Source organism: Oryctolagus cuniculus, chromosome 12 (genome assembly GCF_051225735.1).
Source record: "Oryctolagus cuniculus isolate XC-2025 breed Fujian yellow rabbit chromosome 12, ASM5122573v1, whole genome shotgun sequence".
NCBI classification, from domain to species: Eukaryota; Metazoa; Chordata; class Mammalia; order Lagomorpha; family Leporidae; genus Oryctolagus; species Oryctolagus cuniculus.
Window position 1 is genome coordinate 34,489,940 of NC_142878.1, and position 72,089 is coordinate 34,562,028.

Below are 72,089 nucleotides of genomic sequence, written 5' to 3' on the forward strand. Positions count from 1 at the left end.
ATTTTTCCATTTCTTGGTATCCTCTTCCATTTCTTTCTTTAAGGTTTTGTAATTTTCATCGTAGATATCCTTAACGTCCTTGATTAAGTTTATTCCAAGGTATTTGATTGTTTTTGTAGCTAATGTGAATGGGATTGATCTTAGAAGTTCTTCCTCAGCCGTGGCATTGCCGTGTATACAAAGGCTGTTGACTTCTGTGCATTGATTTTATACCCTGCTACTTTGCCAAAATCTTCCGTGAGTTCCAGTAGTCTCTTAGTAGAGTTCTTTGGGTCCCCTAAATAAAGAATCATATCATCTGCAAAGAGGGATAGTTTGAGTTCTTCCTTCTCAATTTGTATCCCTTTAATTTCTTTTTCTTGCCTAATAGCTCTGGCTAAAACTTCAAAAACTATATTGAATAGCAGTGGTGAGTGTGGGCATTCCTGTCTGGTACCAGATCTCAGTGGAAATGCTTTCTAATTTTCCGCATTCAATAGGATGTTTGCCGTGGGTTTTTTCATAGATAGCTTTGATTGTATTGAGGAATGTTCCTTCCATACCCAGTGATCTTAGAGTTTTCATCATGAAAGGCGTTGTATTTTATCAAATGCTTTCTCGGCATCTATTGAGATAATCATATGGTTTTTCTTCTGCAGTCTGTCAATGTGGTGTATCACGTTGATTGTTTTGTGCACATTGAACCATCCCTGCATGCCAGGGATAAATCCACTTGGTCTGGGTGGATGATCTTTCTGATGTATTGTTGCATTCTATTGGCTAGAACTGGATTCAGGATTTTTGCATCATGTTCATCAGGGATATTGATCTGTAATTCTCTTTCAATGCTGCATCTTTTTCCGGCTTAGGAATTAAGGTGATGCTGGCTTCATAGAAAGAATTTGGGAGGATTCCCTCTTTTTTGATTGTTCTGAATAGTTTGAGAAGAATTGGAGTTACTTCTTCTTTAAATGTCTGGTAGAATTCAGTAGTGAATCCTTCTGGTCCTGGGCTTTTCTTTGTTGGGAGGGCCTTTATTACTGTTTCAATTTCTGTCTCAGTTATGGGTCTGTTTAGGTTTTCTGTGTCTTCCTGGTTCAATTTAGGTAGGTTGCATGTGTCCAGGAATCTATCCATTTCTGATAGGTTTCCCTGTTTGCTGGCACACAAGTCCTTGTAGTAATTTCTGATGATTCTTTGTACTTCTGTGGTGTCTGTTGTTACATTTCCTTTTTCATCTCTGATTTTATTGATTTGGGTCTTTTCTTCTTTTAGTTAGTTGGGCCAATGGGGTGTCAATTTTTTTTTATTTTTTCAAAAAAACCTCTATTCTGTATAATTTCCATTGAAGTTTTCTCTCCAATTCTCTCCTGAGAATGTACTTTCTCTGCTTTTTTCTTTTTACTGTTTCTCCCTAGTCTAGTGCTGTGTGTCCTTTACCTATTCCACCATCTTGGAATCTTCATTTATTGATATATTCATGAGAAATAGAAAACAAAGTCATATTTAAAGACACTATTTTTTCTTAAGATAATTTCCCACATATTATAATACATAGTTAAATTTCTCTTAATTTTTCTTCATATTCTTCATCATGTTTTAAGTACAATGTGCTATTTTTGGAGCAATTTAAAAAATTAGTTCATATTTTGTACTTTAAGTATGCATTTAAATTTAATGCAAATATAAAACCCATCCCAGAGAAAATGTATCTGATTAAATATTAGTTTGCATATTTGGTGCAGTGTCATATTATTTGACTAATGCATTCTCAAATGGGTAATTTCTATTAGGTGAATGAAATATTTAAAACATTTTTGAAAGCCTGTCCTATATTTGCAACTGTTATCAGAATAATCTCCCAGTATTAGTGGTCTCTAGATTTGAAGTTTAAATTCATGAAGGAAAAATCAAAATAATTGATTACAATTTAAGGGATTTTGTTTCACATTCCAATGAGCTAATATCTCTTGGTTATGCCAAAGAAATATATTTAATACTGGATTAAGATCATATACACAATTTGTTAAAATTGGATGTGTTTTAAGCTAAATTCTAAAAATAGTTTTGTAATTCCTGTTTTGTTTTCTAAAATGATAAATTACTTTTTTGTCTGGCATGTATAATGATCTACCATTAAGTAATGCAATATCCGAATTAAATTTTAATAGACAGCCTAATGCCACATCCTTCTACTAACTTTGACCAAAAGAATTTATGCTATGATATATATTTTTAAAATTTATTTATTAATTTGAAAGGTGGAATTACATAGAGAGTAAGAGAGACAGGAGGGAGGGAGGGAGGGGGAGAGAGAGAGAGAGTGAGAGAGAGAGAGAGAGAGAGATATCTTCCATTCACTGGTTCACTCAGCAAATGGCTGCAACATCCAGAGCTGAGCTGATCCAAATCCAGGAGCCTGAAATTTTTTCTAGGTCTCTCACATTGGTATAGGGATCCAAGCATTTGGGTGATCTTCCACTGCTCTTCCAAGTACACCAACAGGGAGGTAGGTTGGAAGTGGAGCAGCAGGGACTCAAACTGGCATCCACATAGAATGCAGCACCATAGGTGGCAGTTTTACTTTCTATACCACAGTGCCAGCCCCAGTGAAAATATTTTATGTCTTTGGTGCTCCATAGGATAGCTACTAGCCACAAATATCTACAGAGTACTTGTAAAAAGATAGTTTATGAATTTTACCATTATTTAATTCAAATTTGATTCTATACAGTTTTGTGTGGCTAGTAGCTACTCTATTGATCATTGCAATTTTATACCCCAAATCAATATACTATATATGTAGATAAAGATGTATGAGTAGGTATAGATAAACACAGCTCTCACAAATAGACTAGGAGAAAGGGAGCAACTACTAAATATAAAATTTAATATATCTAAATATAAAATATTTTAACATTATGCATTAAAAAGACCATAATATGAAACAATGAAAATTTTAGAATATAGTGATGTAAACATTTAATATAGATATTAATTGTAAAATTTTAAACTTAAGAAGTGTTAAAGGGACATAGAAAGAAACTATGACTCAATTTATATTCTAAAATATATTCTATTTGTTTATTTTTATGGATATTATTTTTAAAATATTTTTGAATTTTTATTTAATGAATGGATTTTTTCATAGATACAAGTTTAGGGAATACATAGATACAACTTTTAGGAATATAGTGTTCTTTCCCCCATACTTACCCTGCCATCCCAACCCCCATCCCACCTCCCTTTCCCTCTCCCATTCCCTTCTTCATTATGGTTCATTTTTAGTTTGATTTTATATACAGAGGACCAACTCCATGTTAAGCACACATTTCAACAGTTTGCATTCACCCCCTGACACAAAACGATAGAGTACAATTTGAGAACAAGATTTACAGTCAATTCTCATAGTAGAACTCATTGAGGATGGAGGTCTTATGTGGGGAGTAAGTGCACAGTGACTTCTGTTGTTCCTTTAACAATGAATGCTCTTATGTATGATGCCAGTGATCACCCAAAGCTCTTCCCATGAGCTGCCAAGACTATGGAAGCCTTTTTTGACCATAGACTCCATTGGTATTTGGACACAGCCATAAGCAAAGTAGAAGTTCTCTCCTCCCTTCAGAGAAGAGTACATCCTTCTTTGATGGCCCTCTCTTTCCACTGAGTTCTCACAGAGATCCTCTATATAGGATATTTTTTAATAGTCTTGGTTTTCCATGCCTTAAATGCTCTCATAGGTCTTTCAGCCAGACCAGGAAGCCTTAAGGGTTGGTTCTGAGGTCAGAGTGTTATTTACAGTGAATGTCATTCTAGGAATCTGCTGTGTGGACTGCTTCCCATATTGGATTTTCCTTCCTTATTAATTCTATTATTATTACAAGGCACTTGATGTTATTTATATGATCACTTTTACACTTGAACCTATCTGTATGTTGTCTTTAACATTTAATATGATCATTTTAACAGTTATGATGGCATTTATACTGCTGATTTTTATGGGTTTTGAGTCCCATTACATGTTTTTATGATGTACCCTTAGAAATTAAGTCTGCAGGACTGTACGTAGAACCATACTTCTTTACAGTTATAGACTACCTCCCCCCTCTTTTAATTCCCCTCTGGGGTCTTTTTCCAATTTACTTAATATACATATGATTAACATTATATTACATAAAGACTTCAGCATATAGTATGAAGAGAAATGAAAAAGAAAAAGGAAAATAAAGGATACAAAATAAAAAGTAACAATAATAAACTTGACACTCAAGTCAAGGACTATTCAATTCATTGATTCTAGAAGTGTCAATTTTGCCTCTATAGCTTTTTTTTTTTAGGAGTACTATTAATTCTCTCAAATGAGGGAGAACATATGGTGTTTGTCTCTTTATGACTGGGTTATTTCACTAAGTATGAAGTTTTCCAGCTTGCTCCATTTTGTTGCAAATGACCAGATTTCATCCTTTTTTACTGCTGTGTGGTATTTCATAATGTACATATCCCACAATTTCTTTATCCACTCTTCGGTTGATGGACATTTAGGTTACTTCCTTGTCTTAACTATTGTGAATTGAACTGTGATAAACATAGAAGTGCAGATAGCTCTTTTGTTTAATGATCTCATTTCCCTTGGGTAAATTCCCAGGAGTGGGATGGCTGGGTCATATTTGAAAGATAGAGAAAGTTAGAGGGAGAGAAGCTTCCACCCACTGGTTTGCTCCCAAATGTTTGCAAAGATTTGGCTGGAAAAGTCCACAGCTAGGAGCTCAGAACTTAATCCATGTTTCCCACATGTTTGGAAGGTACACAACCATACCCAATTCTAGTTTGCCACCAGTGTACACCTTGGGAGACATCAGCTGATGGTCCCAGTGGTGGATAATTGCCATCCTCAGAGGATACTTGAATTCAGTTCCTAGATCCTAACTTAAAACTTACTCAGCCCCAGTCATTTCTGGCATTTGAGGAGTGAATTGGAATATGGCCATTCATTCCCTCTTAAATACATACCTAAATTTAAAAAATTAAAATACTCCTTTGGTATTTTTATATTTGACTTTTCAGTATTTTTAAATATTATTTTAGCTGACGCATGCAATACAGCATAATTTAATGGGTGTGCTCCTATATTTTCATCATATATATAATATAGTAGCTTCCATTCTGTGCTATACTTTATTGATTGTCTATTTTCTTATTTGGCTAATAAATTTTTCAAGGTAGTATAGCATTTCCTTTCTGATTTGTCTATGTCCAACGTTTAGGTCTGTTGGAAAGTATCAGTGCTTAACACTTATATATCATCACACAAACTTGGTGTTCAAGTAAATAATACATTAAATATATTCAGGATGTGTACTTACAAATCTATGTTTGTAGTTTAATTACACAAATCAGCAGTAGAATAAAGGAGAAACTGTTGAAATATGTTTCAGGAAATTATTTGAATTTCATATAAGTTTGTTATATGTGTTCTTGAAACATTTTCATTTTATAATATTTTCTACAGCAAAATGGATAAGGTTTACTAGATTATATTATGAAGGAAATACTTTTATCCTATTCTATCCATCAAATGACTTTTTTTCATGAAAAAATATGTAGGTGGTCATTTATTATATCATTACAGACTTCAAAACAGCATGTAACAAGGAAGAATGTTCTGCACCAAGCATTATGAATATAAATTATCCAGAAGAAAATATACTTGTTAGAAGACTTATATAGAGAGGGATCTTTGAAAAAATAAATAAGCCAATCCCCAGAACCAACAAAAGAAATCCTTTTAGATTACAAGTAATAATGTAATACCATATGTAGAAATCACCCAGCTAAGTTTTCTGTGCAGTTAGATTAGACATAACAAAACCATTCTTCTCTTATCAAAGTAGACATTATAATTTTAGCATAAATAACTTATTTTACTTATTTCTGTAGATTTTAAAAATAATTCTAATATTTATTTTCTATTCTTTAGTTTTCACATAATTCAGATATCAGATGTAATAAGGGAAGCGAGAAGCCTTGTTCCTGGGGTACAATGGTACAACATTGGTCCTCAAAATTGCCTCTTAAATTACAAATATATGTAATCAAGAGTAAATATGAAAACTGACATTATTCAGCTACCCAATATAAGCAATTAATCATTTAAATCCTAATATCTCAGCATTTTAACTTTTGTGTTTTTAGTCTCATGTAAAACGTTCTGTTACTGGCTAGTAGCCAGAATAGTTTTACTATTGTGGAAGTATGCATAGGCATATAAAATACATCTCATATAAGACAGTAAAAGTGCTCAAAATGCCTTTTTTAAAACCATTCTTCAAGGAAATCAGTCCATTCTATGCCCTGTGCTATGGCAGTATAAAAACATAACTGGTATTTCTTGTCTAGAATCCTAAGAAAGTAGCAGCTGTTCACCATGAGCATTTTTTTAAACAGGGTTGCATCTGTAACACACATAACTCATGTGCTACATTGGAGCTGTCCATCTGCTGGGTGCTGAATTCATGGTTGACTAATCACCTGTAATAGAATTCTTGTCTAGCTGTTTGTGCGTAATATCATTTTCTGATAACTCCAAATCATTCATCCTGCATAGAATTAAAACAAAACATCATGCCATTTCCTCTAGAGAAATTCCAGGGAAACAACATTTGAAACTAATTTCATTAGCAAACAAAACTCAAGACATCTGAAAATGTTTATCTTGAGAGAATCAGTTATCACACTACAAACATGGACTGACACAAGTTCAGATCACTATGAAACTAAACCATTACATAGAGCTTCAAGCATAATTTTACTTTTTTGACAATAGATAGTGGTAATTCGTAACAGGAATTTAGTGTTTATTTTGGAACATACCGGCATTAATTTGTCTACATCTTAAAACAAATTTGTTATTTCAATAGTATCATTATATTGATTATAATAATTATATTGATTTTGAATCTTAATACAATGATAATTAAATACATCTACTAATAATATTTGGAGGAAATTTGTGGCTGTGAATTTAAACAATTATTGGTCTAATTTATTGCTATTCATTTATTCAGCAGCATTCAATTTTGGTACACAAATTCTATACTTCAATCATTTTGATGTACGTTTAGATTACAATACCAAACAAGTTTAACCTGGATTCTTTTGCTCTTACATAATGATGTAATTATAGTAAAATGTGAGAGCAGAAGTTGAAGATATTGTGCAAGCAACCAAAAAGAAACTAACTCATTTTACTTTTCTGAAAAGTATTCATTTTTGCTAATTAAGAATTAATTTTTGCTAATCCTTTTATATGTTCTGGCACTAATATCTTAATGTTGAGATGGTCCACTGCTTTTGTATTCTCAGATAATTTTTTATATATAAAAAAGCAAACACGTATCTCCATCAATATTGGGGATAAATACACAAACTGCTTGGCCTCTAGATAATATGATCTGTTATGATGTGCAAACTAAGTCAAGCCAAGAAGACACATTTTCTGCTTACTGGTAATATGAGGAAAAAAGGAAATTTCAAATTTCCTCCTTAGCAGATACTGAGAGGATACTTAGGTATAAGATGTGTAATTCTTAATATCTAATATCTACAGATCTGTGCAGAAGAACAGTCCATACCGGAGAAAAAAAAGTTGAGAACAACAAAAGCTAGGTCCAGGGAACATTATTATAGGATTGGATCTGCTATGGCTTAAGTAATCCCTGGGCCTGGAGTTTTAGCTATATTAGTAGAAAAAGAGTTTATTTTCTCCAAGTAGGTTTAATCTGGAACTCTGCCACTTGCAACCTCAAATCCTGGTAATTAAACATATATAACCAAGGCTTACAGAATCAAAACAGTAACTATTATACTTTTGAATTTCTGCCTCAAGAATTTCTGTTCCTCCAAACCTGTAATGTTGTATGATGATTATTATCCAATTAAAATATTTTTTAATTGATTGACCCACTTTCAGCAAAATTTCCAATTCTCAATCAATAATCTACCTGTCTTCCTCTGAGACACTACTACAGTTTCTGAGCTGATGGCTTTCTCTTTCAATCATAAGCAATGCATTCAAATTTGTTGGTAATATCTGAGGATCAACTTTATCAAAGGCATATACAAAGAACAGTCACACCAGATACGAATTAGCATGACACAATTAGAAACATATGGAAAAATAAAGTAATAAAGTGTGAAAATATTGGCAATACTACAACAAAGGACACTTGATTGTTAATGTAACCAGTTATAGAAATACATAACTATAAATAAAGGAAATTTATCAATTCTGAAGAAAAAACTAATTAAGCAGATGAAAAAGAAATGGCAGAATTCAGAAGAAAGGAAGAGTGTACAAGAAAATCACAAAAGGTTTTAAAAACTCAGATGTAAGAAACAATATAAGCCATAAATACTCATTAAACTTTGATAACTATGCAATACCATGTATGCGCTGAGTTTTTTAAAAAGTTCTGGCTAAAGAATGCTAAATAGGATAAAAAAAAGACCTTACTCTCACAGAGCTTAGAATTTATCAGGTAAACCTGAAAGCATGCCATGCATTATGCACATCCAAATAATCCAAATTTCATTAAAATTTTGGCTTACAACTTGAGAGAATAATAAAAATTAATAAGTTAGACACAAATCCCAAATTCTGCAGTGACTGGTAAGTGTTATTTACATACTTACTGTACAGATTTGTTCTTTATAATATCGTTATTGACCACAGATACAATCAGTGCCTCAATCAGAATCGGAAAACAAGTCTACTGACTCCCAGTTTTATTTCTTTCCATAACAGCATTCATGAGCATGTCAAAATTAATCAACATTGTTCATTCTTGCTAACTTCAAAAATAATAGCAATAATTGTAATAACAAATGTTTCATTTTCTTTTTTTAATCTTTTATTTAATAAATATAAATTTCCAAACCACAAGTTTTGAATTATAGTGGCTTCCTCCCCCCATAAGCTTCCTCCCACCCACAACCATCCCATCTTTCTCTCCCTCTCCCATCCTTTTCACATCAAGGTTCATTTTCGGCTGGCACTACAGCTCACTAGGCTAATCCTCCGCCTTGTAGCACTGGCACAACGGGTTCTAGTCCCGGTTGGGGCGCCAGATTCTGTCCCGGTTGCCCCTCTTCCAGGCCAGCTCTCTGCTGTGGCCAGGGAGTGCAGTGGAGGATGGCCCAAGTACTTGGGCCCTGCACCCCATGGGAGACCAGGAGAAGTACCTGGCTCCTGCCATCCTATCAGTGCGGTGCGCTGGCTGCTGCACGCCGGCTGCGGCGGCCATTGGAGGGTGAACCAATGGCAAAGGAAGACCTTTCTCTCTGTCTCTCTCTCTCTCACTGTCTGTCGCTCCCCCACTTGCAGAGGAATGACACTGGACCCTGCGCTGTTCTCTTTCCCCGGCACTTCCCTGGTTTGCTGCTGCTCCCCCCCCCCCCCGTCTCTGCAGAGGGGCAGCACCCCGCCGCTTCCCCCACTTCCGCAGAGGAGCGGCACACCGCCGGCCGGCTCTCTCAGGGGTTCCTCAGATGTTCCTTCTGCATGTTGTCTCTCTCCTCCTTTATAGTCCTCTTCCACCAATCCCAACTCTGCTGGTGTTCTCTCCCCACGTGCTGAGCACGCTGCTCTCCTCCAATCAGGGGCAGGATCAGCTCCGGCAGCTTGTTAGTCGAATTGCTGAGGCAGCTGTGTGGAAGTTGTTTACTCTCTTTCAGCGCCATATGGTGGGAGATCAGATGCATAGAGTTAGTCTTAGCAGTTCCATTAGTTTAGTCTAGTCTCAGTAATCTCAGTATTTGTCCTCAGTATTTATTTGTCCACAGTCTTAGTACATTTTGGCTCCCAGGCTACGGGCCCTACCATGTTACGGGAGACGGGCCCTGCTCCCCACAACTGTCCACTCTGCCTGTCAAACCCATTCTTCCTGCTGGGATCTCACTCACAGAGATCTTTCATTTAGGTCATTTTTTTTTTTTTTGCCACAATATATTGGCTTTCCATGCCTGCAAAACTCTCATTGGCTTTTTATCCAGATCTGAATGCCTTCAGGGCTGATTCTGAGGCCAGAATGCTGTTTAGGGCATTTGCCATTCTGAATCTGCTGTGTATCCTGCTTCCCATGAAGGATCATTCTCTCATTTTTCATTCCATCAATTATTATTTTCAGACACTGGTCTTATTTATATACTCCCTTTGACACTTAATCCTATCTTTTTGATCAATTATGAACTTAAACTGATCACTTCAACAAGTAAGATGGCATTGGTACATGCTAACTTGATGGGATTGAATTGGGATCCCCTGGCACATTTCTAGCTCTACCATTAGGGGTAAGTGCGAATGAGCATGTGCCAAACTGTACATCTCTTCCCTTTCTTATTCCCACTCTTATATTTAACAGGAATCACTTTTCAGTTAAATTTAAACACCTAAGAATAATTGTGTGTTAATTAAAGAGTTCAATCAATGGTATTATGTAGAAAAAAAGATACTAAAAGGAATAAAATAGTAAGTTGTTCCTCCACAGTCAGGACAAGGGCTGAACAAGACATTGTTTCTCATAGTGTCCATTTCCCTTCAACAGGTTTCCCCTTTGGTGCTCAGTTAGTTGTCACCATCAGGGAGAACATGATATCTGTCCCTTTGGAACAGGCTTAATTCACTCAGCATAATGTTTTCCAGATTCCTCCATCTTGTTGTAAATGACCGGATTTCATTATTTTTGACTGCTTTATAGTATTCTATAGAGTACATGTCCCATAATTTCTTTATCCAGTCTACTGTTGATGGGCATTTGGGTTGGTTCCAGGTCTTAGCTATTGTGAATTGAGCTGCAATAAACATTGAGGTGCAGATTGCTCTTTTATTTGCCAATTTAATTTTCTTTCAGTAAATTCCAAGGAGTGGGATGGCTGGGTTGAATGGTAGGGTTATATTCAGGTTTCTGAGGAATCTCCAGACTGACTTCCATAGTGGCTTTACCAGTTTGCATTCCCACCAACAGTGGGTTAATGTCCCTTTTCCCCCACATCCTCGCCAGCATTTGTTGTTAGTTGATTTTTGTATGTAAGCCATTCTAACCGGGGTGAGGTGAAACCTCATTGTGGTTTTGATTTGCATTTTCCTAATGGCTAGTGATCCTGAACATTTTTTCATGTGTCTGTGGCCATTTGACTTTCCTCTTTTTAAAAATATTTATTTATGTCCTTGGCCCATCTCTTAAGTGGGTTGTTGTTTTGTTGTTGTGGAGTTTCTTGATCTCTTTGTAGATTCTGGTTATTAATCCTTTATCAGTTGCGTAATTTGCAAATATTTTTGCCTCTTCACTTTCCTGTTTCTTTTGCCGTACAGAAACTTCTCAAATTGATGTAATCCCATTGATAATTTTGGCTTTGACTGCCTGTGTCTCTGGGGTCTTTTCCAAGAAGTCTTTGCCTGTGCCTTTATCTTGCAGGGTTTCTCCGATGTTCTCTAATAATTTGATGGTGTTGGGTTGTAGATTTAGATCTTTAATCCATGTTGAGTGGATTTTTGTGTAAGGCGTAAGGGAGGGGTTTTGCTTCATGCTTCTGCATGTGGAAATCCAGTTTTCCCAGCTCCATTTGTTGAATAGACTGTCCTTGCTCCAGGAATTGGTTTTAGATCTTTGATCAAATATAAGTTGGATGTAGATGTTTGGATTGATTTCTGGTGCTTCTATTCTGTTCCATTGTGATTATAAAGTAAATTGAAATTATTTCATTGCAAAATTAAAAGAAAAATAATAAAATGAGAGGAGTGAGGATGGAAAGTGGGGGAGGGAGGGTGGATGAAATGAAAACATATGTCAAATAATTCAAATCTTAGAAAACATTTTAGGTTTTTCTAGATATTATTTAGATTTTGTTTAAAGTATGCCACAGTATTTGAGAATTGAGGAGGAGGTGTAGTATTAATTTTTCAAATGACACAGTTAAAGACCCTAGTCAGCCCAATACTGACTTTTTAAAAATTAATTTCCTTTTGAACTATTTCTGAGAATATTTTCCTGTTTCAGAAATTTTTATTTAAAAATTTACCCAAGTTGAATTGCTTCATTTCAGCAGTTATATTGTAGTTAATAAAATATTAACATTAATATGAGTCAAGTGACTTCTCTGAAAAACAAAAACCAAGAGATTTTTTCTCATTTCCTCTCTCATTAACACATTCTTTGCAGGTTTGTTTTAATTTACAGATAACCTAATAATATGAAACAGCATGATTCTAATCTGGAAGACTTTTTTCTTCTCGTTTTAGTCTTTCTAATAAGACAATGACTCGACCATCCAGTTCTCTGCATCCTAAATCAGACCCACAAATTGAAACTCTAGTACCTGTTTCCCACCTGTACCATTCCTCATCTGGATAACATCATTCATTTTTTTTCACACTGCCAGAAACCTAGTTACTATCAATAACTGAGTTCCCTACAGCTACTCTCTCTAAATTATTTCTACATTTTATTTTGTCTCCTAAATGTCCTTCAAATCCAATTAACTTCATCCCTCCTATGATGATAACAAAAGCTACCACCAGCTCTCATCAAGACCATGTCTGGTGAGGATCTTGGGAACAATAATCCTGAATACTCTTGTCTCTTCAAATTCAACCTCTGCCCTCCATGTCAAATTTGTCTTGAAAATCTTGAATTTCTTTTTTCTTCTATGAAAAATAGGGGAAAGTCTTTCTAGAATGCTGACCTGATCTCTACAATTCTTTTTGCCTTTGAGTTATTGTGGCAGACTCCACTCCTCGATGGACAAAACATTACTTTCCATGCCAAATGATCTCTTTAGAAAACGTGATCTTCCCATCCAGAGGCAATGTCCATTTCCTCCCACTGAATCTGATTAGACCTTTGACCACCATGCTAATTTTCTGGTTAGTGTGTCAAATCCTACATTCCACAGTAACTACAAACTCTGATATTGCTGCTCTCCACTCTTTAGCCAGAAAAGCAAATCAACACTTAAATGTGTTCCTGTGGGTGGATGAGAGATGTTACTGTCACCAATAACAAGCTAAAAGTTATGAAGGTAGGGACATCTCTTATATGTCCTGTTGGTTCACCAGCCAAGCCCATGCAGATGCTGAATGGATTATGAAAAATCTCATGAACTCAACCAAGTAGAAACTCAGATTATACAGGCTATCCTAGAACTTACATTATTTCCAAAGTAGATTAATAAGGCCTTTGGTACTGATGTGATATCATTGGCCTGGTGAATTTATTATTCCATTTGCCATTTATTCTTTTTACTGGTTAGAAAAAATGATATAATAATTATTCATTCACATTTTAGATCTATTTTATTACCAACTTTATCATAATATCAAGAAATTGAACAACCTTAGTTGATCTCTAGAATATCACATTGATAGCATCATCCTGATTGGACAGGGCCAACAGGAGGTGAAGAGTACAATGGTGGCCTTAGCATTCACTCCATAGAAGAGAAACTAACCCTAGGAGGATTAAGGGACTTGTCATTTCTACGGAATTTTCAGGGGTTCAGTGATCAAGAACATAGTATAATATGTTCATCAAATCCAGGGGAAAACTTTTTTTTCATATTGCCTTACCTTCCATAAAGAAGGCTACTATGTACAGACCCCTATGAACATTAAAATGAGAATAATCATAAAAATAAAATTTAATATTCAAATTTCCAATGACTATAAAGATACATGTTCTTTGCTCAAAGATTCCTTATTTTAAGTAAACAAGTACTTATTCTTGTGTGTTTCAGTTAAAAATAATGAGAAGACCTCAAGTAAGGTTGAATTATTCCCAATTTGATTGGAATAAACAATCTGCAAAAGCTTCTCTAAATGTGTAGTCACAAGAGAGCCATCTGGCTCCATGTAATTACACCCATATCATCCAATTCTAAATTTTAAATGTAAAAGCTGGTCCAGGAATGTCATACAGATTGTGACATAAACTTGGGAATTGCTGATCCATAACCAATCAACAGGTTTTATTCATATGAGTGTATTCCTGTCTCATTTACATTACACACAAACACAGCACAGAGTCAGAGATTTCTCAATGAGTTGCTGCTAGTATGAACTCATTTCTATTAAAGTATTTCAGAATGAAGTGAAACAGATATTAAGACACAAAAGAAACTCTGCCTCACACTTTTCTGCATATACATTTTTTGAATCACATGCTTTGTGAGTAGAAAAATGTTTATGGCCATTTATTGTACAACATTATGACTTCTGCAGGCTTACTGCAAGATATTGGGTTTGTGTTTGTTTTGGGCCTATTATAGGTAAATTTGCAATCACCAGTTTAGATTTTGCCTAGATTACCTTTCATTATCATAGTGTATTTCTAGGGTAGAGAATAAATCTCTAATAGAATTTTCTCCTAACACAGTAACATTAAAGCCATAGATAATTTATGGTACATATTCTATATAAGTGTATATGTTTATATACATATCCATGTATGTATATATGTGTATATATATATATGTGTATATATATATGTATTCTATCCTTACATTAATTACTTGTCAATTGCTATGTCACATTGCTCTGCTGGATTCATCACAATTCTTTTATTTACATAGGCTACATTTTATAGCATTGGTTTTAATTTGTGGCCTTATTAATGAATTTTTCATTAAACAATAAGGTTATATTATTGTATACAATTAATGGGTACCCTAACAACTTCTACTCCATGGCAACTATAACAGCACTTCTGATAACTTCAGTTTCATATTACAAAAATAAACTGAGTTGGAAATTGCATTATTAATTTACATACTGAAACTATTTTCAGGATTGTATTATCCATGTTTATTTCTTTAGCAGTACCATTGCTGACATTTATGTCAATCTATTACTAGAAATATATTCTTAAGGGGGCTGGTGCTGTGGCACATCTGGTTGAGGCCCTGAAGCACCGGCATCCCATATGGGTGCCAGTTCTAATCCCGACTGCTCCTCTTCCGATCCAGCTCTCTGCTATGGCCTGGGAAAGCAGTGGAAGATGGCCAAAGTCCTTGGGCCCCTGCACCTTCGCAGGAGACCTGGAAGAAGCTCCTGGCTTCTGGCTTCGGATTGGTGCAGGTCCAATGCTATCCACTGGTGATATACGAAACAGAATATCTCAGTCTTGTAACATTGGACCAATGGAAGGGCTGTAAGATGTAGAAACACACACAGTTTCAAACATTAGTCTTTGACTTAACATATCTGTCTCTCTCTCTCTCTCTTTTTTTTTTTTTTTTTTTTTTTTTGACAGGCAGAGTGGACAGGGAGAGAGAGAGAGACAGAGAGAAAGGTCTTCCTTTGCCATTGGTTCATCCTCCAATGGCCGCCATGGCCGGCACACTGCTGCCAGCGCACCCCGCTGATTCGATGGCAGGAGCCAGGTACTTCTCCTGGTCTCCCATGGGGTGCAGGGCCCAAGCACTTGGGCCATCCTCCACTGCACTCCCTGGCCACAGCAGAGAGCTAGCCTGGAAGAGGGGCAACTGGGACAGAATCTGGCGCCCCGACCGGGACTAGAACCCGGTGTGCTGGCGCCGCAAGGCGGGGGATTAGCCTAGTGAGCCACGGCACTGGCCTTAACATATCTCTTAAAAATCACTTTCTTCCTCCCATCTTTTGACCTTAAATTTTTACCTAGCATACCTCTAAATTCTTCTGTCTCAGTTTTTATGTGGCATTCTTCAGTGTTGCTTTCTGTACGCACATTAATCCAGTGTCCTAAAAGATTGGTACTTGCTATAATTTATTAATTCATTTGATTCACTAAGTTACCTTTCTGTGTGGCTTCCTAGCTTTTGTTTTTGTATATTATCATAAAGTTAATATTTTATTCTTCAAAATGTAGAAAAAACCTATATTTTGTTTTCTGAACTCAAAATCAGGTAAAAAAATTAAAATTTTTTATATTGGATCATATGCAACATAATGGGTATTGCTCTGACCTTTGGGTATTTTTCCCCACTTTCCATGCTTCTGCATTGATTTTTTGAATGATCCTGTTTTTCCTTAATAATGACTAATTATTTTTAATTACTTTATTTACTTAAGAGGAATGCTTTATAATTTATTTTACTACCTATTGGAGACATAAACTTTAATAACTTGTTTTTTTTTTCCATTTTTTCTGCGACTTTTATCAGGAAAGGGTTATAATTGTATGAAGAGAAGAAAACTCAATACTCTTCTTTCTAAGACAGTCTTGATTTAACTCTCCTGGCTTGCATTCTCCTTCTTATTACCTCATTAATTCATATATGACAAGAAATACAAACTCTTAATTGTGTTTCCTGAGATCAGTTCTTTTAAGAGATTAGTAAAAAGATAAGGTGTTTAAAATTTAAACAGTATTCTAGAGGGTGAATAAATTCATTCTCATATGTTTTAAGGGTATTCATAGTTTTATTGGCTATGGTGTTTATTCATTATTTGTGTCCTTTCCTATTAGTTACAAAAATGGTTTCAAAGGCAAAAAGCAGATACTTTTAGAAGAATTCTATGATTTTTAAAATCCATTTCTTAAAGGTTTATTTATTTTACTTGAAAGTCAGAATTACACAGAGAGAGAAGGAGAGGCAAAGAGAGAGGGAGATGTCTTCCATCCACTGGTTCACTTCCCAATTGGCCACAAAGGCCGAAGCTGTGCAGATCGGAAGCCAGGAGCCAAGAGTTTCTTCCAGGTCTCCCACGTGGGTGCAGGGGCCCAACGACTTGGGCCATCTTCTACTGCTTTCCCAGGCCATAACAGAGCTGGATAGGAAATGCAGCACCCATATGGGATGCCAGCACTGCAGACGGCAGCTTTCCTTGCTATGCCACATCACCAGCCCCTAACCACTGTTATTAACAACACGTTCATTTACTGTTCATATTTAAAATTAAAATAATCTATAAAAGTACAATGATATAAATTATATATCAAAATTGGGCATTCATTTAGTCAGTTTGACCTTTTAACTTGTGAATATGATGCATTAGCTATAATTATGATCAATATTTTTCTCCAGTGGTGATGCGATATTTAACCTGAATTATGATTGCCATTTAATAGTAAATATTATGGCCAGTGCTATGAGGATCCATCTCTCTGCTATGGCCTGGGAAAGCAGTAGATGATGACCCAAGTCCTTGGGCCCCTGCACACATGTGGGAGACCTGAAAGTAGCTCCTGGCTACTGGCTTTGGATTGCCACAGCTCTGGCCATTGTGGCCATCTGGGGAGTGAACCAGCTCATGGAAGAACTCTCTCTCTGTAACTCTGCCTTTCAAATAAATAAACAAATCTTTTAAAACAATATTAAATATTCTGGCCATACTTCAGTTGTGGCCTTTTGAATAATTAACTGTGAAGTGGAAGATAAGGGTACCTGTAACTACAGTGAAAGTGCTTATTTGCACTGAATCTTCAAGCCAGCACTAAGAACTATATATCTTATATAATATATCATCTATTTATTGTACAATAATGCAGGAGTCATATTTGGAATATATTATAATTCAGTATGGAGAAGAAACCCCAATACTCTGTTTTTTTTGGTACAGACCAACTGTACAATTTACCTTTTGAATGAATTAGTAATACTTTTCCCAAAGGCATAAAGTTTGACAGTAACAGAGGCCAGCTTTAAATTCATGACTTTTTAAATTCAAAATCAATTGCTATTTTATTCTACTTTCTATATGGCCTTTGGAATAGTTAAATATGTTTCTTAGATAATATGAATTTTCATTGCTGGCATTTTATTTGCTTTGATACTTAGATTCAATTGGACAACATGTAATATTTTCCTAACTTTTAATAATATTTCAATTTTTACTTACTACTTGAGTATATTTACTCTATTATGTATGCCTGTCCAAAAGTAATGACTACATGGATATTAATGAATTATGTAGAGAACTTATGTAAATGATGAATGTCACTTTAGTGAATATAAGAACATAACATCCTTTAATTTATTCATGGCATTCATTAAGATCAGGTGATTAAGTTATTTCTGTTATTCAACAATATGTACTGGGAACATACATATATGGGGCTTGTTTTAGACTTTGACTATGCAATGGTGAACAAAATTAAGTTTACCAATTAGTGAACAAAGTAATAAACAAGCAAATACCACGAGTCTAGGTGGACAAAAGTACAAATAAAAGCAGGTGTCATCATGTCAGGAATAGAATTTAGATGGGATCCAAGGAAGGTGTATCAAAGAGGTGAATAAGGAATGAGAGAACTGGTAAAAGATCATTCTGGAATGGCAACAGCATATTCAGAAGTTCTGATCCAATGATGAGATTCGTGTCAAATGAGAGACAGAATGAACAGAGCAGAGGGAAGGTGAAAGAAAGTGGTAGGGGCCCATTCAGAAGACAGGTGGAGGACAGGCCATTCTGGGCTTCATAAGCTGTAGCAGAGAAGTTAGTGTTTGTGTCTGACAGCATTGGCTAAGCCACCTTCATACCTGGGACTGTCTGAGGCTCATTCCCTCAAAACACAATAATTCCCTTGCAAGACACAGACATTCCACAGAAGTTTGCTAGACAAAAAGCCAGCTCTATTGTTCCTCAGTTAAGATTATTCTGAGGTATCCTCTATCCTACCTGACAGAGTATCCCACTGAGGTATATGGTTGGAAATTTGGATTTTTAGGGTGCAATTGTAAGTCACAGTTTTAAATAAGGAGGGATGGAACCCCTTCTCATTTTGAAACATCTTTCTGACTGTATGGCAAATGAATGTGGATCAAGAGTGAGAAATCAGGGAGTCCATTCAGAGCCTCATGAAATAATTATGGCAGGCACCAATGTGATATGTATTTGAGTAGTAGGGAGATTTCAAGAAGTGAAATCATGATATTCATGATGCCATTTTCAAAAGAGGACTTTGAACCAATAGGTGGAGGGGGAAATGGTGAAATAAAGACCTGGAAATTTTGCACTGATGTCTTAAGTGGTGAAACAGGCTTTATTTTGTGTTTGCAATAAAATGAGGTAGATTATAGAGGAGCAAATAAAGAATTCATTTACAGAAATATGTTTGAGTTGCCTACAAAATATCTCAATGGACATGTAAAGAAAGAAATTAGCCAGGAGTGCATGGGAAAGATTGGATATAGAAATGTCAATTCAGAGTATAGAAAATATTTTGGGGCTGATGTTGTGGTGTAGCAGATAAAGCTACTGCTTGCAATGCCAGGATGCCATATGTGCACCTGTTCCTGTCCTGGTTGCTCCATTTTTGATCCAGCTCTCTGCTAATGCCCTGGAAAAAGCAACAGAAGATGGTTCAAGTCTTTGGACAACTGCCACCTACATGGGAAACCTAGATGAAGCTTCTGGCTCCTGGCTTCAGCCTGGCACAGCCCCAGCCGTTGTAGCCATTTAGAGAATGAACCAACGGAAGGAAGATCTCTCTCTGTGTGTCTCTCCCCCTCTCTCTGTAGCTCTGACTTTCAAGATAAAAAATATTTTAAAAAGAAAATATTTTTGTCTACAATATTGTTAAGATGCATAGGAAGAGTTAGAGAAAAGTAGAGTAAAAGACTGAGCATCCAACTCTCCAAAATTTAGAGGTCAAGTGGAGGATAAACCAACTTGGCAAGGGATAAAATGATGTGTGTGCACCAATACATCTTAACACCTCTTTTACTTTCCATTCATGCTTTGAATAAATATTGATTGTAAATTAATCACATTTCATCTATCCTAATATACACTGGAGTATGAATACTACTTCTGCTGTCCAGGAAATCATCGGATAATGGAGGGGATATATGAAAGATTCAATCACAAGTATACAGGATACAACATGCATGTAAAAAGTGAAATGCAGAAAAAGGATCTATTATCAGATCAAGGGCAGGGACTGGGAATTTTTTTTTATTTAATGAACATAAATTTCCAAAGTACAGCTTATGGATTACAATAGCCCCCCCCCATAACTTCCCTCCCACCCACAACACTCCCCTCTCCCACTCCCTCTCCCCTTCCATTCACATCAAGATTCATTTTCAATTAACTTTATATACAGAAGATCAATTTAGCATATATTAAGTAAAGATTTCAACAGTTTGACCCACACAGAAACACAAAGTGTAAAATACTGTTTGAGTACTAGTTATAGCATTAATTAAACACCTGAGAGTAATTGTGTATTAATTACAGAGTTCAACCAATAGTTTTAAGTAGAACATAAAAAATACTAAAAGGGTAAAGTATTAAGTTCTTTCTTTTTCTTTTTCTTTTTTTTTGTTTGTTACATAGTTTTTTTATTTAATAAATGTGAATTTACAAAGTGCAACTTTTGTATTGTTGTGGCTCCCCCCCCACCTCCCTCCCTCCCGTGGCCTCCCCCTCTCCCACTCCCTCTCCCATCCCACCCTTCATCGAGTTTCATTTTCAATTACCTTCATATACTGAAGATCAACTTAGTATATACTAAGCAAGGATTTCAACAGGCCGCACTCACACAACCGCACAAGGTATAGGGTATTGTTCGACTAGTAGTGTTGTTTTTAAGTTTCATAGTAAAACACATAAATGACAGAGATCCTACGTGGGGAGCATGTACCCAGTGACTCCCATTGTTGATTTAACAATTGGAACTCTTATTTATGATGTCAGCAATCACCCGAGACTCTTGCTATGAGCTGTCTAGGCTATGGAAGCCCCTTGAGTTCACTGACTCTGAACTTGTTTAGTCAAGGCCGTATCACAGTGGAGGTTCCTTCCTCCCTTCAGAGAAAGGCGCCTCTCTCCTTGATGGTCTGTTCCTTCTGCTGGGGTCTTGTTCACCAGGATCTTTCATTTAGATTGTTTTTTTGCCACCGTGTCATGGCTTTCCATGCCTGTGAGACTCTCATGGACCTTTTAGCCAGATCAGAATGTCCCAAGGGTTGATTCTGAAGCAGGAGTGCTGCCATTCTATGAGTCTGTTGTATGTCCTGTTTCCCCCGCAGGATCATTCTCTCCCTTTTAATTCTATCCTTCATTATTTGCTTACACTGGTCTTATTTGTGAAATCTCATCGACACATACCCTATCTTTTTGATCGGTTGTGTATTTATACTCATCACTTTACTAAGTACTCTGGCATTGGTACCTGCCTCCTTGGTAAGATTGAGTTGAAATCCCCTGGCACATTTCTAGTTCCACCATTGGAGGTAAGTCAGAGTGAGCATGTGCCAACCTATATATCTCCTCCTTCTGTTATTCCCACTCCTATGTTTAACAGAGATCACTTTTCTGTTAATTTTAAACACCTAAGAATGATTGTGCATTGATTACAGAGTTCAACCAGTGGTCTTATGTAGAACAAACAGAGCAACAACAACAACAACAAAAATACTAAAGGAATAAAATAGTAAGTTGTTCCTCAACAGTCTAGACAAGGGCTGATCATGTCATTGTCTCTCATAGTGTCCATTTCACTTCAATGGGTTTTAATAAATAATTCATGGGTAGGAAACTGCATACTGAAAACAACATTTGAGATGGCAAGGGCATTGAAAAAGTGCTGGAAGTGTGAAAAGCTTCAAATTATACCTCCACCCACTGAATGAGACTGTTGTGATTCAACAGCATGTTATGGTGATTTCCTCAATGTGAAGTATAATGAACTTTTAGAACATTAGTTTTTCAGTTATATGAAATACAGAGTAGAACAGACAGAGACGAATCATGAGATAACATCAGTAGTGTGCATTGGAATGACTGGAAAGACTAAGGAATCCGTAGAGATTAGCATGCTAATACAAGAATCACTAACATTATAAAAATATAATTATTATTCTAAAATGCTAAGATTTGATAACTGTGTAGTCAGGCCCTTTAAAAACCCAAAATCTTAAGAGGTACCCATATAATCCACATTGTATGGAAGAGGAAACTGAGGCACAGGAACTCTACCTGACTTGCTGTGGTTGATAAGACCTGTATTCAAACACGTCCATTCTGGCATCAGAACACACACTAGACAGTTCTTGTATATGAGGTAAAATGGGAAGTCTTGTGGTACTTTGGATGTGTTGCCATTGAGTCAGAAGTTACTGATGCCTACATGATGCTGTTTTATATTTTAGAGTTTGTGTTACTATTGGTCAACATGCAATAAATAGGTATAAAAGCAGGATTGGCGATTAAATATTCTCAATATTTCAATTAAATATGGCATTAAAATATTACAGATCAAGTATAAACTCCTATAATTCAAGCCAAGTAGCATTTTTAGAGATTTCAGAATTTTTCAAAGTACCTGTAGTCCTTTAAAAGAGAAACTTCTCAGTGGCATCCATTGTTGTTAACATCCAGTATATAGTAGCATAACTTAGAGAAAAACAAGAGCATGATTTTGACTTTACAAAATTTATATATTGCAGATAATAATCTGTTTTACAAATTCTTCTGCACTGAACAAAATATGGGTTACCTGTCACATCCAGAAAAGTTCCTATCCAGAACCACTGATTGTGGCTGATCACCTAAACATAGAATACAGAAGCAAATTAAGTCTTCCTATCCCTGATGTAACCAATAAAACCATAGTTCCTAAAAGTCAAAAACACTCATATAGTGTGACTTTCATTTTGTCATTGAAATTATGCATAATCCAAGGATCAGGGAGATCATATGTAAATGTTTCCATTGCATATGGTAAAGAAGGGTCTCCATTCCTCATTAATTCCCTACAGTCCTATATATATGGCTCTTAAGAAGTTGTATGGTGCAATTAGAGGTGGCTCCTAATAACCATACCCTGAGTCAGGAGAGTTAAACATAATATGAAAATCACCAATAGAAAAATTATCAAGAAAGGGTAACATTCTTTCCTGTCCACAATATTATCTGGGATTATATTTCTTTTTAAACATTTATTATATTTTTATATATTTTGTTTATTTGAGAGGCAGAGAAACACATGAAGAGAGGGAGAGAAAGAGAGAGAGAGAAAGAGAGAGAGAGGGAGAGAGAAATTGAGATTTCCCATCTCTCATCTGCTGGTATACTCCCCAAATGTCTGCAATGGCTGAGGCTGAGGCAGGCCAAAGACAGGATCCAGGAACTTCTTACAGGTCTACCACATGAATGGCAAGGACCCAACTACTTGAGGTACTGCATCCCCCAGGGTGTGAATTAGCAGGAAGTTGTAATCTAAATTGGGGCCAAGATTAAAACCCAGGCATTCTGATGTGGGATGTAGACATTCCAACTGATGATTTAATGGCTGTATCAAGTGTACACCCCAGCATTTTACCTCTAACCCTGGAATTTAACTTAGTGGTGACCTAGAGTCATTAAATTATGTTTCTCACATTCCTAGGCCTTGTGATAATTTATAGTGTCATTTGAGACCTCAAGAGTGGTGAATAAATGTCCCTTACTCAACTGCAATCAAAAGGGCAACACATTCAATCATTCTCTTTAACACAAAACAACATGGAGCTCTGGGGTTCTGTAACTTGAGGACACAAATGAAATGTGATAAAGTGTTTCAACAAAGAACTCTTAGACTCTCTAATGATCTTATTTTTTTGCTGTTCACCATTGTGTAGCTGCATTTTACCTAATTCTATCCTCCACTTTATCTCAATTTCCCACTGTCAGGTATTTTGTTTAATTTCTGCTACATGGTAGTTTTTGTCTTAGTAGCTGGTGGCTTCTTCATGCCTATGAACTGTGGGGAGCAACCAGGAGGAGGCCTTGCTGGTACTGCTCTATCAGTGTATTTGACCAAAAGTTCCATTTCAATTTAATATTTCTACCCAGAATCTGATCTCTCAATTCTTTATCAAAATTCAGAATGCAATTCCTTGTTTATTACTCTTGTATTAACAACCTTAAGTTGTTTAACCTGGAGCTGGCAACTTATTATCCCATTACAATACTTCTCAATGGAGCCATTAAAAGAGTTCATTTGATTGTCAGCAATTTTTTTTCACATTATTCAAATTTTCTTTAGTTCAGGCTTCCTTAAACAAGATATTTCTCTCCCTGAAAACCAAAACCATCTCCACAGCCCTCTCAGGTGAACACTATTGCTCCACCTACCTCATCCAGCTTTGTTACAGAACTCAAACATGCCATGTGGTACCACTTCTAAAATCCTTAATATTCAATCATATTCAAAATCCTGCCTTTAAGTCTCAGTATAAACATTGATGCCTCTTGAGGTTTCTGTCATATATTTACCTTTTTTATTTAATAAATGTAAATTTACAAAATACAACTTTTGCATTGTTGTGGCTTTTTCCCCCAACACCTCTCTCCCACCTGCAGCCATCCCATCTCCCACTCCTTCTCCCATCCCACTCTTCATCAGGATACATTTTCAATTATCTTTATATACAGAAGATCAACTTAGTATATACTAAGCAAAGATTTCAATAGACTGCACCACACAATCGCACAAGATATAGAGTACTGTTTGACTAGTAGATTTACTGTTAATTCTCATAGTATAACACATTAAGGACAGAGATCCTACATGGTAAGCAGGTGCACAGTGTCTCCCATTGTTGATTTAACAATTGACACTCTTATTTATGATGTCAGTAATCATCCGAGGCTCTTGCCGTGAGCTGTCAAGGCTATGGAAGTCTCTTGAGTTCACCAACTCTGAACTTATTTAGTCAAGGCCATATCATAGTGGAGGTTCCTTCCTCCCTTCAGAGAAAGGTGCCTCTTCTTTGATGGCCCATTCTTTCTGTTGGGAAACCTGTTGAAGTGAAATGGACACTATGAGAAACAATGACTAGATCAGCCATAGTCTTGACTATTGAGGAAAAACTATTTTATTCCTTTTAGTATTTTTTTGTTCTAATTAATACCATTAGTTTAACTCTGCAATTAATACACAATTAATCTTAAATATAAGAGTGGGAATAAGAGAGGGAGGAGATATACAGGTCGGCACATGCTCACTCGGACTTACCTCCAATGGCAGAGCTAGAAATGTGCCAGGGGATTCCAATTCAATCTCATCAAGGAGGTATGTACCAATATTTACCTTTTTTAAAATATTTATTTATTTATTTGAAAGTCAGAGTTACACAGAGAGAGGAGAGAGAGAGAAAGAGTGAGAAAGAGAGAGAGAGAGAGAGGTCTTCCATCTGCTGGTTTATTCCCCAATTGGCCACAATGGTCAGAACTGTGCCAATCCAAAGCTAGGAGCCAGAAGCTTCTTCTGGGTCTTCCACATGGATGCAGGGGCCCAAGGCCTTGGGCCATCTTGTACTGCTTTCCCAGGCCATATCAGAGAGCTGAATATGAAGTGGAGCAACCAGGGCTAGAACCGGCGCCTATATGGGATTCCAGCTACACCACATTGCCGGCCCATATTTACCTTTACTTTAATGATAAATAGATCTAATTCTTTAGGTTATAGACAGGATACCTACCTAATCCCCACAACTCATAAGTATGATATTTTTTCTATGATTGGATCACTAAAACATGAAAAAGAGGTTATCTTGTGGGTTAAATAATACCATTAGAGTCTTGAGAATAAGAGAACGTTCTTAGGCTCTCAGAAGAAGAAGAAATCAATGATTTGAAGCACAAATGGAGTTCAGTACACTGTTGTGGGACATGAACATAGAGTAATGCATTAGGGATATGGACAGGTTTTAGCAGCTTAGAGTAGTCCCCAACCAACAATCTGGAAGGAAAAGAGGGTTTCCATCCTCCAGGTGTGACACACCAAATCCAGCCAGAAACCTGAATTATTTTGGTAGTAGACTCTTTCCTAAAGAACCCAAGCTGGCCAAAACCTTAATTCCAACCTGGTTAGACCCTAAGCAGAGAGCTCTTCTGAGTCTACCTCTAATACAGATATCACATTACAGAAGTGTGAGATGACACATTTTTAAAAAGTGGCTAAGTTTGTGGTAATCAGTTAATAGAAAACAAACATCACCATACATAGTGTATTCATATTTAAGACATCCCACCCATAATCACATCTGTATATTCATTTAAATTTCCTCAATTATAATGACCTTCAATTTCATCCCACTAACCCAAGAAAATATTCTTCTAGACTATAATTCAGTTTTGAAATAAGTAGACTTAAGTATAATATTATTTGATTTGTATTTGAGAGGGAGAGAGACAGGCAGGGAGAGACACACCCCCAAGGAACACATTATCAGGAAGCCAGAATCAGGAGCAGATCTGAGACTCTGACACATACATTCTATCATGGGTGTGGGAATTCCAGCTAGTGTCTTAACCAGACCAAACACTAGACATTAAAAGAATAATCTAAGACCTTTTCTACACACCACTGTTTCAAATCTGCAAAAATTGGTCTTTGACTTCATTTAAACTTCGAAAACTTGTGTCATTAGTATAAGCCAATTCAGGACTTACTTTCTTCCTATCCAACCTACCCACTTTTACCATGAGTTGAGCAAGAATGACAAGAAAGGTAATTCTCCCTCGTCTTCTGCTTCTTCTATTGCAATTTCCAAGAAAATGTCAAATCTTGAAAAATGTAACTTTCATGTTTTTACAATCAAATTGAACATAGTTAAAGAATGTTTTTCCTAGAGACAAATGGACTGCCTCGAAGAGAACATCTAATCCTTAGGAGGGAGAGCGACAACACAGTCCATCAATCTTGAAGCATCTCAATTCTCCACCAACTTTTAGCCCTCCTTCTCACTTGCGTTTGCCATCTCCCAGGCTTACCTCGTTACTGTGGCTGAGGAGAAGTTAGAATTCAGACCAATTTTTTTCTGTCGCATTTCCGTTATTATTTCTTCTCATTTCTGCTTCTTTGAGCACTATTTCTCCACTGGCATCATGTGGACACCCTCCCTGTGTGTGTGTGTGTATGTGTGTATACTATCACACATTAAAAAAAAAAAAAAACAGAATACCCTTTATGATTCTGAATGATCTTACTCATCTGGTATCTTTCCCAAGGAGTTTAACTTCCAAATACAGATGAATGCCAACCTTTTTCAGTATTTCTTCTTGAATCTTTCAACTGTTAAGACGGAGCCCAAATTTCCTTTTTTTACTTCCTCTAGCTTTATTGAACCAGGTATGGGAGCAGAAGGAAAACATACAAAAGAGATATAAAATAAATAAGTAAAGCTTCTGTCACAAACAAAGGGAGTATTTTATCCACTACTGGCTAGATTAGTGTATTGGCAGAAGAAGGAGTGATGAGTTTTGGTTTTTAAAGACTTGTTTTTTATTTACTTATAAGACAGAGTTACAAAGAGAAGAAGAGGAGGAAGAGAAGGAGAACTAGAGACAGAGACAGTCAGAGAACCTCCTATCACTGGTTCACTCCCTAAACAGCCACAATGGCTGGGGCAGGGCCAGGCCAAAGCCAGGGGCCTGCAGCTTCTTCCTGGTCTCGCACATGGATGCAGGGTTCTAAGCACTACCAGTGCTCACATGGGATGCCGGCTTCGCAGGTAGAGGCTTAACCTGTTCTGCCACAATGTGGAGCCCTGTGATGAGTTCTTAACTGTGTGTGTAACCTCACTCCTCTCCTCGGAGTGCTGCTCTTGGCAGTACCAGTGATTAGAAAAATGACAGAGAAGAATAACCAAAGAACTCTTGATCTTTCCTCTTAGAATCTTGATATGAGACCCATAGCAATGGCAATAGTAAAGCAGTAATGTGATGTACATAGGTCTAACTGCCTAAGGCAGTACTTTTGGTAGTCTACAGTTGGATGTGATGTGCTTGGGACTCAGAAATCTCTCCATGAGCCAGTGATGGGGGGATGGCAAATCGTAGCTGAGAATCTGACCCTAACACTGCCCTTGCATTAGCTTGCCAGTAGAAGGCATATAGTAGCTCCACTGGAGTAAAGTGTCTTTGCTCTCTGACTATACTAGGCTCTGGATTTACCATGAAACTATCTAATCTGCACCTTAAAAGCCACTCATTGTTTGGGTGTCTTCATAGATTCTATATCTACAGAACTTGGTATTCAAAGTTTTTTTTTTTTTTAAATACAATTTCTGGCATTGGCCTGGGGAGAGAGGGTTACAGGGCATCCCTAAGAGTAGTTTTGCTTCAAATTATAGGATTTCCAAATGGAGATTGTTATATTCAAATGAAAGATCCCACATTTTATGTTTGTTTCATGTGGGTGTTTACCATGATAAATACATATTTTTAAAATTTTTCTTTTCATATTTTTCCTAATCATGGGGAAAATGTTTTTATTCTCCTGTTTTCAGAGTAATAGAAATCTGAGTCTTTACAGGAAGCTATGGGAGATGAAGTATTGACAACAGGAAGGTCAAAGTGTGGCTAAAGAGGCTTCACATTAAGAGTCTGGCTCCCTCCAGGAAACACTCCTGAGCTAGCAAACAACCAAACTTCCCAGGAAATCCCTGCATTCTGAAGATGAGCATCACAGTTGTGGCCAGGTTGGTGTGAAGCCAGAGTGTCTTCTGTGAATATTGCTTAAACATCCTGAGGCTCCTGACCCACCCTGAGACTTGCAGTGCAGTATCTTCAAACACTGAGATATGATTCCCTGCTCACTAGACAGATATGGCCTTAAAATAGCTTTATTGTCTAAATAAAATAGTTTTATTATTTAAATAAAAATATTTATTTTTAAATAAAGAAACTTTTAATGGTATGCCATCAATTCTGATGTAACCTTTTATATTTTGCATGTGATGACATAGTCAATAATAGTAGAGAAAAAGTTGGCTTTCTTTGTCTTTTTCCCCACACTTGTTCCCATCCATATGATATACAGGAAACTGCTGGTCTGACTTCTATAATAAAAATGAAAACCCTACCCTTAAAAGACTCAGTAATCTTCCTTCTACTTGGAATTTTCTTCTCAACATTATTTGAAAATTAATTGAGTGTGTAGTATATAGCCACTGCAAGGGGAGTTTTAGGAAATAATCAGCAAATAGGCAAATATTATCATACTAGGTGACTGTTTTTTTGTTTGTTTGCTTGTTTTTTGGACCTATAGTTTCTGTTCTCTGATTGATACTTATCTTTTTATCCCAGGACCAAAGACCTCTTTCTCTAAGCTTCCTAGTGTTTGAGGACAAGCACCAAGTTCACTTGCAAAGAAATGCCTCTAGACTCAGGTAAAAATTTCCTACTTTGTCTCTGGCACCATATGTGTGTGTGTGTATGTGTGTGTATTTATATATATATATATATATGTGTGTGTGTGTATTTATATATATATGTGTGTATATATATATATGCTATTTTGCTAGCATTACTATTTCACTATGTCAGAAGTACTCATTTTATTTCAGATGCCTATCCAACTTTCTAAACTTCTTCCTTTATTACCTCTGCCTTGATTGGATTCCCTCATTGTATACTGTTCTTCCCTTATCAGTTTAGATCTCTTTGTAGTCAACTCAGTGGGACAGCTATCTTTCATTCTGTTATTGCACTATTCATTTTATGTCTGTTCAGGGAATATCTGCATGAGACAATCTGCTTTTGTATTAAATATACATTAGGAGTATTCATGTGGATTCAGCAGAAATCTCTGTCTACTGGAAAAGGGCTGCATATAATTCACATGGATTTGCAGAGTGGATTATTCATCACATTTCCTGGAACATGATGGTCTTTAATAAATTATGAGTCTATGTCTCACATTTTTAGCTTCATGGGCTGAGCTTTGGATCAATACAAACTCAAAATATCTGGCACCAAGTTATGAAGAAACTTCTCTCTTAGTGACATTACTGAATCACTCACCAAAATAAATATCCTATAGTCCTATATGTTGTTCTTGAAATAGGTAATTGCATTATGGAAACTTTTGAAAGAATATTTTTCAGCAAAAATCTAAGCTGTATTTTGAAGAAACACTGTACTATTTCTTAGATCTTTACTCAATGTTAATGAAATTTTGCTGTAGTCTAGTCATAAAGAGGTATATGACATCCCAAGTAGACACACACAGATAATACTGTTCTGCTAGGGAAATGAGAGACTCTATAGTCTTAATCAAAGGGAAATAACAGAAACTTTTTGTCCTTTGACTGTTTATATGGGGCCTATGTTTGGAGAAATAGAGAAATGGATCTCAGGAAAAGAAAACATATGAAAAAAAATTAGTAAATACCAACCTCTCAAGTAGAACTAAATGTTTTGGCCTTATTAGATTTTTTCCACAATTAATTTTATATTTTAGTCCTTTCATGTGCTGCATGATGGTTTAATTTGCGATTTTGATAATTGGTTCCATCTCTGATTGAGAATGTTTTCATTCTACAAATAGTGATTTCATACCAAGCATCAATCTATGCTTTTAGGAATACAGAAGCATATAGGTCACAGCACTGGCTCTTAAACGCATTTCTAGTATAATAAAAAGCAATGAAAAATTAGTTTTTATAATATGTTATAATAAGTGCTATGACTGAGGATTGCAGAGTTTTATTATAGAATAGAGGTGGGGTAAGCAGATCCAAATTGTAGATTATAGAATTCTCCCATGAAGAGGGATATTTGGCCTGAGTTTTGAAGGGTGACATAATAACCTAATTCAACAAATATGCCTTTTGTATACAGAATAAGTAAAGCATCTTTTGTATGCAGATCATGCAGGCATATTCATCTCGCTTTGGATGAACTTGCCTTGATCCTTCTGTGTGCCACACACCCACAAGGCACCATTGCCCCCTGGTGGAATCTGCTTCCCTGTGTTGGCATGAAGTCCATAGAGACAGGACTATTTTCAGAGCCAATGCTTCAACTAAATTTCATCTCAGTTCTCAAAATCTTCACCAATTTTGCTTTATTGGAAACATGTAGTTTGGTTTAGTATATATGGATTATAACATGACAAGTTGTCTTTTCTGTTGTTCTTAAGTTGTCATATCTAAAAAAGAATCCCCAAACACCAGCAGCATCAGGTTACTTTTGATAAGTTCAGATGTTCTGATTTCAGGCCAGGCATGCCCATAGATCAATGAGTGGATAAATGTCAAACCATGCTTCCCTGCTCGTATTTAAAATCCCCATTGTGAGGAAGAGAACTGGCTGTTTTTCCTATTAAAAGTTTATTAAATTCTAAGCATATAAAATTGAAGAAATGTCTTTGTATGTTGGTTTTCTAACCACAAAGCAGTAGTTCTTATCCAAGGAATTATTTTATCTATCCTACCACCTCCAACTCAACGACATTTTTGGTTGTCACTATGAGGCACCATATACAGCTCTCCTTCAGAGAGCAGAGACAACAGGTATGCATCACATCCATAATGTACAAAACAGCCCTCCACTCACAACAAAGGCATGTTCACCCTGGAAGTTTAATAGTGCTAAAGTTGGAAAAACTTGCAACAGAGTAAAGTTTTAGGTTTGGAAAAAAAAAAAAACTAAAGCAATTTATTTGCTCAGATATCATAATTAATGGAAGGTATTTACCATCATTTCTATAAATAAAATTAAATTTAAAAATTACAACATACTTTTAATTTGTAAAATGAAAAAAAAATACAATTACAAAACAGGCAAACCTATTTACAGTCTGAGTCTCTGAGCTTATGATAAGAAATAAAGTTTGCTAAGAATTCTAACTTTTCCATCCAATCAAATATTTTGCTACCTAATCCACAATGCCACAACACTCTTGACCAACTGCATAATAAAGAGGAAAGTTTACTTTGTAAATGCTGCTCTGTTCATTTATGATCAGATCCTGTACATAATAGTGTAATGTAGCATTCTTATACAAGTAATCTTTAGTGAGGTAGCTCTCTTTGTAAGGTATATATAAAATATCTATTTAGGGTATCAAAATCTCAATGTAAGCATTTGATACCCACCTTATACAATAACACTAATATTCTGGATTTTTAAATTTGAGGCTTATCAGACTTTGTACTAGACACTTTTTTAAAATGTCCAGGAAGACTTTACTGAAGACTATCACAATAGAGGCCAAGACCTATAAACACTAGAGGGAGCTAATGGGAAAGTGTGAAGCCCCTTAGGAGGGAAGTTAGTCAATGTGCTCAGGTCAGCTCCTATTGCTAATTGTCAGTCATTGAGTATATCTGGCTACCCTTCTACAGAAACTGGAAGGAGAGGTAACATCTTCTTTCATGATGACATTTAGAAAGGATAACTCATGCGATCATGATAAAGATAAGTCTTGATTGTAAAAGATTCAAATCTAGAAGACATAGAAAATTTACAACTGTATTTTTATAAAATAAATGTTCTAAGAAAAGGAAGAGTAGGGACATATGATCAGGAAGAAAACAGTCAACAGTGTTGTAAAGATGAAAGAATGTTAAGTCTATTTTTATCACCCTTTAGGAACATAAAATCATTAGGGAAGATCAAAGAAATGACATGCAATATAAATATATTTTATACTATATTAACTAAATTAATATTAATCATATTAAAAGTCCTAGTAATGATTGCAAACAATGCATTTAAAATTATATTAAGACTTCTAATATGATAACATTTGAACATTAAAAATTTTTTTTTTGACAGGCAGAGTAGACAGTGAGAGAGAGAGACAGAGAGAAAGGTCTTCCTTTGCCGTTGGTTCACCCTCCAATGGCCGCCATGGCTGGCGCGCTGTGGCCGGCGCACCGTGCTGATCCGATGGCAGGAGCCAGGTACTTCTCCTGGTCTCCCATGGGGTGCAGGGCCCAAGCACTTGGGTCCTCCTCCACTGCACTCCCTGGCCACAGCAGAGAGCTGGCCTGGAAGAGGGGAAACCGGGACAGAATCCGCACCCTGACTGGGACTAGAACCCGGTGTGCTGGCACCGCAAGGCAGAGGATTAGCCTAGTGAGCCACGGCGCCGGGTTGAACATTAAAATTTAAATATATTAGAATTTTACTAGAACAAAAAAAATGCTAAAATGGATAAAGTATTACATTGTACATCAACCGTCAGGACAAGAGCTGATCAAGTCATTGTTTCTCATAGAATTTTAAAGAAATATATGATTCTTAAAAAGAAAGGATACCTATAGAGTGAAAGGTTAAAACTTGGGTGAGAGCTAAAGGAAATTTTAATTTGATCATTTGTATTTTGCTTTATCAGAATTCTTTCCATTTTGAATGTATGTCAAACTGTATAGGTTTTTCTGAAACCTTTTTCTACGTCCCATGCTTCCCTTATTCCCACCTTTTATAAAATGAGGTGTTGTTTTCTAGTATCATAGGCAGAAGTATAGCCACAAAGATGGACATCCCCCAAGATTCTCACATCCTAATGTACTGATACTGTGAAAGTTTTTACCACTTCCTTAGAAACAAGATGGGACTTGTTGATATTATGGTTTACTTGTTTCTTTGATCAGGTTATGTCATAGTACAGGTAATGAGATAGTCAATCTTGCAATGACATTACATTTATTAGAATTCATGTGTGTGGAATGAAGATAGATATTCCTGCTACCATAGTGTAAGAGGTAACAATCTAAGACTGACACTAGAGTTTAGAGCCATTTGGAAAACCTGAAAGGAAAAATGGACTCAGTCCCCCAACCACTGGAAACTGAAAACTGCCAACAACTAAGGATTTAGCAAGAAAATAGTGAGCCTCAGCTGAGTTCACATGAAACATCTTGATTGCTGTCTGATTAGACCCTGAATAGAGACCTTAAATCAACAATGTGCTGACATGATGAGATAATATATTCATGTTGTTTAAAGATACTGAGTTCACAATGGTTTCCCTGTAGTGATAGAAAACTTAAGATACCTAGTACTAATTCTCACTGCAGAATGATTTTTCAATCCTTATATACTGAATGTAAATGTTAAAATTTTAGATATTAACATTTTTATCAGCTGCTTTTCTTTTTTACTTTTCAGCTAATGATCTTTTTATTGGACAAATGTTCATACTGATAATGCTTATGATATCTACATTCATCAGGAATATTGGTCTATAATTCTCTTTCTAGTTGCATCTTTTCTTGTTAAGGAATTAAGGTGATGCAGACTTCATAGTGTGAGAGGATCCTTTCCTGTTCACGTTTGAGAATTAGGTCTTTGAATGTCTGGTAGAATTCAGCAGTGAAGCTATCAGGATGTGGGTTTTTCTTTGTTGGGAGAGTCTTCATTGCTGATTTAATCTCTTCCTTGGTTATTGGTCTGTGTAAGTGTTCCATGCCTTCATGACTCAATTTAGATAGATTAAATGTATCCAGAGGCCGGTGCTGTGGCTCACTTGGCTAATCCTCCACCTGCGGCGCCGACACCCCAGGTTCTAGTCCCGGTTGGGGTGCAGGATTCTGTCCTGGTTGTTCTTCTTCCAGTCCAGCTCTCTGCTGTGGCCCAGGAAGTCAGTGAAGGATGGCCCACGTGCTTGGGCCCTGCACCTGCATGAAAGACCAGGAGAAAGCACCAATCTTATTTAGACAAAGTCGTAGTCAAAGTGGAAGTTCTCTCCTCCCCTTCAGAGAAAGGTACCTCCTTCTTTGATGGCCCGTTCTTTCCACTGGGATCTCACTTGCAGAGATATTTCATATAGTTGGTTTGTGTTTTGTTTTGTTTTGTTTTGTTTTGTTTTGTTTTTTTGCCAGAGTGTCTTCGCTTTCCATGCCTAAAATACTCTCATGGGCTCATCAACCAGATCCAAATGCCATAAGGGCTGATTCTGAGGCCAGAGTGCTGTTTAGGACATCTGCCATTCTATGAGTCTGCTGTGTATCCTGCTTCCATGATGGATCGTTCTCTCCCTTTTTGATTCTATCAGTTAGTATTAGCAGACAATAGTCTTGTTTATGTGATCCCTTTGGCTCTTAGTCCTATCAGTATGATTAACTTTGAACTGAACTGATCACTTTGACTAGTGAGATGGCATTGGTACATGGCATCCAGTTCTTTGTAGTAACTCCTGATGATTCTTTTTACTTCTGTAGTACCTGTTGTTACATTTCCTTTTTATCTCTGATTTTGTTATTTTGGGTCTTCTCCCTCTTTTTTTGGTTAGTTGGGCCAATGCTGTGTCATTTTTGTTTATTTTTTCAAGTAATCAACTCTTCATTTCATTGATCTTTTCTATTGTTTTTTGTTTCAATTTTGTTTATTTTTTTCTTAATTTTAATTATTGCTATCCTCCTACTAATTTGGGGTTTGGTTTGTTGTTTTGTTTTCTAGGTTTTTGAGATGCATTGATAGTTTATTTATTTGGTGATTTTACATTTTCTTTATATAGGAACTACTTGCTTGAAATTTCCCTCTTAACACTGTTTTTGTGGCATCCCATAAGTATTGATATGAGGTATTGTCATTCATTTCCAGAAATTTTTTATTTCTCTTTTAATTTGCTTTATAACCCATTGTTCATTTAGGAACATGCTGTTCAATCTCCATTTGTTAGTGTATGTTCTTGAGATTCTTGAGTGTTGGTTTTGAGCTTTAATAAATTATGATCTGAGAAAATGTATGGTATGATTTTGATTTTTTTAATTTGCTGACACTTGCCTTATGGCCTAGTATATAGTTTACCCTAGAGAAATTTCCAAGCACTGTTGAGAAGTATGTGTATTCTGCAACTGTGGGGTGAAAAGTTCTATAGTTATCAGTTATGTCCATTTGGTCCAAGTCTCAATTAGCTCTGTTGTTTCTTTGTTGATTTTCTGTCTGGTTTATCTATCTATTGATGAAAGTGGGCTTTTGAAGTCCCCCATTACTATTTACTGGAGTCTATGTATCCCTTTAGATCTGTTAACAGTTCTTTTAAATAGCCAGACACCTGTAATTGGGTGCATATTTATTATAGTCACGTCTTTCTGTTGTATTGATCTCTTAATCACTATGTTGTGTCCTGTTTGTCTTTTTTTAATAGTTTTTGTGTTAAAGTCTATTTTGTCTGATATTAGGATGGCTATACTTTACATGTTTTACTTTCTGTTAGCATGAAATAACTTTTTCTGTCCCTTCACTTTCAGTCTACATGTATCTTTGTTGATAAGGTGTGTTTCTTGTAGGCAGCAATTAGATGGTTCTTATTTTTTAATCCATTCAACCAGTTTATCTTTTAACTGGAGAGTTGAGGCCATTTTCATTCAAGTTAACTATTTATAAATAACTACTTGGCCCTGTCATTTTTCTGTGAAATTCCTAACATTTACTTTGGATTTATTTTGTATTTTTACTGTGGGTTTTTCTGTCTTCAAATTTATTCATGATGATGGCTTTCTTTCTGTGTTTCGGTGTATAGCACATCCTTTGACACCTTTTTTAAGACTGAACGTGTGATGACAAATTCAATTTCTGTTTGTTATGGAAGGTCTTTATTTCACCTTCATTCATCAATGAGAGCTTTGTTGGGTACAGTATTTTGGGTTGACAGGTTTTTTTTTCTCTTAAGATTTGTACTAAATCTTGCCATTTTCTTTTAGCCTGTTGGGTTTCTGATGAGCAGTCAGCTGTGGGTCTAATTGGAGATCCTCTGAAAGTAATTTGGTGCTTCTCTAATGTGCATTTTAGAACCTTTTCTTTATGCATAACTGTAGAAAGTTTGACTAAAATGTGTTGTGGTGAAGATCTTTTCTGTTCATATCTATTAGGAGTTCCATGTGCTTCCTATACTTGGACATTCCTTTCTTTCTCCAAATTAAAGAAGTTTTCTGTAATTATTTTATTAAATAGAGCTTGTAGTCCCTTTTCTCTTTCCACACCTTCAGGAACTCCTAAGACCCATATTTTGGATCTTTTAATAGTTTCCCATAAATCTCCAACAGTGGCTTTAAATTTTCTAATTTCTATTTCATATTTCTTGTATGACTGTAAAATTTCCAGAGATATTTCTTCTCGTTCAGATATTCTTTCTTCTGCCTCACCAATTCTGTTGTTAAGGCTTTCCACTGTATCTTTTATTTTATCTATTGAAATCTTCATTTCCAATATTTCATTTTTCTTTTAAAATCTCAGAATCATGGGGAAAGTTTTCATTCATATCATATAGGGCTTTTTTTAGCTCATGCATTTGCTTCTGATTGCTTTTGAGTAATCCTATGATTAACTTTTTGAATTCAATATCTGGTATTCCCTGAATCTCTTCATCTTTGCATTCTAATTTTTAAATGTTGTATTCCTTTGGGGGTTTTGATGTCTTCTGTATTCTTGTTTCTTGAATATCTGCACTTTTTTTGGCATTTGTAGAAATTTTTTTTTCTCTGATGGCTTTTATCTCTGAACTATGTTTTTGTGACTTAGTGGAATGTCTACACTTTCAGCAAATACAAAGAGGTGTCTGGTGGATGTGGCCTGGGAGGGTGATAAGTGCTCCAGGATGCACTGAGTACCTGGTTAACTGGAAGGAGACCATGGTCCTCTCTGTTGGTGTGATCACCCCTTCCCCTCCAACCTGAGGAATGCCCATACCTTAGCCTTAAGTGTTCAACAGTCATTTGCACTGGCATATGAATCACACATATGATCTGCACGGTTCTCTCTGCTATGAGCTGCTGTAGGCAACCAAGGAAGTCTGAAAGCCTGCTGGAGCAGTTTGTGATTACCCAGAACCCGGCTACACCCGACCTCTTCTCACACAGTCACAGTGCTTTCTGTCTCAGCTCCCAGGGCTCTCAGGGTCAAGGAGTGCAAGTGGGGCCACTCAGCCCTGCTAGCCCATCCTGTCTGCGGGGAGACTGAGGTGTTCTCAGAGCCACTGTCCATGTATGTTCCAGCCCACTGGATTGAGTCTGGTCCTCCTAACCAGATTCGACGTCAGAGGGGAATGCCAGTTTTTCTCTCTGGTAAGATTTTTGGTTCATAGGTGTGCACAATACCTGCAAGCCACAGGCCCACTGGTTTTACCATTTTGTTTGGTGCATAGAAGAGTCCCACAGGTGGCACTTTCCTTCTCTAGGGATGGCTCCCCTCCCCACCCATTGCAATGAGGGTGTAACTGGCACAGTGGTGACCATCTCTGTCAGTTGCTATTGAACAGCTGTAGTGGCCCCTGCTGACTGGGTAGAGGGTGACCCCAATAATTGCTTGGTATGTGCACATGAGTTGGAGAAACTGCTACCTGCCTATGTCCAAAAAATGGTGCCTGCTCTCCCACCAGTGCCTGCAAGTCACTGTTGTAGGAGAAAGAAGGGGAGAGAGAGCAATGCACTGCTCCCCCAACCCCCACTGTCCTGGGGCATTCGGACTTGACTCCAAAATGTGCAGTTCACTAAGCTCTCCCTCCTGCTGTATCAACAGTGGTGCAGGCCTGTGCAGTCTAATCTCACCTGGTTTGCCACAGCAGGTGCCTTCTTCCTCTGATCCATGCTGCTGGGTCTTTTGTTGTTTCGTTGCACCTTGCTGCATGCCTGCACCTTCCACACAGGTCCGGGCCATTTCTACTGCTTTCACAGGACTTCCTATTGCAGTTTCCTCTGCAGCTTCACCCTAAGAGTTCACTTTCCCCACTTTTTTTAATATTAATTTCATCCAACCTAAATCAGACCACCTTGATGCTATTCAGCCATCTTGGACCCCCCCCCTTTTTTTTTCTTTTTAAAAAGATTTATTTAGCTGAAAGAGTGACAGAGAAGGGGAGAGAGGGATGGGGACAGGGAGAGGGAGAAAGGGAGGGAATGAAAGAGAGAGAGAGAGAGAATGAGAATCTGATCTGTTGCTTCGCTCCCCAAATTAGCCAGGCCAAAATGAAACTCCATTTGTGTCTCCAATATGGATAATAGCTGCTCAAGTACTTGGACCATCCCCTGCTGCTTTCCCAGCCACGTTAGCAAGCAGCTGCATCAGAAGTGGTGCAGCCAGAACTCAAACCAAGGTACATATTGGGATTCTGGCATCTCAGCCAGTGGCTTAACCTTCTGCACCACAATTCCAGCCTCTTATAATTTGTTTTTCTATCAACAGTTGTGTTCTCCAGAGGATTCAGAAAATATTCCCTGTAGTAGTTGTTATTCCAGGGAGGATGTTCTTCCTCTTTTCAGGGTCCTACTTAATTAGTATTTCCCTTTTCAACTCTCTCATGAAGATAATTTTGTTCAGCATTCCAGACACAACAGTGATATGATAGCAGTCTTTATAGATATGTTCTCTGACAAGAATAACTTACACATTGTGCACTAGGTTAAACAGGAATTTTTCTTTTTGAACAGAAACATAGATCCCATTATAATTCATATTAACTTCTATTAAATGCTCAATCAGACACTTTAGTAACTCAGAGCTTATTTGTTCAAATAGTTTATGCTAAAGTCAGGAGTATCAGTAATACACATTTATTTCATTAAAAAGTATTCAATATGAAACCACTGATTATATAGCATGCTAGTTAAAATATACTTTTAACTTTGTTAAAAGGAGAATAAAGAAATTAGATTGAACATTTCCCTTTTGGAAAACAGACTTTTCTAGCACTTTAGTTTTTTTTTTCCCCCCTGGGGGGTGGTTTACATTATATTTGTTAGGAAAAAAAAGACAGTCAAGTTGGATATGATTTGAGAATAGCTTAGGGTGAATATTCTTATGTGATATTTAGAACCACTTGCTGAGGAAAGCTGGATTTGTTAATAAAATGTAAAAGGAAGGTCATTTTCTTAGCCTTGTGTTTCCCTCCTTATGCTTTCTTCCTGGCCACCATGTTTATATTTAATAGAATTAATGTCACATGTTACATGTATTAATTTTGTCCAAGTGATGTTTGGCCTTGAGGTTTTAGTGATATAATCTAGCATATTCCAGAGAAACCATTTATTTCCAGTAGAGCTATTTATATTCCTTGGTACACAATATCCAAATATAATGTGTTTAATAAAAATGACCCCTTTAGTTAAGATAATTTGTATATATTTCAGTGTTCTTTCTCTGTTCTTGTTAGGGTGTAAATATTGAAAAACAAGCTTCAGGTACACATGCACATATAAGATTTTCAGAGACAAAAATAAAAACAAACACAGAAATACATGCTCTTACACACGAGTTGCGTATGAAAAGAAACAGACATATCCAGATAGACTGTTTTTAAAAGTAAATGTAACAGCATTTATATATCTGTAATATTCAATTTTCATCACTATAGTGAAGTGCCTGAGAGAAGCCACTTAGGAAGAAAAGAGGTTTATTTAGCTCAGAATCTTGGGGGTTCAAGGACATGGAGATTACCTTGGGTCAGTTCTAGTGAGGGTCCCATGGCAAATGGTAGATCGTAATAGAGTATGTGCGTCAGAGTAACTGGTCACAACTCAATCTGGAAGCAGAGAAAGACAAGGAACAATCTTTCTCCTTTTGTAACAAACCTCTCATGAAAGTCCATGGGTGGTATGAGAATACGTTAATCCCTTTCAAGGGCACAGCCCCCAATGTCCCAAAGAACTCTGACAAGGCTCTGCTTGGTTCAGTAGCACAGTCTGATATCACCCTAACTTGAAGAACAAATCTCCAGCCATTTGGTCCTTTAGGGGACACCCAAACCATGTCCATAGCACAGCAACATCCTTCAAAAGTACTTATGTTGTAGGCTAAGACATATATGGCAACAATGAAATATACAGTGTGGAATGGTAGAAACTGAGCTAGACTGGGACTAGTAGATTACAACTATTTCTGATTTGTTACAAATCTAGTATTGGTATATGATTTGAGGAAATTAGCTTACCTTGGATTATTATCTCATTTACCTGGGTCTTAAACATCCAACAATACAAAATGAGGAGATTGAATAAGACAATGTCCTACTTGCTCTTGTGGAACATACAGTTTCAGAGGGTACTCATCTTCTCTAAGGAAACAAAGAAAGCATTTTCTGGTCAAATACATTTGGAAATGCTGAGTTAAACAAAGTCAAAGAACTTCGTTTAGCGCAAGATAGCTCAGGGTCTTTAAAATACCAATGTACACTGCAACTCTGTCAGAGGAAAATTATACTAATAAGCGATTCTCCAAATCATTTTATCAACTTACTTGAACCACTTTTTCTCAGGAAATCAATGTTTTTTGGAATACGTTTTTAGAAAAATTATCTCATGAATTTTATTAGTAAAGATACATGTTTTATTGTTTCAAAATAAATATAATGAAAATATATCATCTATAAAATGAATAACCTCTTCTATGTAAAATAAATGATACATTGTTTGTATTCAGGTAATATTTTATTGTTCTTAAGTATAAAACCTCTCTTCCATGATTGCTATAGCTTACTTTTTAGTCTATTTGAATATATTCAAGTTAGACTCAAACTTTCAAAATTTCCTAGCTAAAATGGAATTCTCCAGTAATTTCTGAGTCTTTCAAATAATAATTTTAACATCTTAAGCTGTACAGTCCATTTCTGAAATTTATATCCATATATGTATATAGATTTATTTCTACATAATGATTACAACTGAGTACCCTGAATTTCAATATTTGATTAATCGCTATTGAATCATGAGCCAAAAATAATATACAAGTCTTCAAAAATATGTCTTTAAGTATACATTCAGTGGCTTAAGAAATTCCTAAGAAATGTTAATTTATAAAGCAAAAATAAATAAAGAATATTAATAAAATCTACTTTTTAAATTAATAAAGTTTGCTTTCAGAGAAAATTTTAGGTTTGTAGAAAAATTAAACAAAAGGTACAGTTCTCACACACTCTCCCTTCCTGTGCCATCAGTTTCCCTTTTGAGTAGAATCTTGTATGGCGTAGTACATTTGTTATAATTGATGATCCAATGTTGATACATTATCATCATCTAAAATCAATATTTTACATTAGATCTCTTTGTTTTTTTCTTCTCTATACAGGTTGGGCCAGTTGCATAATGCTGTGTATTCGCCTCTACACTGATCTTGCCACTCAGCACAACAACAGAGACAGTTTTCAAAATTAAAGACAAGCAACATCAGCACTCTGTTCATAGCTCCATAGTTCTTCACTGTTCTTCTATTTTTCTTAAATAAAATTAAGATATTAATTAAGATAAAATTAAGGTATTTTAGATTTGATGACATAAATAGGATGAAATTAAATGTCTCAAAAATTTATGCTGTGTTAAGAGTAATAAGAAAGGGCTGGAATGTCTCTTAAATACACCTTAAGAAAATTTTTATAGAAAAAAAATTTAAATATTTTATTTATTTATTTGAGAGGTAGAGTTACAGAGAGAGGGAGAGACAGAGAGAGAGGTCTTCCATCCACTAGTTCACTCTCCAAATGGCTGCATCGGCCAGAGCTGGGCTGATCCAGAGCCAGGAGCCAGGAGCTTCTTCCAGGTCTCCTATGCAGGTGCAGGGGCCCAAGCACTTGGGCCATCTTCAACTGCTATCCCAGGTCATAGCAGAGAGCTAGATCAGAAGATGAGAAGCCAGACTTGAACTGGTGCCCATATGGGATGCCAGCACTGCAGGCAGTGGCTTTACTCGCTATGCCACAGCACTGGCCCTCATTGGGGAATTGTATAATGATGCAAGCATCAATTATAAAGATATATATGGAGGCCAGCACTGTGGCATACCAAGTAAAGCTGTTGCCTTTAGTTCTAGCATCCCATACGGGTGCTGGTTCGAGTCCTGGCTACTCCGCTTCTGATCTATCTCTCTGCTATGGCCTGGAAAAGCAGTAGGAGATGGCACAAGTCCTTGGGGTCCTGTACAGACGTGGGAGACCTGGAAGAAGCTCCTGGCTCCTGGGTTCAGATTGGCCCAGCTCCAACCATTGCGGCCATTTGGGGAGTGACCCAGCAGATGGAAGATCTCTCTCTCTCTCTGCCTCTGCCTCTCTGTAACTCTGCTTTTCAAATAAATAAATAAATCTTTTAAAAAGATTATATATATGTTTTATGTACATATGCATATATATACACATTGTGTGTGTGTGTGTGTGTAAATTGTATATATATGGTTATCTAAAACAAAACTTCAAAATTAGTGAAGCAAGGGCTAATTTATTTGAAAGGCGAAATGGACAACTTAACAACAATAATTGAAATCTTCACTATTCCACATACAATAATATATAGAATCACAGTCTTAGATCAACAGGGAAACAAGCAAATGAAGAACACCACAAGCTAATTAGATTTAGCAGACATTTATAATAAACGCTGCCCAATCTACAGATATTTTTTACATATATCATCACTTAAAAATCATCAACATATCTATTTTCATGTAAAGGACATAATGTACAAACAGTTTGGGATTTTCAAAAGCATATATTTTACTTCACATAATTAAAAATTTAGTCAATGATGATTATGAGCAAAAACGAATCTGTGAGTATTAAAGTCATATTTGGATAGTAGCTACTATAGGATAGTCTTCTTTGTCAGCGAAGAGCTAGGATAGGTGACTATTTTATAAACCACAGAAAATACTGAAACAACAAAGTGCTGATATAGAATTGATGAATAATAGGCTCAGACTTCAGAATAGCAAAATATAAATGTAAAACACATTGCATTGAGAATAATAATGCATGCAGTTAAGCTTTTGTCTTTGAAGCTCTCAGTGTAATAAAGTTTCTTTTACAATGTGGCGTGGTCAGTGTTGCCCTGGATACAAATTAGTTGAGGTGATTCAACTACTGGATACATAGGTACAGATTGGATTTGTTTATTCTCTTTAACTATACACTTTTGTTGTACTTCAATGTGAACTATTTATAGTAGAGCTCAAAAAAATAAATAATACCCTAATATGGTAGGAAAATATATGTAGATAATCATAATCCAGCATGAACTATGTTAAATACTTTAAGAAACAAAGTATCACAGCTATACAAAGAGAATATTGACAGAAACTGATTCCATCATTGAAGATACAGTGTACCTCTAAATCTAACATAATAAAAACAAACTTTTTCTGGGAATGATATATGCATTATGTTAGTGCTTAGTATATTTATAGTTAATGATACATTTTATGGATAAAAATTGCTGTTATGTTGTTGAAAATACATTCTAGTACTGTGATTTTTAAAATAACAAGCAATAATAACATCATTAATCATTGAAAATTAAACTATTATCACTAAATTTTATTTCTTCATGTTGAGAATAGATAAGAAATACAATTTTGTTGCAGTTCTACTGGGAATGTATTATTATAGCAAAAATGTAGCTGAAAATAATTCTTAAAAGTATTAAGAAAATTTTGGCTTCTATTCACCATGTTTCTTGTCACTTTATGAAAGAGCTTCATTTAGTGTTTTATGTGGTTTTCTTAAACTGTTGTTTTTGAAAAGCTTAAATAACACTTTGCTGCCCATAGGGCTATTAGTCAAGACAAAGGAAGGCATCAATGGAATTGTAAGTATGGGACACTAAGGGGCATCAGGATTTATCTGGGAAGAAATGACCTCTGATTGCTTTGCAAGTGCCTGTTTATGCATGTTCTGGAATCATTGCAACAATTATTGACTGCTGTTACAGTGGCTGGAAGTTTTAAATACAATACTGAGGGGCTGACACTGTGATGTAGCCGGTAAAGCCACTGTCTACGGTGCCAGCATCCCATATGGGCGCTGGTTGGAGACCTGGCTGCTCCACTTCCGATCCAGTTCTCTGCCATGGCCTGGGAAAGCAGTAGAAGATGGCCCAAGTCTTTGGGGCTCTGTACCCACGTGGAAGACTCGGAAGAAGCTCCTGCTTCCTGGTTTCAGATCAGCGCAGCTCCGGTCGTTGCGGCCATCTGGGGAGTGAACCAGCGGTTGGAAGACCTCTCTCTCTCTCTGCCTCTCCTCTCTCTGAGTAACTTTGATTTTCAAGTAAAATAAATAAATCTTAAAAATAAATACAATACTGAAAAAAAAAAAACCTTTATTGCTGATGGATAAAAAGTCAGGAAAGGTCAGAGCCTGACGCGATTATTTCTAGTAAGAGACACACCCAAGAGGCTTGCAGGAGTTCAACCAAATTGGTGCATAGGAAATATATATAGAATATGAAGACCACCTTATTTGAAGATTACAGAAGCCTCAGACTAAATAAACCCTGGAATAAGACATAATCATACGGAAAGCATTGTGGCATAGTGAGTAAAGCTGCCGCCTCCAGCGCTGGCATCCCATGTGATTTCTGGTTCAAGTTCTGGCTGCTCCACTTCTTATCAAGCTCCCTGACAATGTGCCTGGGAAAGCAACAGAAAATTTCCCAAGTCCTTTGGCCCCTGCATTCACTTAGAAGATCTGGAGGAAGCTCCAGGCTCGTGGTTTTGTCCAGGCCCAGCCTCAACCATTGTAGCCATTTGGAGAGTGAACCAGTGGATAGAGAATCTCTCTCTTCCTCTTCTGTAGAATTCTGCCTTTCAAATAAATAATAAATAAATCTTAAAAATAAATAAATAAATACAAGATATGATCAGGATATTCTCTAAGAAATTCAAGTCTTGTGTACTTTTGTATTCTCCATGTTTTCAACTGCTTAGAATACTAGCTTTGTTTTTTTTGAATTTCTTTTTTGTTTTTTTTTTTTTTTTTTGCTAATTTACAAAAGGGGTATAGAAATCAGTATATGTTGAAATAGATGTGTGTCTGCTTTAGACAATTTTAAAAGCCAATAGATTTTCAGATTACCATATTCACTTGCACCTAAATACCTAACATATATAACTACATAAAATACCTATATAAAATCATAATGTTTTTATGTAGAAATGCATTTATATTCAAAGAACAAATATTGTATCAGATAGTTGAATACCACAGGATCTATGAAGTAAAAGGTAAGCTTCTTACAGAAATTATTGTAATTTCATTGTTCTAAATCCAAATTAATTTTTCTGGTCTTGGTGCTATGGTGTAGTAGGTAAAGCCACCACCTGCAGTGCCAGCATCCCATATGGACACACAGTGCAAATCTTGGCTGCTCCACTTCTGATCCGATCCAGCTCTCTGTTATGGCCTGGAAAAGCAGTAGAAGATGGACCAAGTCCTTGGGTCCCTGCACCCACATGGGAAGACCCTGAGGAAGCTCCTGGCTCCTGGTTTTGGATTGGCGTAGCTCTGGCAGTTGCAGCCAATTGAGAAGCTAACCAACAGATTGAAGATCTCTCTCTCTCTATCTCTGCCTCTCTCTGTGTAACTCTGACTTTCAAATAAATAAATAAACCTTAAAAATTAATTTTTATTTGAAACTAGTTTTTCAGCAGAAGTGATCAATTTTTGATCTAACATTCATACTCATGATATTATATTTTTAAATGTTATATAAAATTGTGCTAGAAAGTAATGGTTTTTGAACTTGGAATTTATTTCATGTGCCAATTACATGGATAAATATTTTTGAATGCCTTTTATTTTTTTAGGTGTCAATGTTACAAAGGTGAAAAATACAGTCTTCCAGTGACTTTATGTCTAGAAAATGACACTGAAGCATGCATGCATTTCAATTTAATGTGTAAATGTAACGAAAAGTACAAATATAGGGAGGCCAAAGAAGGAACAACTTTATATGATTTTTGCAAAAAAGATAAGATTTTCTGGAACAGAGTGGCAGTTAATGTGGGTCTTAACAAATCAGTAAGGACTTCAACTAAACTAAAGGAAGTTTGTAAGAATTGAAAATAACATTTTTTAGAATGTGAGTGAATAGGAAAAACCACAACATGTGATCCAAATGATTATTATTTTTGGACACCCAATGGCCATATTGAAGCTAATATTATAAATAAATGTTTAAGTAGTAGTTCCATGCTTCTTAACAAATATTTTTAAAAAGGTGATTAAACTCTTGTTTTTAAGCATAGACTCAAAAAATAGTACTGCATATAATTTTTCAACTTTTGCACCTATTATGTGAATTCAAAATGTGACTATCCTGATTTTTAGTTTGGTAGTTGCTGAAATTATTTCTCTTATGTTATAATCGTGCATTCCTTAAATACCCCAACAATACTTTTTATCTTTAAAACTGCCTGGTTTTACATTTTTCCAAATTTCATTTGGCTATTAACATTTATTACAAGTGTTGTCAATATTTGGGCTAGTTTCTTATCTGCTCCTAGAGAACTCACAAATTTAGTAACTCCTCACTTATTTATTAAAAAAAAAGTTTTATTTCTTTATAGTTTCTCTGTTCTTCCTGTGAAGTGAACACAGAAAAAATATGAAAAACACCTTAAGTCAATTTTAATGTTCATCAGTTCATATAAAACTAAAACTAAATGTTCTTGTAAATGTTTTTTTTTTTTTTTAGCTAAACAGTAAGTGTCTTCATGATTTAGATTTCTAGTATTTGACTGAAATTGATGAGCATATAACCAATAATAGGATTATATTTGGTAACTTTATAAACTAAAGTATGTAATAAATTCTCACAGTTTACTTCTTAACATTTGTCACTCAGGCTTTGTAGAGGAAAATTCTGCAGTATTATGGTAGGGAGGTGGGAAGAAGAGGATGGGACTTTCCAGAAATAAGAGAAAGCTTGTGGACCTTCCTTAAATTCTGAAATCCACTGTCTAAAATAAAGGCCACTTAAGAAGTACATTGCTGGGTCGTAGAAGTAGAGATAACAGAAATTATATGAATTCATTGACTCAAATTCTTTTTGAGTATACTTTTTTAAAATTTTCTGTTTGGTATTTTATTTTTTAGATGCTTGCTTAGCAGAGTTCTAATTTAAATTAAATGTGTATATGGACCATGGATAAATGAAATGTGCTGTGTAGAACTATCCAAACTAAATCAAAAACCATTTTAGCATAATGGCAAATAGAGAATGATAACCAATGGACCAGTCTTTCTTTTGGTAAGTATGTGTGCAGACATTGTTCAGGAAACTGTGAAAGAAATGAACTTATGTACTGAGTTAGTAGTACCAACTATATTCACCTACATTATGAAAGCAATTTGCAATATTGTTTTTAGTATGTGTTAAAATATGGTAACCATCAATGTGAATATGGGAGGTATACTACTTTAGTACAAATAAACAGTATAATTATTTTTATTTTGTTTTAAATCTAGACCTACATGTAAAATAATATGTAACTCCCTCTCCTACTTGATTCCCACAGAAATATCTACTTTTTTTGTTGTTTAGCTATACATGATTACATGAATTTCATTAATACTCTGAAGTTGACATGAGACTTTAAAACTAGTGGAGGAAGAAAAAAGATGTATTTAGACTTGTGTGTACATTATGTGCATGCATGTATATGTGATGTATGCTTTGTGCATTCTTGCATGTGTGTGGGGTTTTTTGTTAGCTCAAATTCACTCTCAACCTATCTGCCTCCAGAGGATTTTGTAAACCATTAGAAGTATCTGCTTGCTATGATCTGTGCTCTGGAGAACTAAGGCTGAGTAAACAGTTGATAAAGATAAAGTTTATTACAGTTACATGCAAAGACTAATCCTTATATAATATTTGAACCTTAATGGGGCCAGTACTCTGTCTTTCACTGTCAGCAGAGGATAATGGGCTTTTCAGTTTTAAAATTGTAGTTTTGGAAAACATTCCTGCAGATGTCACTTAGCAGATACTGATCAAAAAATAACAAGAGACAGCTAGTTTTATTCTTAAAAGACATTATCAATTTATGTCAACTAGTATTTTAATATTTAACTAAATTTTTTTAAAAAATCATTGATATAAGACTGAGCTGTTAATATCACAGACTACTTGAAGAGGTTCATTTTACTTATGTGGTACATTTTATAGAGGGAAAATAAATATCATAAATAAAACCTCTCATATGGAGATTACATCCAATCTGTTGAAAATTTTCCAATTTAACATCTTTAGCTTTGCCTAGTTTTCCTGTTACAAAGTAGTCGACTTCACCTGTAGTTTAAGCACAATTTTGCCAATACAGATATAGGATTCTATTTTTACTTACTTAATCATAATAGTTTCATAGTAGTATTTTTGAAATGTATTTAGTTAGCCTTGGTATCTGATGATAACCTTAGGATATAAGCTCAAAATGAGCTACCAAGAATTAAATGTGTGAATTTATCCCAATTCTGTCAAATGCTCTTAAAATATTAAAATAAGGAAGTATATTCTGCTATGTTATCTAATTATTAATAGCTTTCTTTCAGTAGAGGGATAGATAAAAACTATAAATATTGATTCTCCCTGTAATACATTATAATTCACATTACTTTACAGTTAAAGATATTTTATGGGCATTAGAGAAATTATAATTCATGTTTAAAAGGATAGGAAAAATTTTAATGAGTACATGAGTTTTGTGTAAGAGAAAAAGATTAAGAGAAATAGTTATGTGGGCATTAAATATCATCAATAAAGCTTTGTATATCTTCCAGCACTTGGAAATTGTTCTCTTCTTTCATGATGTTTATAACAGTGTAAGTTCACACTGATATGCTTCTGTAGACTTGGAGTATGAATTCTGGCCCAGCTGTGAGAGGCTAGTAACATTTACTTTCTCTCTCTCTAAAGATTTACCTACTCATTTATTTGAAAAAGTTACAGTAAGGGGGCCGATGATGAGTTATTCAGTGCTGGCATCCTACATGCCGATGGTTCAAGTCCCAGCTGCTCCACTTCTGATCCAGCTCTCTGCTATGACCTGGGAAAGCACTGGAAGATGGCCCAAACCCTTGGACCCCTGCAGCCACATGGGAGACCTGGAAGAAGCTCCTGGCTCCTGGCTTCGGATCAGCGCAGCTCCAGCCATTACAGCCAGCTGGGGAGTGAACCAGCAGATTTCTCTCTTTCTGCCTCTCCTTATCTCTGTATGTAACTCTGACTTTTAAATAAATAAATAAATCTTTTTTTAAAGTTATACAATTTTATTGGTTCAGGAGTTACAATTTTTTTAACTATTATTTAATGAATATAAATTTCCAAAGTACAATTTATGGATTACAATGGCTCCCACCCCAATAACTTCCCTCCCACCCGCAACCCTCCCCTTTGCCGTTCCCTCTCCCCTTCATTCACAAGAAGATTCATTTTCAATTCTCTTTATATACAGAAGATCAGTTTAGCATACATTAAGTAAAGATTTCAACAGTTTGCACCCACATAGAAACACAAAGTGAAAAATACTGGTTGATTACTAGTTATAGCATTAAATCACAATGTAAAGCACATTAAAGACAGAGATCCTACATGAGGAGTAAGTGCACAGTGACTCCTGTTGTTGACTTAACAAATTGACACTCTTGTTTATGGCATCAGTAATCACCCTAGGCTCTTGCCATGAGTTGCCAAGGCTATGGAAGCCTTTTGTGTTCACCGACTCTGATCATATTTAGACAAGGTCATAGTCAGAGTGGAAGTTCTCTCCTCCCTTCAGAGAAAGGTACCTCCTTCTTTGATGACCTGTTCTTTCCACTGGGATCTCACTTGCAGAGATCTTCCATTTAGTAGTTTGGTTTTTTTTTTTTTTTTTTTTTTTTTTTTTTTGCCAGAGTGTCTTGGATTTCCATGCCTGAAATACTCTCATGGGCTTTTCAGCCAAGTCCAAGTGCCTTTAGGGCTGATTCTGAGGCCAGAGTGCTGTTTAGGACATCTGCCATTCTATGAGTCTGCTGTGTATCCTGCTTCCCATGTTGGATCGTTCTCTCCCTTTTTTATTCTATCAGTTAGTATTTGCAGACACTAGTCTTGTTTATGTGATCCCTTTGACTCTTAGACCTATCATTATGATCAATTGGGAACTGAAATTGATCACTTAGACTAGTGAGATGGCATTGGTACATGCCACCTTTATGGGACTGAATTGGAATCCCCTGGTATGTTTCTAACTCTACCCTTTGGGGCAAGTCAGTTTGAGCATGTCCCAAATTGTACATCTCTTCCCTCTCTTATTCCCACTGTTATATTTAACAGGGATCACATTTCAGTTAAATTTCAACACTTAAGAATAACTGTGTAATAATTGCAGCATTCAGTCAATAGTATTAAGTCGGACAGAAAAAATACTAAGAGGGATAACGTATCTTAAAAAAAGAGTTACGGTGAGTACGGAAGAGACACACAGAGAGATCTTATCTTCGTGGTTCACTCCCAGGATGGCTGCAATGGTAAGGAGCTGGGCCAGGTGAAAGCCAAGAGGATGGAGCTTCTTTCAGGTTTCCAACATGGGTAGCAAGGGCCCAAGTGCTTGAGCCATCCTCTGCTGTCTCTACCAGGCCATTGGAGGAGAGCTGGATCAGAACCAGCACCTATATGGGGTGCTGGCATCAAAGGTGGCAGTTTTGCCAGTATGCCACAATCCAAGCTCCATTATTTATTCTGAAAATTATTTGTTTATGATCAACATATATCAAAATTACTCCACATGGCTCTCATTGTTGAAAAGTTAAGAAAGTCCTAAGGCAAGGTTCTCTTCTATAGTAAATCTGGCAAAATTCTTCTTGCAATAATGAAAACCAGTCAATAAAACAGTGTTAGCCACAATGGAAGTTAGACATAAACTGTGCTAAAAAGCTACTCTTGTGGAACCTCCAGACTGACTTTTATAGTGACTTTACTAGTTTGCATTCCCACCAACAGTGGGTTAGTGTCCCTTTTTCCCCACATCCTCTTCAGCATCTATTGTTGGTAGATTTCTGTATGTGAGGCATTCTAACCCGGGTGAGATGAAACCTCATTGTGGTTTTGATTTGCATTTCCCTGATTGCTAGTGATCCTGAGCATTTTTTCATGTGTCTGTTGGCCATTTGGATTTCCTCTTTTGAAAAATGTGTATTGAGGTCCTTGGCTCATCTCTTAAATGGGTTGTTGGTTTTGTTTTTGTGGAGTTTCTTGATCTCTTTGTAGATTCTGGTTATTAACCCTTTATCTGTTGCATAGTTTACAAATATTTTTTCCCATTCTGTCGGTTGCCTCTTCACTTTCCTGACTGCATCTTTTGCAGTACAGAAACTTCTCAATTTGATACAATCCCATTGTTAATTTTGACTTTGGCTGCCTGTGCTTCCTGGGGATGTTCCAAGAAGTCTTTGCCAGTACCTATATCTTGCAGGGTTTCTCCCATGTTCTCTAAAAGTTTGATGGAGTCAGGTCGTAAAGTTAGGTCTTTAATCCATGTTGAGTGGATTTTTGTGTAAGGTGAAAGGTAGGGGTCTTGCCTCATGCTTCTTCACATGGAAATCCAGTTTTCCCAGCACCAATTATTGAATAGACTGTCCTTACTCCAGGGATTGGTTTTAAATCCTTGATCAAATATAAGTTGGCTGTAGATGTTTGGACTGATTTCTGGTGTTTCTATTCTGTTCCATTGGTCTGTCCATCTGTTTCTGTACCAGTACCATGCTGTTTTGATAACAACTGCCCTGTAGTATGGCCTGAAATCTGGTAATGTGATGCCTCCGGCTTTGTTTTGTTGTACAAGATTGCTTTAGCCATTCGAGGTCTCCTGTGTCTCTATATGAATTTCAGCATCATTATTCTAGATCTGAGCAGAATGTCTTTGGTATTTTGATTGGTATCACATTGAATCTATGAATTGCTTTTGGGAGAATGGGCATTTTGATGATATTGATTCTTCCAATCCATGAGCATGGAAGATTTTTTCATTTTTTGGTATCCTCTTCTATTTCTCTTTAAGATTTTGTAATTCTCATCATAGAGATCTTTAACGTCCTTGGTTAAGTTTATTCCAAGACATTCGATTGTTTTTGATGTGATTGTGAATGATATTGATCTTAGCAGTTCATTCTCAGCCGTGGCATTGCCTGTGTATACAAAGGCTGCTGATTTTTGTGCATTGATTTTATATCCTGTTACTTTGCCAAACTCTTCTGTGAGTTCCAATGGTCTCTTAGTGGAGTTCTTTGGATACCCTAAATAAAGAATCATATCATCTGCAAAGAGGGATAGTTTGACTTCTTCCTTCCCAATTTGTATCCCTTTAATTTTTTTAACCCTACCATACACCCAGCCATCCCACTCCTTGGAATTTACTCAAAGGAAATTAAATTGGCAAATAAAAAAAATGGTCTATACCTTAATGTTTATTGCAGATCAATTCACAATAGCTAAAGACATGGAATCAACCTAAGTTCCCATAAACAGTAGACTGAATAAAGAAGTTATGGGATATGTTTTCTATAGAACACTATCCAGCAGTAAAAAACAATGAAATACGGTCAATTTCAATAAAATGGAGAAATCTGGAAAACATCATGTTGAGTGATATAAGCCAGTCCCAAAAGGACAAATATCATATGTTCTCCCTGATAGGTGACAACTAGCCAACCACAAAAAAGGAAACCTGTTGAAGTGAAATGGACACTATGAGAAACAGTGACTTGATCAGCCCTTGCCCTGACTGTTGATGAACAACTTAATACTTTATCACTTTTAGTATTTTTTTTATTTTACTTAATACTATTTGTTGAACTCTGCAGTTAACACACAATTATTCTTAGGTGTTTAAATTTAACTGAAAAGTGATCTCTGTTAAATATAAGAGTGGAAATAAGAGACGGGGGAGATGTACAATTTGGGACATGCTCAAACTGACTTGCCCCAAAGGGTAGAGTTAGAAATGTGCCAGGGGATCCCAATACAATCCCATCAAGGTGTCATGTACCAATGCCATCTCACTAGTCTAAGTGATCAATTTCAGTTCCCAATTGATCATAATGATAGGTCTAAGAGTCAAAGGGATCACACAATCAAGTCTAGTGTCGGCTAATATTAGCTGATAGAATCAAAAAGGGAGAGAATGATCCATCATGGGAAGCGGGATACACAGTAGACTCATAGAATGGCAGATGTCCTAAATAGCACTCTGGCCTCAGAATCATCCCTTAAGGCATTCAGATCTGGCTGAAGAGCCCATGTGAGTATTTTAGGCATGGAAATCCAAGACACTCTGGCAAAAAAAAAAAAAAAAAAAGAAGAAGACTTAAAATGAAGATCTCTGTGAGTGAGATCCCAGTGGAAAGAACAGGTCTTCAAAGAAGGAGGTACCTGTCTCTGAAAGGAGGAGAGAACTTCCACTTTGAATATGACTTTGACTAAATAAGATTGGAGTCAGTGAACTCAAAAGGCTTCCATAGCTTTGACTACTCATGCCAAGAGCCTAGGGTGATTACTGAGGCCATAAACAAGAGTGTCAATTTGTTAAGTCAACAACAGGAGTCACTGTGCACTTACTCCTCATGTAGGATCTCTGTCCTTAATGTGTTGTCCAATGTGAAGTAATGCTATAACTAGTACTCAAACAGTATTTTTCACTTTGTGTTACTGTGTGGGTGCAAATTGTTGAAATTTTTACTTAATATATGCTAAACTGATCTTCTGTATATAAAGAGAATTGAAAATGAATCTTGATGTGAATGTAATGGGAAAGTGAGCGAGAGTTGGGAGGGTTGTGGGTGGGAGGGAATTCATGGGGGGGAGCCATTGTAATCCATAAGCTATACTTTAGAAATTTATTTTTATTAAATAAAAGTTATAAAAATGAACTGTAAGATGAAAAAAATCTACTCCTAAAGCATGATTATCACACGTCAGTATGGATTATTACATGTCAGGTGACATCCTAGAATGAATGGAGTCATGTATATTGGGCTAATTTGAATCCTAGTTTCCTTGCCTGGTCCCTGAGGAAAAAAGCTGAAGAAATTTATTCTAACCATCATGGAAGGTGCCAGTGAATATTATGCACAAAATAATAACCAGAATTTCTCTGCATTTGTATTAGTAGCCTTGAAATTTATCTTTATAGCCTTTACTAATAAATATTTAATGGATTAGATCCACTATGGAATGCTTTAGTTCAAGTAAAATCTGAAGAAAATGCTCAGTTCTCACAAAAGAAATATTTGTCTGTGGACTCTAATACCTCAGCTTAAAAATCATATGTGAAATTACATCCACAAGGATTTCAAATCATTTATTTCATTCTCCTGCTGAAACACTCTATTTAAGAAGAGAAAAAAAACTAATTCTGCATACAATTTTTCACTCTTCTATTTATAAAATGGATCATTTCATACAACATTTGTGGAATTACTGCTGTGTACCCAGGACTACATGGGGATAACCCATACAATTATAATTATATAATGTTGAACTCTAAGATATTTTATTTTAAGGAAAACAAAACTGTGTTGCATGGTGGGTGATACAGGATCAAAGCAGGACATTGTTGATATATTTGCATGGATAAAGGCTTGTGGGAAGAGTGTAGGTCTAATGAGTTGTCAGAAAAAGTTTTAGATTACATTTCGACGAATGGGAATTTCAGTGTATAACGGCAATATACATTGGGGGTGGGGATCATGATTAGATGTTAATGATAAAGATGAATCATTTATAAAATATTCTTCCATGCCTTTCAGTGTCACAGAAATGGCACTCATAAAATCACCAATTTTTACACATTTGTGATTGATTCAATTATATTCCTACTATTAGTACTACACTAGACTTTCTGTTTATTTAGATAATTCACATATTTTCCTTTGCAATGTAATAGGTTCTCAAAAATGTATTCAAAGTATGTTTTTTGTTTGTCATGTAATATCTTAAATACCTCTTGAATTTGCAAATAACTTTCATAAAGAAAGAATTTTATATCCTTTGTATTTTTAAACTTGCATTTATCATTCATTTGGAAGGCAGACAGAGAGAGAGATCTTCCATCGCTAGTTCATTTCCCAAATGCCCACAAGAACTGGGACTAGGCCTGGGTAAATCCTGGAGCCTGGAAATCTAGCAAGTTCTCCCATGTGTGTGTCAGGGATTCAAGTATTTGTGTTATCAGCTGCTGCTTCCTAGGGAACACATGTGCAGGAAGCTGGATCAGAAGTGGTACTGGAACTCAGACCCACACACAGTTGTGGGATGGGGTTTTCTTAACTGAAGCACCAAAAGTGTGAAATCTTGCTGTGTTTTAGTTAAGTTTATGTCATTGAAAACTGACACATGCTCTTAAATAATTAACTCCTCACAGATCCAGAGTTCATAAGAGTATATTTATGTATTTATTTATATAGTAGAGAGGGAGCGAGAACAAGAGTGAGAACAAGAGTGAAAGAAAGAGCAAGAGAGACTCACCATCTACTACATCTACTGGTTTATTCCACAAATACCCACAACACCCAGGCCTGGGACAGGCTAGACCCAGAGGCCAGGGTGTCCACCTGTGCAGGGATTCATGCACTTGGATCATAATTTACTGCTTTCCTAGCTGCATTAGCAGGAAGTTGGATCTGATGTAGGACAGTAAGAACTCTAACCAGTTCTCTTTATGAGAAGCTGTTATTGTAAGCAGCATCTTAACACACTGAGCCACAACACCAGCCCATAAAAACATATTTAATAGACATTTATTTGAACAATAAATTTTAAGTAGAAATTAAAATCATCAAGAAAGCTGTATGATTATCTCCATATGAAATATCTTTAGAAAAATTGAAAATATTCATAACACATTTTAGTGCTTTTGGCATTGATTGCATTCATAAGATACAACAAGAAATTCCTTTTAATATATCCATATAATGTCTGCATTTTCTTATAATTTGAGAATTTTGAGATTTTGTGATTGTATATATATATTTTTATTTAGTAAATATAAATTTTCAAAGTACAGTTAATGGATTACAATGGCTCACACCCCCATAATTTCCCTTCCACTCACACCCCTCCCATCTCCTGCTTCCTCTCCCATTCCATTCACATCAAGATTCATTTTCAATTATCTTTATATACAGAAGATCAGTTTAGCATATATTAAGTAAAGATTTCAACAGTTTGCACCCACACAGAAACACAAAGTGAAAAATACTGTTTGAGTACTAGTTATAGCATTACTTCACATTGGACAACACACTTAGGACATATCCCACATGGGAAGTAAGTACACAGTGACTCCTGTTGTTGACTTAACAAATTGACACTCTTGTTTATGGTGTCAGTAATTTCCCTAGGCTCTAGTAATGAGTTGCCTAGGCTATGGAAGCCTTTTGAGTTTGCCGACTTCGATCTTATTCCAACAGGGTCATATTCAAAGTGGAAGTTCTCTCCTCCCTTCAGAGAAAGGTACCTCCTTCTTTAAAGACCTGTTCTTTCCACTGGGATCTCACTTGCAGAGATCTTCCATTTAGGTCTTCCTTTTTTTTTTTTTTTCCAGGGTGTCTTGGATTTCCATGCCTAAAATACTCACATGGGCTCTTCAGACATATCCGAATGCCTTAAGGGATGATTCTGAGGCCAGAGTGCTATTTAGGACATCTGCCATTCTATGAGTCTACTGTGTATCCCGCTTCCCATGATGGATCATTCTCTCCCTTTTTGATTCTATCAGCTAATATTAGCCGACACTAGACTTGATTGTGTGATCCCTTTGACTCTTAGACCTATCATTATGATCAATTGGGAACTGAAATTGATCACTTAGACTAGTGAGATGGCATTGGTACATGACACCTTGATGGGATTGTATTGGGATCCCCTGGCATGATTCTAACTCCACCATTTAGGGCAAGTCCAATTGAGCATGTCCCAAATTGTACATCTCCTCCCTCTCTTATATCCACTCTTATATTTAACAGGGATCAGTTTTCAGTTAAAATATAAACACCTAAGAACAATTGTGTGTTAATCACAGAGTTCAACCAATAGTACTAGAACAAAACAAAGAGAAAATTCTAAAATGGATAAGGTATTACATTGTACATTAACAGTCAGGACAAGAGCTGATCAAGTCACTGTTTCTCATAGTGTCCATGTCACTTCAGCAGGTTTCCCCTTTGGTGCTCAGTGAGTTGTCACCGATCAGGGAGAACATATGATATTTGTCCCTTTGGGACAGGCTTAATGTTTTTCAGATTCCTCCATCTTGTTGCAAATGACCAGGTTTCATTGTTTTTGACTGCTGTATAGTATTCGATAGAGTACATGTCCCATAATTTCTTTATCCAGTCTACTGTTGATGGGCATTAGGGTTGATTCCAGGTCTTAGCTATTGTGAATTGAGCTGCGATAAACATTAGGGTGCAGACCGATTGTTTGTTTGCCAATTTAATTTCCTTTGGGTAAATTCCAAGGAGTGGGATGGCTGAGTTGTATGGTAGGGCTATATTCAGGTTTCTGAGGAATCTCCAGACTGACTTCCATAGTGGCTTGACCAGCTTGCATTCCCACCAACAGTGGGTTAGTGTCCCTTTTTCCCCACATCCTCGCCAGCATCTATTGTTGGAGATTTCTGAATGTGAGCCATTCTAACCGGGGTGAGGTGAAACCTCATTGTGGTTTTGATTTGCATTTCCCTGATTGCTAGTGATCCTGAGCATTTTTTCATGTGTCTGTTGGCCATTTGGATTTCCTCTTTTGAAAAATGTGTATTGAGGTCCTTGGCCCATCTCTTAAGTGGGTTGTTTGTTTTGATGTTGTGGAGTTTCTTGATTTCTTTGTAGATTCTGGTTATCAACCCTTTATCTGTTGCATAGTTTGCAAATATATTTTCCCATTCTGTCAGTTGCCTCTTCACTTTCCTGACTGTTTCTTTTGCAGTACAGAAACTTCTCAATTTGATGCAATCCCATTGTTAATTTTGGCTTTGACTGCCTGTGCCTCCTGTGTCTTTTCCAAAAATTCTTTGCCTGTGCCAATATCTTGGGTCTTTTCTCTTCTTTTTTTAGTTAGTTGGGCCAATGGGGTGTCAATTTTGTTTATTTTTTTCAAAAAACCAGCTCCTCGTTTGGCTGATTTTTGTAATTTTTTTTGATTCAATCCAGTTGATTTCTTCTCTGATTTTAATTATTTCTCTTCTCCTACTAGATTTGAGTCTGGTTTGCTGCAGATTTTCTAGATCCTTGAGATGCATTGAGAGCTCATCTATTTGGTGCCTTTCCAATTTCTTGATGTAGACACCTATTGATATAAACTTTCCTCTTAACACTGCTTTTGCTGCATCCCATAAGTTTTGGTATGTTGTGCTGTTATCCTCATTTACTTCCAGAAAATTTTTGATTTCTCTTTAATTTCTTCTATGACCCATTGTTCATTCAGGAGCATGTTGTTCAATCTCCATGTGTTTGCATATGCTCTAGGGATTCCTGAGTTGCTAATTTCCAACTTCATTCCTTTATGGTCTGAGAACCTGCATGGTATGATTCTAATTCTTTTGAATTTGCTGAGACTTGCTAATGGCCTAGTATGTGGTCAATCCTAGAGAAGGTTCCATGTACTGCTGAGAAGAATGTAAAATCTTTAGCTGTAGGATTGAAAATTCTGTATATATCTGTTAGATCCATTTGGGCTATACTGTCATTTAAATCTACTGTATCCTTGTTGATCTTCTGTCCTGTTGATCTATTTCTGAGAGTGGAGTATTGAAGTCCCCCAGTACTATTGTATTGGGGTCTAAGTCTCCTTTTAAGTCCCTTAACAAATCTTTTAAATAAACTGGTGCCCTGTAGTTAGGTGCATATACATTGATAATTGTTATATCTTCCTGTTGAATTGATCCCTTAATCATTATATAGTGTCCTTCTTTGTCTCTCTTAACAGTTTTTGTGGTAAAGTTTATGTTGTCCCATATTAAGATGGCTACGCCTGCTCTTTTTTCATTTCTGTTGGCATGGTATATCTTTTTCCAGCCTTTCACTTCAGTCTGTATGCATCTTTGTTGGAAAGATGTGTTTCTTGTAAGCAGCAAATAGATGGATTTTGTTCCTTAAGCCAATCAGCCAATCAGTGTCTTTTAACTGGACAGTTCAGGCCATTAACACTCAATGTGACTATTGATAAGTGGTAACTTTGGCTTGCCATTTGCCAAAGATATTTTCTAATGTATGCTTTGAATTGCCTGTGATTCTTGCTATGAGGTTTCCTTCCTTTACCTTCTTTCATATTGATGGCCATGTTTCTGTGTTTCTGTGTGCAACACATCTTTAAGCATCTTTTGCAGGGCTGGACAAGTGGCGACAAATTCTTTCAATTTCTGTTTGCTATGAAAGGTCTTTATTTCACCTTCATTCACAAATGAGAGCTTTGCAGGATATAATATTCTGGGCTGGCAGTTGTTCTCTCTTAGTACCTCGGCTATATCTCGCCATTCCCTCCTAGCTTGTAGGGTTTCTGATGAGAAGTCTGCTGTGAGTCTAATTGGAGATCCTCTGAAAGTAATCTGACGTTTCTCTCTTGCACATTTTAGGATCTTTTCTTTATGTTTCACTGTGGAGAGTTTAATTACAACGTGTCGTGGTGAGGATCTCTTTTGGTCATGTTTACTAGGGGTTCTATGAGCTTCCTATACTAGGATTTCTCTGTCCTTCTCCAAACCTGGGAAATTTTCTGCTAATATCTCACTAAAAAGGCCTTCTAATCCTTTCTCCCTCTCCATGCCTTCAGGAATTCCTAGAACCTGAATGTTGGTTTTTTTAATAGTACCCTGTAGATTCCCCACAATATTTTTTAGATTTCTAATTTCCTCTTCTTTTCTTTGGTCTGACTGTATCCTTTCCTGTTCTCTGTCTTCTAAGTCCAATATTCTCTCTTCGGCTCTCCCATTCTGTTTTTAAGGCTCTCTAATGTGTTTTTCATTTGATCTATTGAATTCTTCATTTCATTATGATTTCTCATCACTATCACAGTTTCATGTTCTACTAGTTGTTTCATTTCATTTTGATTCCTCCTTAATATTTCATTTTCACGAGGAAGATTTTCTATGTTGTCCATTAAGGATTTCTGTAGTTCAAGAATTTGTTTTTGAGAACGTCTTATTGTTCTTATCAATTTTTTTGAGATCCGCTTCTTGCATTTCTTCTATCTCATCATCTTCATAATCTTGAATTGGGGTGTCTTTTTCATTTAGGGACGTCATAGTGTCTTTCTTGTTCTTATTCCCTTGGTTTTTGCATTTGTTGTTTGGCATATTGGAGATATTCTTTGGTTTCTTCGGTGTGGTGTTTCTTCTTGTTATACTATGACTCTAGATTAAGTGGACTATCTGTTTTTGATGGAGCCTTAGGGCTTGAGATGGGTGTGGCCTGAGAGCTCTGTTTGGTTCCTCAGGGTTAAGGGTGTGCCAAAGGTGACACTCCCATGTTAGGCGTGGTAAATCTTTCTCTCTCTCTCTTTCTCTCTTTTTTTTTTTTTTTTTTTTTTGATTCAAAAGGGAAGTTATTCCACACAGCTGAATGGAATTGGAGGTAGTTAGCAGGCAAATGATATACCCACAGGAGCCAGAGATCAGAAGCTCTTTCCCAAGGACCACACAGAGAATCTGTTCTGCCCTCAGTGTGGGCTCAAATTCTCCTGCAGTCTCTCGCTGGGTTGCCAAGGTTACTGAATTGTAGCATCTCTGGAGAGTACTCACGTGAATCCTGTGAGCTCTCTCCCCCACCATCTCTTTTTTCACAGTCTCAGTTCAGTAGCACCTCACATTCACTAGGTCCTAATCTCCTGTTAATTCACCCCTCCCCACCGCCCCCCAGAGTTAGTTTTTTCTGCTAGGCTCAGGGCCGGTGCAGACCTGAGGTCACCCTGCTTATGACATATGTCCAAGATGGCACCTGCTCTTTGTCTTGCTCGCCTTTTAGAGATGAGCAGAGAGAGAGAAACTCGTGTCCGTATCGGTCACTTTTTTTTTTCTCTCTCTCTCTCTCTTCTAGTTAGCCTGGTGAACTTTTACCCATGGGTTCATTCCCTCTAGTCTCCTCTTTCTGCTTGCCTGCCAGTGTCTTGGGCTATTGAGGTTCGGCTCACCTCGCGTTCCAGCGCTGGTGTGTTGAGTCTGCCGCTGGTGTCCCGAACTGTGGGCTCCCACGCTCTTCATGCACGTCCACTGTGAATCACTAGTTCTGGAAGAGTTTCCTCTGCTGTTTCTTCCCCTACTCTTCCTTGAACGTGCAGTATCCCCACTTTTATTAAACTGTCTCTCCCCGGACTATCAGTTTGCTCCCTTCCTATTCCTCCATCTTGCCGCTCCCCCTGTATATATATATATATATATATATATATATATATTTACTATGAACTAATATTATTAATAAATTGATATAATAGTTACAAAATTGCAATGTGAGCAATTATAAGGAAGAAAAGATGAATTGTTTTTAGTTATACAAGTTATTCTTTGATTAAATGAGGGAGTTACATTCTGATAAATTCATTGTGAATTAAGAATGCTGTAAATAAAATATGATTTTAACACACCTAACCTTTGGAGCAGCATAGCTTAGCAACACAAAACAACACTATTGATGGGAGGTGTGGCTCGCTGCTACTACCCAGCACCTTATGAACAAGAAAAGGCAAAAATGGAAAATATGATTTCTATTGACTACATATCACTTTCACACAGTTGTGAAGTAAAAAATTATAAGTTGGTCATCATACAGTCATGCATCACAGATGGTTGTGTACTAGCTATTCCTATATCTTTTAAGCATAGGGTATTTTTGGTCAAAATATTTTAAGCAGATTTGATTAGCTAAAGATAATTACTGAATGATTTTATAGATAGTACAATCTGATTTTAATGAATTAAGGGGGATACAAATACAAAAAACAATGTTTTTATTTTAAAGATGCTTTTCATTTTAGTCTATACATTTTTAAACCTCCCCATGTGGGTATAACAATATCTAAATTCTGTTTATTTTACTAATTTTATAGGAAATTTGTTCCAATTATATTTAAAGTTTTATTTGAAATCTATCTTTCTTGGTATTGATATTGTATAAATGGTAGGAATTACAAGTTGGTTAAGGACCATTCTTGCTTTCAAATAGTTTAAGACTTACTGTAATGCTGTAAATTAGCAAGCACCTTGAAATCTGAATGGAGTTTATCATCACCGACATAAAGGGACTAGTGTGGTGGCACAGCAGTTTAAGCCATTACATACCATGAGCCCCAGCTACTCCACTTCTGATCCGTCTTCCTGCTAATGGGCCTGGGAAAGCAGTGGAAGATAGTCCAAGTCCTTAGGGTCCTGCCACCCATGTGGCGACCTGGATGGAGTTCCTGGTTCCTGCTTCAGCTTGGCCTAGACATGACTGTTGTCATCATTTGGGAATGGAGCCAGTGGGTATAAGATCTCCTTCTTTCTCTCCCTCTCTTTCTGTCATTCTACCTTTCACATAAATAATTTTTTTTAAAGTATTGACACAGGGGAAGGAGAAGAAAAGCCTGTCAGGTAAAGAATAGCTGGATTAAGGACACAAAGGCACCAAAGTGTGCATATTTCTATGTGTTTTTGAACTGAAGAGTGTTCATGATGCCCAGAGCTACAAATCTCTAGGCTTAGTAGTCATCTTCTACTTTAGCACATTTTTTTTCAAAATTTAAGGAACAGTGGTTATATAAACATATATTTATATTTCACAAGATAGTAAATAATAGTACTAAAAGCTTTTGAAAAAATGTAAAATTTTTCTTAGTGAATTGGTGTTATTTGGACTACATATGCACATTCTGTCCAATAAAAAATCAAATTGTATTTTATTTGTTTTTACTTTTCTGAAACACCTCCTCACTTTTCTTACTAGATTTTCTTGGAATCACTTGGTGTTGCTTTACTAGCAAATCATAATTTCTATCTAAGCAATTTAAGGGGCGTTTCACAAAATAACTCCTGTACTAATAATTCTGAAATTCTATGGAAATTAGTAATTTAGAAAAATGCATTTAAAAATTAAAATTGCTCATCCATGAAGCATCAGAGAATTCTTTTGTGACTACTGGGGAAGTCTTATACTTTACCTATCTTTTGGCATGTATATTTTAGAATGAATTTGTATTCAGCAGAAGCTAGGGATTTTACAGATGACTGATGCCTGTGAAAATGAGATTTCTTCCCTGAACTTACTTTAATTAAAAGCCGTAAGAAAGGGAACATTTTAATGTGCCAATCTCCATATTTGGTTAGTGTTGGCTTTCTAGAAAAGCCTTGCTTTAGTTTGCATTTCAAAGAGCTCTGGTGCACAGGTTCTGCACTGTTTATACAATGTCTTTTAACACTCCAGATAAATTCTTATTGAATACTGTGCCAGAAATTATGGGCAAGTTGAATCAGAGGCCTTTAGTATCACACACCTATTCCTGTTTTTGTTTATGTTGTTTGGTTTTCAATAATACACAAAGAACGTATGTAAATTGATAATGAAAGACTTACAAACCAAAGACCTTTAAATGGAATAGAACCTAAAGTTGTATGCCCAGAAAAGCTACATAACAATGACTCCTAATATTTTTTCATAGGAATCAGAATTTTGATAAGAAGGCTGTCTTCTTACACAGAGTGATAGAGGATTTTTGCTCTGTGGGATGCTCTCCTTATAGGTTCTGATCACAGGACTGACTGTTCATTGGCAGTTTGATGTAGGTTGTCTTAAGATGAAACAAAAGGGAACATTTAATAATTACTTACAAACAAAATCAATACATGTCATAGGTATGTTCTATCCACATGTAATCCTCTTAATATGTTATCAGTATATGTGTAATAATGTGTAGACTTTTGGCTGAAATATGTATGAGTTTTATCTCCACCACAATTAGATATTTAATCCATTAATGTTAGACATTTTCAAAAATGACAGCCTAATTATATTTTCAGAAATATGAAAATAAAAAGAAATAAATATATCTGTAACCCTATGAGTTTCAGTTTCTAGGTTTTTATTTTTTTTCTGTTTCTTATGATTGGAGAAATAATATTTGAAAAACAAAATCAGTCTCCATCGTTTGGAACACACAGAGTAAATCTGTGAGTTAGAAATTTTAATTATTTTCATTTTAAAAATAAGAAAATAGAGAAACTTACAGATTATGTACTTATTAATAAAAGTCATGATGAATTAGTAGCTGAACCTAGATTTTACCCACTCTGGCTGTCTCCAGAGCCTCTGTTATTCCTCCTTTATTTTCAAGCTTTATGAGGCAATTGTTTGTTTTTACGGACTTGGAAATTATTTATCCCTCTCCCTCTCCTATATCAGAGGCAGGATGTGAGCCAAAAGTACATTCGTGGGGTCAGAGTTGTGTAAGGAGTTAAGCTGCCACCTGCAATGCTGGCATCCCATATGGGTTCCAAGTTTCTTCCAATGCAGCTCTCTGCTGATGTGTCTGGGAAAGTAGTAGATTATGGCTTAAGTCCCTGAGTCCCAGAACCCATGCAGGGGACCTGAATGAAGTTCAAGGCTCCTGCCTGGCCCAGCCCACTGTTGTTTTTTAATAAATATTTATATATAATATGTGCATATATATATAGTATATGTGCTTAGTATAAGAGGATATATATAATTTGAATGTATTATATGTGCATATTTTCAAGTAATAGCATGATATCAGGAATATTAAAAAATGCAACAGGAAACTGTTGTTGGCAGTGCAAATTCTGTGTTACCAGCCCATTTTATCATAAAAAAATGGAAAAGCAATCTCTCATTTCCATTGCAGGATTTATAAACTAGTACAAGGAAAAATTCAATTTGTTTTCATTCTGAGCATATTTAGGAGCTGTTTATGAATCAAAGAATGTACAATATGATTAAATTTTTAAGGATGTATATTATTATCACCATCACTGTGTGTGTGTGTAGGGAGTATATTCCTGATCTTTTTAAATACAGCAAATAGAATTTACTCATTGAGCAAACTCAGTATGAGATATGGGCTTTCTTTGAAACAGAAAAGGGAATTGGAAAAAATTTAGAAAACTATATTTAGTAGGGAGGAAATATTTTAAAACATAATGGCATGATTTCAGATACCAATGAATCAACAAATGAATGGATTAAATACAGAAGGGTAAGTTTGTACTTTCTATGCAAGATTTTATACTCACATTTTTTTAATATCCAAGAGGTGCTTTATCTAGTCTTTGATAATATAGTTCTTTTTAAAATTTTATTTAAGTTATACAAAATTCATGTATTTCAAATATACAGATTTAGGAACATAGTGACATTTCACTCCCAACCCACCTGCCCCACCCTTGCTCCAACAAAACACTGTGGCTCAATAGAAGAGAAAAGGGCTACAAACAATCATCGAATCTCAAAATGTCCATTTCAGTGCAATACATTACATTTCGGGTACTCTATTAGATACCTCGTATGAGGGAAAAGATACGATATGTGTCTTTTGGAGATTGGCATATTTCACTAATACCATGGTTTTCAGTTGCATCCATCTTATTGCAAAATACAAGATTTCATTTTTTTCACATAAGTAGTACTCCATAGTGTGTATATACCATAATTTCTTATATGGCCAACAGTTGATAGACCTCTGGGTTGATTCCCTAACCTAGTTATTGTGAATAAGGCTATAATGAACATGTGGGTACAGATAATTCTCTCAGATGCTGATTTCTTCTGGTTTCAGTAAATTCCCAGGATTAGGATGGCGGGGTCATATGGTAGGTCTATATTCAGATTTCTGAGGTATTGCCATACTGTCTTCTGCAGTGGTTCCACTGGTTACATTCCCACCAACACTGGACCAGCTTACCTTTTTTCCCACATCCTCACCAGTATTTGTCATTATTAATTTCTGTGTTTCTGAGTCATTCTAACCAGAGTGAGGTGAATCCTCATTATGGTTTTGATTTACATTTCCCTGATAGCTAAGTGATCCTGAGCATTTTCTCAAGTGTCTGTTGGCATTTGAGTTTCTTCTCTTGAAAAATGCCATTCCAGTCCTTTGCCCATTTCTTAACTGGGTTGTTTGTTTTGTTGTTGTTGAATTTCTTGAGCTCTTTATAGACTCTGGATGTTAACCCTTTATCATTTGCATAGTTTGTAAATATTTTCTCCCATTCTGTCAGTTGCCTCTCCACTTTGCTGAGTGTTTCCTTTGAAGACGCTTCTCAGCTTGACATAATCTTACTTTTCAATTTTGGCTTTGATTGCTTGTGCTTCTGGGGTATTTTCCAAGAGGTCTTTGTGCCAATGTCTTGGAGAGTTTCCTCAATGTTCTCTAGTAATTTGATGGTATCCTGTCATAGATTTAGGTTTTGGATCCAATTTGAGTGGATTTTTGTGTAAGGTGTAAAGTATAGGTTTTTTTTTTTTTAAGATTTATTTATTTAATTTGAAAGTCAGAGTTAAACAGAGAAGGAGAGACAGAGAGAGAGAAAGGGAGAGAGGTCATCCATCTGCTGGTTCACTCCAGGGCTCCAGTCCAGACTCATGCTACGCTCTCCCTCTGGCTATATCACCATGAGTTTCTGCTATCCAGTCTCACCTCTGTCTCCAAACTACCTGCTGCCCTGCTCTTGGCTGCTCTAAATTGCATTTGTGATTGTGTTCGTGCTGCACATCTGCACCTTCTGCCTAGGTATACAGCTTTCTTCTTCCTCTTGTAGGATTTCCAGTGTGGTTTTCTTTCCAATCCAAATTTTCCCTGAGCTCACACTTCCTAATTTCTTTCTTTTTTTTTTTTATTAACTGTCCATCCCTAGCCTAACACAGTATGTCATTCCCTAATCTGCAATCTTAGAAACTCCACACTCTCATATTTATAATAATTTATTTTAGATGGAAAATAAAGTCAGTGATGTGTTTTCAAGATTCAGTACTTAGTACTATTTAAGGAATTATTTACATAAAGTCTTCTTACAAAGAAATATAAAAGCATTGAAAATGTAAGTGCATAGCATGCTTTGCAACATAAGCTTTTAAACAAAATGACACATTTATATTCCAAAATAGCAGATAATAGACATAATTTTCTACAATTAGCAATAATTATTTATAAAAATTTTAAAGTGCCTTTTGAGAGCATTTTAATAAAATATAGCATATTATTTTATTTTAAAAAGAAAAAGTTATACTTTTATTGTAAATGTTTTTGAAAATATAATAGGCCAAAAGAAAGAAAATTATCATGCAGCCTATCACCAAGATAACTCTTGCCAATATGTTAGAATGTATATTTTAAGTTCATTGTGTGTAAATGTGTGTAAAAGGGAGTTAAAAAGAGTTTTGATTTTATAGATTTAAAGAATAGTGAGAATATCACAGTATATCTGAACACTGGAGAAAATGAGATTAAATTCTAAGAATTTCAACAGATTTCTCATAAATTTGAATATAGAGGATAAGATACAGGAATAATCCTAAAAAATGGTTTTGAAATTTATATTTACCAAAGAGACAGCAAATCCTTGAGTAAATAAGTAGATAATACATCTTAAGACAACTTGGGGGTTTGCATTCATTACAGTGTTTAAGATGCCATTTGGGACTGAAGAATCCTATATTGGAGTAGCTGGGTTCGGGTATTTGAGTCTCTACTGAGGCATACCTGGCTTTGGCCTGACCCATCCCTGGCTGTTGAAGGTATCTAGGCAGTGAACCACCAGATGGAAAATCTTTCTCTTTCTGTCTCAGTCTCTGTCTCCTTCTCTGAATCTTTCTTTCTCTATTATTCTCTTTCAGGTAAAAATAAAATAAATATTATAATTTAACCTTGAAGTAATTCTGCTTGAAAGGCCAAGAGTAAGGGGGCTGGTGCGGTGGTATAGCAATGCCAGTATCCCATATGGACGCCTGTTCGAGTTATGGCTGCTCCACTTCGAATCCAGCTCTCTGCTATGGCCTGGGAAAGCAGTAGAAGATAGCCCAAGTCCTTGGGCCCCTGCACACATGTGGGGGACTCTGAATATTGGTGCAGCTTTGGCCAATGTGGCCAACGGTGGAGTGAACCAGCAGATGGAGACCTCTCATTCTCTGCCTCTCCTTCAATCTCTGTGTAACTCTGATTTTCAAATAAATAAATTAATTTTAAAAAAAGAAAGGACCAGAATAAGATGACTGACGTAGAAATTTCTGTTTTTAAGTACTTTAAATGCTGTTGTAGAGAAATTATGAAAGACATGAAATGGAGTGAGAATTATGGGATATCTTAATTTCTTGGTTATTTGTTTCTAGAGGGAATTTGTGACTTTCCTCATCTTTCATATATTTTACAACTCTGTAAATGGTAGATAATTTGCAATATTGTCAATTACTTTTCACAGATGTGTTTATTGCATGAAATAAAATGTGATTAATTATTTATTTTGTATAAGAAGTTTCACCAATTTTTACTTCTGTTTTTAAATTCATTGCAACATTTAATATTTGAATAAAAAATTCTTATCAATAATATCCTTTGAACTGATTGTTAAATGATATGGTCTTCCTTATTTGCTATCAAGCTAAATACTGTTTGGCATGTGACAATTTATATTTCTGTGAGAGTCATACTATTGCTTTCTTTAAAAATTCTTAGTGAGGCAGGTGTTGTGGCACAGCTGGTTAAGCCACTGCCCATTATGCCAGCGTCCTGTATGGCTGCTCCACTTCGAATCCAACTCCTTGCTAATGTGCCTGGGAAAGCAGTGGAAGATGGTCCAAGTGCTTGGGCCCCTGCATCCACATGTGAGACCTAGATGAAGCTTCTGGCTTCAGCCTGGAGCGAAGCAAGGGATGGAAGACATTCTCTCTCTCTCTCTCTCTCTCTCTCTCTCTCTTTCTCTCTCTCTCTCTCTCTCCCTCTCTCTCTCTCATCTCTATCTATCTCTATCTCTATCTCTCTATCTATCTCTATCACTATCTTTATCTCTGTCTCTATCCTAACCCCCCCTTCCCCATAACTCTGACTTTCAAATAAATAAACAAATCTTTAAAAACTTCTTTAGCACTTTGGGGTATTATTAACTGAAGCACTGAAAAGCCAGGTAAACTGCCTTGCTGGATAAATGCACCCCATGGACTCCAGGAGTTCTTTTGTGCCCTTCCTTGACTTCCATAAATGAGCTCCAAGTGTCCACAGAACTTTTGCTGATACTCTGTATCTCTAGTTTCCCCCCGCCCCAGCCACCCTCCCTTTTACTACCTGTGTTGTGTTTCCGTCTATGCCTTGCTTACACCTGGTAAGTCATTCTCCAGTAGTAAAGATGTTGTTCATTAATGCAGTTCTAGGGTGTGATCATTTGGTGATTTGTAAATGGATTAATGGACTATAGAGGTTTATTCTCTGTTGTGTGAGAAGTGAGAGAGAATTCAATGTGTTAACTATGTGGCTAGTATGAGCCTACTTCAAAACATTCATGCAAAAACTGAATAAAAATAACTTCACTTGTTACAAAAATTGTGAGATTCATGCTTTCAAAGGGTATTAAAAAGTTCATGGAAAATAAACATTATAAAAAGCTATGCATAGATTTCAATTTTTGCATTAAAATACCTTATCTGAATTCCTTATCAATTATCTTTATGAAATATTCTTATAACTGTTTATTTGTATGTCTATTTAAAACACACATAAGGAAGCAGATGCTTTTTGATACTAGAATTGACGATGCTTTATATTTTCTGTCTTTATCCATGACTATATAAAATTGAAGTTTTCTGTATATGTGTATGTAATTCAAAAAGACATTTTTTATTACATTCCTCTAAAATGTTGCTCCTTTTCAGAGGATATTTATAAATTCAATTATAAAAGAAATATTTTTGTTGTGATTCTTACAAGACTTCTAGGCAGAAGTCATTAGGTGGTATTTGTCGAATGTTGCCTGAGTCTGGATTTGTTAGAGACTCTGAAGGAGGTCTATAGGATTACCGAAGATTCTTGCTGAACCTATGAAAATAACCAGTCCAAATCAATTGAGAATAACCTGATTTTTTGTGATTAAAATTTTTTCTGTTTGAGATGACTATAATGCTGAAGGTGAAGGGAAAATGAAGAGAAAGTGTGCTAGACTTTAACTGAACAAAATAATCCCTGTTTTGATTTCTTCTGAGTCACTTGATTCAATGAGGATTCAGTAACATTTTTTGCTGTTATTTCATTATCAATTTTTAAAAACAGAGTGTTGTAAATGAATTTTTTCATAGAAATCTGAATTGCATGTGGTGAAATACATTTCATTGTTGCTCGGTGGACAAAAATGAGTTTTATGAATTTTTATATCTAGCTAAAAATTAATTTCTGTATTCTTCATCTGGTTTTATCAATGACATACTTGAATTCTACTTAGAAGCAGTCAAAATATCTTGTTTATGGGGCCAGAGCTGTGGCATAGTGGGTAAAGCCGCTGCTCGAGTCCCTGGTTCGAGTCCCGACTGCTCTACTTCTGATTCAGATCTCTGTGCTATGGCCTGAAAGCAGTGGAAGATGGCCCAAGTCCTTAGGCCCCGGCACCCACGTGGGAAGACCCGGAGGAAGCTCCTAACTCCAGGCTTCAGATCTGTACAGCTCCAGCCCTTGAGGCCAACTGGGGAGTGAAGTAGCAGATGGAAGATCTAGTGCTCTCTCTCTGTCTCTCTCTCTGTGTAACTGATTTTCAAATAAATAAATACATCTTTTTTAAAAAATATTGTTTACTTCCTGATTAATTATTAAGTTACATAAAGTCTTTAATATGTTTGCAATTTATATTTGTATGTAAGTCATTATGACAAACAGACTGTAAGGCCCCATTGATTTTCTACCTTCAAGGTGACAAATGTGGCTACCCCACACAGTAACATACAAAACTTAGGAAACTTATGGGAATTTTGAGAAGAATTTTAACAGGAAATTATTTTCTTTTTCCAGTGGCAGTTGGAAAAATTTTATACTGTATGGGAGGAAGAGAACTGTTATCAACTGACCATGTGGTACACAGACTTTAGCGAAAATAGAGCAGAGACTGCTGAAGGCTACTGGCATTCATAAATTATGTTCTTCTTTTGAGAATATCATGGATCTTATGCATTTCTCATTCACTTTCATCTTTAAATTTAAAAGAAGATATATAAATACAATCAAACTTTAAAAATTACAAAAGTTAGTGCACAAAAATTTTGTTCTACAGAAAGATTACCATTGAGTAGTTAAATTGCAGAATTGCATTTTCTTGAATTTAAAATATGGTATCAAAGAATGAAATTATTGAATATTTTGGAAATAAATATATAATAGCATATTATCTCTAAAGTGTAATATTTGGCAGTATAAGGAAGAGATACTGAAATTGCAAAGAAATTTAAAAACAGACTAATTTATTTTTCTCAACAAGAGGGAATAAACAAAATGATTTATTTGAATAGGTAATTAAAGAGACTTCTAAAGCAGAATTTAGAGCATTAAATTAAAATATGTTATCTAAATTATATTAAATTCATAAAGCATCATCTAAGTATTAAAATATTATGATTAATAAAATCTTTACGGAGTCATGTTTTTTGTTATGGAAGATTTAAAAAATCTTGAGGTTAGGA